The sequence below is a fragment of the Bos mutus genome, unplaced genomic scaffold, assembly GCF_027580195.1.
Source record: "Bos mutus isolate GX-2022 unplaced genomic scaffold, NWIPB_WYAK_1.1 CTG223, whole genome shotgun sequence".
Lineage (NCBI taxonomy): Eukaryota > Metazoa > Chordata > Mammalia > Artiodactyla > Bovidae > Bos > Bos mutus.
Genome location: NW_027219688.1, coordinates 85,124 through 157,212, shown reverse-complemented (window position 1 = coordinate 157,212; position 72,089 = coordinate 85,124).

The window sequence follows — 72,089 nt, the reverse complement described above, 5'->3', positions numbered from 1 at the left end:
AGAAAGCATGGGGTTCTGCTATATACTGGGTCCTGTCTGTGAGCATGGGTTCTCTTGTAACAGAAGTGGGTGGCTAAGTCTTCTCACTGAGAGAGATGAACTGGAAATTGTAAGAGTTGGGACCAGCTCTGAATGAGGCTGCTAAAATCTCCTGTGCCCCTAAAGCCAGTTTGATAGCAATGGAAGAAAGGACAACCAGAATTTCCTCTAAATCATTGCTGTCCTTGACCCATGATTTGAATTCCTGTATCTTAGTTTTGTATTCTCCAAAAGTCAGGTCTAATACATGGATTTGTGGGTAAGTAGTTTATTTGCAGGTGATTCTAGGAAACATTGAGGAAGTGAATAGGGGAAGGAAAGGAGGCCAATACAGAGGGTTGTCATCAAGTCAGTTACTACCCTGGGCAATTGGAGCTTAATCCAGCTGGGTAACTCTGGGAGATAGTAAAGCATTTCCCTTGGAGTTACCCCAAATGAAGCATAGAGGAGCTGGAGTAGTTCATAAATTCATTATCCATTGCAGATTTAGGGCTGCTTTGGGGACATGAATTCTCTGGCATATCTGATCGGTCCTGCACACTGGCCATATGTGTTCACATGGTCAGAAAATAGTCCTCAGAGTTGCTGGGGTTTTCAGTGTGCAGAGGTGACTGCCAAGGGATGTGAGTGGAGCATCAAGAGCACTGTGCAGCCCATCCTTACACTGCTGAGATCCTCTTGTGCTCTATGTTTAATTCACTCAGAACACTAGTTCTTTTACAAAACTCAACAGGAATATTAGTGGGATAAGTTACAATTGCTATAGATGATGAAAAGTGAAAGTGAAGTCAGTCATGTCTGACTCTTTGTGACCCATGGACTGTGGTCAGCCAGGCTCCTCCGTCCATGGGATTTTCCAGGCAAGAATACTGGAGTGGGTTGCCACTTACTTCTCCAAGGGATCTTCCTGATCCAGGGATCAAACCTGGGTCTCCCACATTACAGGCAGACTCTTTACCGTCTGAGCCACAAGGGAATCCTGCTATAGATGATACCACAACCGTAATTTATATTTATTATCTTCCATCTCCCTCCTATACCACTAATTCTTGATTCTCCCCACCTTTGACTAATACTTCTGTATCTAGATTTCTGTCCCAAGGAGGAGGTAATCTAGACCTTCATCCCTGAGGGGACTGAACCCCTGGTTATTCTCCCTTTATCAAGCCATAGTTGCTAAAGTTGCCTGTTTACAGTAATTATGGTCATGAAAATGCTAAAAGTCATCTTGGTGAGTCCGCTGAGTTTTCGTCCTACATTTCCAGCTCCCAATAGGTAACCACAGCCCTAAATCCTCATGATAATCAAGATCGATTGCCCCTACCAGTGTAGTAACACCTTTCCTGTCCTTCTGGCCTTTGGATATGAGTATCTTAGATGACCAGGTGGTATATGTAACACTGCTGTTGTTGCTCAGTCACTAAGTTTTGTCTGACTCTTTGCGACCCCATGGACTGTAGCCCACCAGGCTCCTCTGTCTACTGGACTTCCCAGGCAAAAACACTGGAGTGGGTTGCCATTTCCTCCTCCAGGGGATCTTCCTGACCTAGGGATTGAGCCTGCATCTCCTGCATTGGCAGGCGGGTTCTTTATCACTGAGCCACCAGGGAACCCATATGTAACATTAGGCTTGATGAAAGCCTCTCTGTTTCCTCCAAAAAAGTATCCTCTCCTTTCCATTCAAAGGGAAATAGGACCTCTAGTCCAGATGAAACTAGAGTTATGAGAACAGGAAACACGCAATGAACAAGTGAGTTTTGGTATTCTCCCAATACCAGAATTGGGAGTTGATGGGGAGATAATCCAACTTTCACTGCTTGGTTCCCAGGTCCATGTATTTTATCTAACAGGAACACAACACCATCTTGAAGAATAGTCCTCCAGCCTCTCAGAGCACTACCTCTAAGCTGGTGCTTTAGTAAAGTGGTCATTCCAATGTTCTATGAGGCTAGTGGTTGGCAGATAATGTTATATGCAGTAAATCAGTATGTCCAGTGGTCACATGACCATTGTCCCAACTTTTTGCTGTAAATTGGGTCTGTTGATGCAAAGGGATGTGAAATCCCTTGATAACCTCTGAACACTTGGTTCATGCTGCTATGCGCAGCACTGTTGAAGGGAAGCCAAACTTGTACCCAGAACATGTAGTTTTCCCAGCAGGAAAAGATTTCTGCCACCTCCAGGGTGGAAGGGGTTTCATGCAATTAACTTGCCAACTAGAGCCTGGTTGGTCTTCTGGAGGGGTGATTCCACATTGAATGCCCTTTGTTGTGTCTATGGCTGACAGGTTGAACATTTGGCAGAAGTAGTTAAGTCCGACTTGGTGAGAGAAAACTTGTGTTTCTGGGCTCATGCTGCTGTTTTTCAGTCACTATGTTGTGTCCGACTCTTTGCAACTCCATGAACTGCAGCACGGCAGGCTTCCCTGTCCTTCATTATCTCCTGGAGTTTGCTCAAATTCATGACCACTGAGTCACGGATGCCATCCAACTATCTCATCCTCTGCCCCCATCTCATCCTTCTGGTCTCATGGAGAACATCTATTCTGTCAGCTTGGCTCATCTGTCCACAGGTCTATTGTTCAAGCACTGAAGTACACAAGGATGAGGCTGGTGACATCCTTTGGTTGGCCCATCTTGTCACATGGTTGCTCGGCACTCCCTTGTGGTGGATGTTGTCTGGGGGGCATGAATGTGAGATACAGTGATCCCAACCCCGTGCCTACACTCACTGCCCCTTCAGCTCATGGTCTCCTTGAAATGTGACTCTTCCTCCTCCACCTGACTCTAGAAAGGAATAAGAAACTAGGTGCTTTTAGGGGTCACCCCTAAAAATGTCGCCCCTTTGACTCTTCTCCAGTAAGCTGGTTGAAATTTTATCCTCTTTTAAGGAGGAACCAGATTTGCTATCACACTGTGTTCTCCTCTCACTCTGCCCTTTAAAAACTTTAAACCATTTCCCCTCAGGTTTTGGTACTCAATATTCTTAGGCAGTCTTTTTGGAATGGCAGAGTATGTTTTCTTTCACTGTGGGATTTGATAGTCACTGCTTTCAAGATTTTGTATTCTTGATATATTTGTGAAAGTCTACAAAGGAGCTCAAAGGCAAGATGTTTTCTCTGTTTCCTCTATTCCCTCTGTTCTTTAGTGCTCTCTTCTTTCTGATGTTAAGCCTCCAGTTTTTGAACAGAGTAAGGACTTCACACAGAGAAACAAAAATATCAATAGATTAGATGGTGTTTGAAAACACTATCCCCTCTGCACATGGTCTTCAAATGAATTCTTTGACACTGTTATACAATGCTCTTCGTGTTTCGCTTTGCTCAGAGCACAGAGTCAGTGCCTGGGAGCCCTTCAACAGGAGGTGCAGGCTTAGCAGGGTTTAGGTGTGGGGCGCAGGTGTCTGAGCTGCACTGTGTACCTGTTGCACACAAGAAGGTGCTTGCATCATGGAGCTGGGAATCCTCCACATGCAGAGAAAATTGCTGGTCATTTTTGTTAAGCTTGGCTGTAAATCTTCCCCTGCTTTTCTCTTCCTCTTTCAAAAACAACTGCACCAGGAAGTGGATGCCTTTCCTGGGATCCTGCCTACCACTGGAAGAAATCATCAGCTCCATCTTTGTAACTGCAGTTCAGTGTGAAGTTCTCACCTTCCTTGATTTTCTGTTCCATCAGTGGTTGTCCATTTGACCCTGTTCAGGAGGGGTGAGAAAATGTTCATACATAAAACACATTTTTTTTTTTGTAATAAAAAACTTTCCTTATTTCTTTTGAATTTCTTAAAATAAACTCCATATTGTCCCTGGGATGCCCCTAGATTTCCTTACCAGAGTTGCCCATTTCCTGGCTTGACCATTCCTCCCCTCCTCCCCACTCACATGTTAGTTGCATGTACAGGAGTATCAGGGAAGCTTGCAGGTGAGGCTGCATTCCTGCTTCTGCCTGGAGTCTCTCAGGATTCAGTTTGGAGGCATGAAATTGACCATGTTCAATTATGCTTATTGTCATTAGTCCATTATCCTAGATTCTTCTTCCTTTGCTTTGGAAGCCCCAGTGATCTTTATTCTGTTTTCACAACCAATCAAAATCTCACTTGTCACAAGTGCATCACTGAATTTACCTGCTCCTGCTTCTCCCATTCACATAATTCTAGTTTCCAGCCAGTTATATTTGTTAATGGTAGCACTGCCCTCATGGGGCGTCTAAATTTTTAAATTAAATTTTGTTTCCATTACCCTTAATACAGAGCAATTCCTTAAGTTAAGCTAAAGGATGATAGAACATGCAGTTAGGTGAAGCGTGAAGAAAAAAGAAAATAAAGCAGTGTGTCAAAATGTTCTCTAGTGGTGACTGTCTTCACGTCCTTACTACCTGGGATTCCCTTCTTCACTCTCCTCACTTGTAAGGGATCAAGGCATGTTCTTTGCCTATATGGCTATGTTCTGAGGGTCATAAATAAAACATTGAGAGAAGATCTGATTCTTTCCCTTAATTGGTTAGGGTCTCCTATGAATTTCTTACATTTCTCACTCTGAACAATTTAAAAATAGTTAAAAGAGTTAGGACTTCTCTAAGTTCTCTATAAAAGTATAAAGGAAAGAAATACAGTATCTGTCTTTTAATATGCACCCAGATGTGAAGACCAACCTGGTATCTGGCTAGCTCTGAAAATGGTAGTACCTTTGCAAAAGTGTAAGTGTTTCTTTTTTTAATTTAAATTTTTAATTTTCAATTGGAATATAATTGCTTTATAATATTGTGTTGGTTTCTGCCATATATCAGCATGAATCAATCATAGGTAAACATGGTTGCATACCTATTGTTGTATACCCAGGAGAGTCTACCCCTCCCTCTTCAACCTTGCTCCACCTCCCACCCCATCCCACCCCTCTAGGTTGTATTTCAATCTGGGCATCTGTGTAATCTCTGGTAATTTCCTATATTTTACATATTCAGTATATGAAACCCTGTTTCATCATCTTTTATATTACAGCAAGGGTTAGGATTTGACTAAAGAAGTGAATCAATGCTTTTGAACTGTGGTGTTGGAGAAGACTCTTGAGAGTCCCTTGGACTGCAAGGAGATCCAGCCAGTCCACCTAAAGGAGATCAGTCCTGGGTGTTCATTGGAAGGACTGATGTTGAAGGTGAAACTCTAATACTTTGGATGCGAAGAACTGGCTCTGATGATGTGAAGAAAAGACCCTGATGCTGGGAAAGATTGAGGGAGGGAGGAGAAGGGGACAGTAGAGGATGAGATGGTTGGATGGCATCACTGACTCAATGGGCATGAGTTTGAGTAAACTCTGGAAGTTGATGATCGACTGGGAGGCCTGGTGTGCTGCAGTCCATGGTGTCGCAAAGAGTCAGATACGACTGAGCGAATGAACTGAACTGAACTGAAAGAAGTAAAAGTGAAGTCTCTCAGTCGTGTCCAGCTCTTTGTGACTCCATGGACTGTAGTCCACCAGGCTTCTCCATCCATGGGGTTTTCCAGGCCAAAATACTGGAGTGGGTTGCCCTTCTCCAGGGATCTTCCCCACCCACAGATCAAACCCAGGTCTCACACATTGTAGGCAGACGCTTTACCTTCTGAGCCACCAGGGAAGCCCTGGTGACTAAAGAAGAGGAGAAGTTAAAAAAGAAAGTTCTTTTCTAGTCTTTGCATTCAGTCCTTACCCTGATGATTCTAGGTGCTACCACTTCACCACATTTTTTCAGCTGTACTACCTGGGTAAAGTCCTGGTCCTGGCAGTCTAACCCCACCCTTCTTTTTCTTTGGTTCTTATTGTGGGCATGAGGTAAGTGGCTGAGAGTCTGCAATGAGTAAAGAGCTGTGATCTTCTTTGATGTTAATTGTGGATATTAGTCTTTCTCATGTATGAAATTATGTAAAATAGACTGCTTTTTCTAGCATTTTCCTGAAACACAGTGTCATTGTGTCTCAGATTGGAGTTAACTCCCTGTTAGAGATATAGGGTCTGAGGTGAACAGTGCTTTGTCTTTGCAAGCCCACTCATTTCTCCTTGAGAAGAAAACAGCAGACTTGGAGTGATCAATGGAGAGTCTGCCTGTTTGTCAATTGATACACTTTCCCGGGAGCATGATTGCTCTTTCCCTGAATAGGAGCACTGCCAAATCATATTAAATCTGAAAGCAGAGAAATGTTAGCAAAATTTCAAGAAGGGAATTTTATTCTGGAAAAATAGGAGGTGTTGTTACAATTGTTTGGAAGAAGTAAAATCTACAAGAGAGGTTTACATTTGTATGGAGTTTTCTCTCTCCTGTCATCAGTTCAGTTCAGTCCAATTGCCCAGTCGTGTCTGACTCTTTGTGAATCTCATGGACTACAGCACGCCAGGCTTCCCTGTCCATCACCAACTCCTGGAGCTTACTCAAACTCATGTTGATTGAGTCAATGATGCCATCCAACCATCTCATCCTCTGTCATCCCCTTCTCCTGCCTTCAATCTTTCCCAGTATCAGGGTCTTTTCCAATGAGTTAGTTCTTCACATCAGGTGGCTAAAGTATTGGAGCTTCAGCTTCAGCATCAGCCCTTTCAATGAATATTCGGGACTGATTTCCTTTAGGAGTGATTGGTTAGATCTCCTTGCAGTCCAAAGGACTCTCAAGAGTCTTCTCCAACACCACAGTTTAAAAACATCAGTTCTTTGGTGCACAGCTTTTTTTATGGTCCAACTCTCCCATCCATACATGAGTATTGGAAAAACCATAGCCTTGAGTAGATGGAACTTTGTTGGCAAAGTAATGTCTCTGCTTTTTAATATGTTGTCTAGGTTGGTCATAGCTTTCCTTCCAAGGAACAAGAGTCTTTTAATTTCATGCTATGCTTAGTCTCTCAGTTGTGTCCGACTCTTAGTGACCCCATGGACTGCAGCCCGCCCAGCTCCTCTGTCCATGGGGATTCTCCAGGCAGGAATACTAGAGTGGGTTGCTATGTCATTCTCCAGGGGATCTTCCCAACCCAGGGATCAATTGGGTCTCCTGCTTTGCAGGTGGATTCTTTACCATCTGAGCCACCAAGGAAGCCCATGAACACTGCAGTAGGTAGCCTATCCCTTCCTCAGGGGATCTTCCCAACCCAGGAATCAAACTGGCGTCTCCTGCATTGCAGGTAGATTCTTTACCAGCTGAGCTACCAGGGAAGCCCTTCTCTCCTGTCATAGGATTGGTGATTTCAACATTCCAGGTCAGAAGCAGCAGGTATGTACCTGGTTAAAGGTGATAGTGATTTTCTCAAGTAATGATAGACAGGGGTTGTCGCAGTCAATGAAGGCTGAGTGTCTGCTACTTCAAATTCATTCAAGTTAACCCTTTGGGGATGTTTAACAAAATGTACAAAATAGAATCTGCATGATACTGTTGAAGTCTTGAAAAACACCCATAAAGTTAGCTACCTCCAGGGGGCAGTGCATAATAGGCATCAGCACTCTGCAATAGCTGCAAAGTACAGGAGCAAAAGTTTGCAACTAAGAGGAGCTTAATAACTGGTTTGAGAGCTAAGAAGAAAAATCATATCATTTCCATTGATGCCGAAAAAGAATGTGACAAAATAAAACACACATATATGGTAAAAACACCTTAAAACCTTAACAGACAAAATTACATATGCCACAACCTCAAACTAGCACCTACCTTTGGGGAAATACTAGAAGCTTTCTTTTCTTTTTTTTTTTTCCAACTTAATTAATTAATTTTTAACTGAAAGATAATTGCTTTACAGTATTGTGTTGGTTTCTACCAAACATCAACATGAATCAGCCGTAGGTTTACCCATGACCCCTCCCATTTGAACATCCATCTCACCTCCCTCCCCCTTCTACTCCTCTAGGTTGTTACTGAGCCCTGGTTTGAGTTCCCTGAGTCAGACAGCAAATCCCCATTGGCTATCTATTTTAGATTTGCTAATGTATGTTTCCATGTTACTCTCTCCATACAAATCACCCTCTCCTTCCTCCCCCACCCCAGCTGTGTCCATACGTCTGTTCTCTATGACTGTGTCTCCATTGCTGCTCTGCAATATGTTTATCAGTACCATCTTTATGCAATAAGTTTATCAGTACCATCTTTCTAGATTCCATATATATGTGTCAATATACGATATTTGTTTTTCTCTTTCTGACTTACTTTACTCTGTATAATAGGTTCTAGGTTCATCCACTTCATTAGGACTGATTCAAATGTGTTCCTTTTTATGGCTGAGAAATATTCCATTGTACATATGTATCACAGCTTCTTTACCCATTTATCTGTCGATGGACATCTAGGTTGTAGAAACTTTCTTATTAAAGTTAGGAGAAGGACAAAGATATCCACTACATTTACCACTATTTAGCATTGTGCTTAGCGACTACTTAGTGCAGATGGCCAAAAGAAAAAAACAATTAGATGCATGACAATTGGAAAGAAACAGGTAAAATATCACCTGCATATCTGCAGATGAGATAATGATATATCAGAAAACCTAAAAGAGAAGAAAAGCCATTACCAAAAGACAGGTAAACAACAATTTAAAAAATAGCTTTTATAGCGTTCATGTGAAAAACAAACAAACAAACAAAAAACCAGTTTAAAGAAATGTGGAAGAAAAGAGCACATTATCTCCTGTATGAAAGAAAAAAGTCTTGCATTCTCAAGTGCAAGACTAGGCAGAGAGGTCAATAAAACAGAGCAGCAAATCAATTGTTGTTTAGTCAGTAAGTTGTGTCCGACTCTTTTGTGACCCCCATTCACGGTAGCCTACCTGGCTCCTCTATCCATGGAATTTCCCAGGCAAGAATACTGGAGTGGGTTGCCATTTCCTTCTCCAGGGGTAGAACCTGCATCTCCTACAGCTCCTGTACTGCAGGCGGGTTATTTACCGCTGAGCCACGGGGAAGTCCCTCTTCCACCATTCAGGATCCCAAATGAACATATAGCATTACCCAACATTCAGCACCAAGAAACGTTTTGCTTGAGAGAAAGAATGGTGAGTGGGATTATTATGAATCTATTGGTTACTTTCTGAGATGGAATAGGTATTTGGTAAAAGTAGAAAGTATAAACTGACTGGAAGTTTCTACGTCTCTCACTTCATCCATCACTGTTACAGAAAGTCTTTTATTCAATAAAATAGATTTCTAGTCTTCACTCTTCTCAGTTTCTACTTTTGAAGAAAACTTTTCTCTTTCTGAATCATGTGGATATAAACTAAATCACCAAATGGTGGAATAACCATTTTAGTTTTACTACAGTGTTGATGTCTATTTTTTATGTGCTTACTTGATTCTCAAACCTTGCACCATTTAGTAGAAAAATGGAGCTATAAGACTCCCTAAAATTTTAGTGTATTTCTGTCTGAAGAAAAATCCTTTTTAAGGCACACCAAATTCTGCTTTTCTGAGAGTGAAACATATTAGATAACAAACATATTTGTGATGATAGAAGACACAGTGGGGGTAAATTAGAAATTAGCCCTAATGTCGAAGGATTATCTGCCTGGCTTATCCTTATGGCAACTCAGTACTCCAAAGAGCAGGGGTGAGGACATATCCAAACTACACCAGTATAAGTTCTGAGGAGGGTAAAATCTCACATGAATTCAGGAGTTATTTTCAGTGAAAATCATGCAAGGGCTTTTGTACCCAGGGGAGGAAGATAACAAAGTACAAAGCAATACAGAACCTAGCTATGTTTTATTTGTTTGGTCTGTATTATTTGATTTAGAAGTTTGTCCTTTACTTGAGGTTAATGAAAGCAGAGAAGCTATTAGTCTCCCCCTACATCCAAACAAAACTCATGCTGAAAAGTGGTCATAAAATTGCTGCACATTGGGAAAGTGTAGAGATTTTTCCTTCCTGCAATATGGCTATTAGTTGGTGGTAGAATTGCTCAGGGAAAGGCAAATTTATTTGTTCCTTGAATCAATCACTATGGAAATCAAGTTTCTCTCTATATTTATAAATGTGCTTGTAAAAGTAAATCTTTGACATTTTTAAGTTTAAACTTAGACTAATAGTTCATTCTAAGAAACAATTTCAATATATTCCTTTATGTTACATCCCAGGTGGTGCTAGTGGTAAAGAATCCACTTGCCAATGCAGTGAACACGAGAAATGCAGTCTTGATCCCTGGGTTGGGAAGATTCCCTGGAGCAGAAAATGGCAACCCACTCTAGTATTCCTACCTGGGAAATTCCATGGACAGAGGACCCTGGTGGACTGTCCATGGGGTCAAGAAGAGTCAGGCATGACTGAGCACACATACATACAGTGTTGCCTAGGTTAAAGACAGGTAATCTCATGACATTTTAAAAATATAGTGTTGTTTTTGTTTTGTTTTATTTAGTTTTTGACCATGCCATGCAATATGTAGGATCTTTGTTCCCTGACTAGGGATTGAACTTGCACCCCTGGCAGTGGGAGTGTGGAGTCAACCGCTGGGCCACCAGGGAAGTCCCTCATGACCTGTTTTATCTTTTATCTGGAAAGAATGCAGTTCTGGGCTGCTGTAGCCCTCTTGAACTATTGCCTCAAGCTAACATTTCATATTATCTCACAGTACTATCCAATAAAAATTGTCTTATTCAGTAATATTAAAAACTTTTATTTTCCTAAACTCTTTTTGCTTACTGTTTCTTGATCTTTGCCCTTAATGAGTTTACACTGCCTGGAATGTGTTCTACCATTGACCTCACTTAAATTCCTACACATACATCAAGTGAAAATTCAGATCCAATTTCCATGAATCTAGAAGTGATTTTTTAAAAAAAATCTGTGGTGCATTTTATAAACACTTTGATTATTCAGTTCTTTTATGGTATTTTCTTTCATTTAAATTTAAAAATTTTAAGTGTGGTACAAAATCATATCATTTTGTAATTGTTTCTATAAATCACTAGAAAATAGACATTCTCCTTTTATTTGATGATTTCTTCTTTTATTTGATGATTGTGCAATGAGGATTATTTTACATCTCAAAGCAGTCTGTTTTGTTTTGAAAAAACCTCTAATTGCTTATTTTTCCTTATAGTGAGCTGAAATTTATCTCCATATAAATTCTAACCATTGGCTATAAATTTGTCTTTATACCTGGGGTATAGTAAATATTACCAGTCATTCATTCATTCAGTCATCATTCAGTGAGTGCTTATTGGTAATAAAAAATTGATATCTTCACAAAGCTTAAATATAAAGAAAGATATTCCCTATGACTGTTAGATAGAAACTCTTTGTGTATAAGCATCATGACTAAAATATTTTTATATTGCCTAACAAAGCATGTAGAAAGGAGGAGACTTGAAAAGCCTGAGATGTGAATTCTGAGAAATATCATTTTGTGTGGAAGTGAGCACTGTCTCTAGTGGGATTGTGAATGGACTGAAGAGGGGAAGTGTGTGTGTGTGTGTGTGTGTGTTAGTGTTAGTTGTTGTGTCTGACTCTTTGCGACCCTATGGGCCACATGTCCCATAAATACAGGGCAGAAGTTGGTGGCTGAGTCTATGACCTTCACAGAGAGGTATTCATGCTAATGGTTGTGGCTCTCACTCTTGCTTTCTGTTTAATCTCTGAAACAATGAAAATGATAAAAATAAGGTCTTTCCAAGTATTGTGTCTGAAACATAAAAACCTATAGTCTTGTGTAACTGTGTTAAAACTAGAAACTTCTCCCTCCTGGCACCTGTGGGCTGGGGACTCTGTTCCACTTTTTGTTGGCTTTCTTCCCTGCTCAGAGAGAGGAACAGACACAGAAAAGCAGACATCAATTGTCCACTTATTCAACGATTCATTTTATTTTTTTCCAACTTTTCTGGAAACAAGCAAGCAAAACTTACTTTTAAAGGACTAAAACAAGACCTGAATAAATGAACAGGCATATAATATTCTTGGGTAGGAAAACATAATATCCTAAAACATCAGTTTCCAATGTGATTCCAAAGAGAATCTCATTTGTTTGAGCCAAACTGAAATATATCTTGAATATTGTCAGTATCTTGAAATTGTCAACTATATTTTGAACAAGAATATTGAGATTGAATTTTCTTCTTTATGATAGAAAATCTTACTCTAAAGAAAACAGTACAATATAGGCACAGGATTAAGCCAGTAAGTGGAACATAGTCAAGTCCAGAAGGAAACCAAATATTGCTGGTTTGATGAGAGCATTGCAAGTCATGGGGTATAAACATGAAACAGTTTTAATTTTCTTCAACATTTGCTAATACCTTTCTTTCTTTCTCTATCAAACCTCACTTTTCCATTGGAAGATAGGCCTTTTCTTTTTCTTTTAGTTATTAAATTAGTTTTGTTTCAACAATTCATGTATGGGTTTTGAACCTTAATTACCATTTTAGAGTCAAAACTCTGCCCCCACCTCCAGCCAGCAGGACAGTTCCAAGGTTTCCAGTGACAAGTGGACTGTGTTCTTTTATCCATCACCCATCTAAGCCCTCAGAGTTTGGGTGGGAGAGGTTGGGTTGGCTCTCCTCTCACCCTTTCCTGGTCTGAGTAGCTTTGCCTCCTTGGTTGTTCAGACTGTTCTTCCTTTTTGTGAATGGCCCCATATTGTGGAGGAGGGGTCCCGCCCCTTCATGTTGGCTCTTATCTCTGTCTGGTTACAGACTGTCTCAGTGGCAGGTATCCAAGTACTCACTTTCTCATGATGGTGTCTTTGTGGTTCCTTTAGGGGCTACAGAGCCCTCCACCCACAGTTTTTTGAAAAAGGGATTGTCCTCAGGCACAAACTCTTCCTCCTCACCAAGCCCACATTTGGATGAAAAACACAGCCTCCAGCTGCTGGGACCCTTGTCACTGGCAGTTCTCTGAGGCAGTGTAGGTTCAAACAGGTTGGTTCAGAACCTAGACAAATTCATTAAACTCACAGGCATATTTTTCCGGTAAAAGATGGGAATGAAGTTTAGTACACTATCTTCTAGCTCTGCTTCCTTTCTTCTGCCTTTTATCTTCTTTTCACAAGAATCTGACATTTTCTGCCAATTCACAAGGTCAGAGCTTATCTTTGAGACATATGACTTTAGCCAGATTTCAGCTTAGTGGAGTGGGGCAGGCTGGACTAGATGCCTCCAGGTGTATAGGAAGGAGATGGATGGAATAAGTCAAATATCTTTCCTCCCTCTGTTACGAGGCTTGCATTTCCCCAAAAGGTCCCCTCTTGAAGTTCCCAGTTTCCCCTCCAGTATCTCTTTTGTTAAGGCCAGTCAAGAAGGTTTGGCCTCTCTCACCTCATTGGAATTACCAAGAATTTCTCCTTTCAACTTGGAACTGGAGCATTTAGTGACTATTCTTGCCAGCATCCAATTCTGCAGTGATTCTTATACTGTTCTATAATGGTTGTGCTGCGGTGTGTATGTGATCAATCATGACTCACTCTTTGCTACCCCATGGACTGTAGCCCACCAGGCTCCAGCATCCATGAGGTTTCCCAGGCAAGAATACTGGAGTGGGTTGCCATTTCCTTTTCTAAGGGATCTTTCCGACTTAGGGATAGAACCTGCATCTCTTGTGTCTCCTGCATTGTCAGGCGGATTCTTTACCTACTGGGCCACCTAGGGAACCCAGTTCTGTAATATTTGGAAGAAGGTAAAATTTTTCATAAAGATTTATACTGTTTGGTTACACATACATATACAGGAACATAAAATATTACAAAGACATTGTGATAGTGGAAAATAGATGTATATATAAAATAATTTCTAGGTGGTTGAAATATTTTATTGTTAAAAAAATGATACAACTACTGGCTAAAATATAGAATATTTGTATATATTTGGATTATGGGAGATATCCTTAGGTAAGGTAGAAATACAGAAGCTGTAAATAGGACAGATAAACTGTCCTATTTCCATACAAAGGAAAATATATCATGCCACATACTGTAAAGAAGTCAGAAAACAAACAATAGACTGAGGAAATGACAAAATTTTTATACACCAGTGTATACTTTGTTCAGATCAGATCAGATCAGATCAGTCGCTCAGTCGTGTCCAACTCTTTGCGACCCCATGAATCACAGCACGCCAGGACTCCCTGTCCATCACCAACTCCCAGAGTTCACTCAGACTCACGTCCATCGAGTCAGTGATGCCATCCAGCCATCTCATCCTCTGTTGTCCCCTTCTCCTCCTGCCCCCAATCCCTCCCAGCATCAGAGTCTTTTCCAATGAGTCAAGTCTTCTCATGAGGTGGCCAAAGTACTGGAGTTTCAGCTTCAGCATCATTCCTTCCAAAGAAATCCCAGGGCTGATCTCCTTCAGAATGGACCGGTTGGATCTCCTTGCAGTCCAAGGGACTCTCAAGAGTCTTTTCCAACACCACAGTTCAAAAGCATCAATTCTTCGGCGCTTAGCCTTCTTCACAATCCAACTCTCACATCCATACATGACCACAGGAAAAAACATAGCCTTGACTAGATGAACCTTTGTTGGCAAAGTAATGTCTCTGCTTTTGAATATGCTATCCAGGTTGGTCATAACTTTCCTTCCAAGAAGTAAGCGTCTTTTAATTTTATGGCTGCAGTCACCATCTGTAGTGATTTTGGAGCCCAGAAAAATAAAGTCTGACACTGTCTCCACTGTTTCCTCATCTATTTCCCATGAAGTGGTGGGACCGGATGCCATGATCTTCGTTTTCTGAATGTTGAGCTTTAAGTCAACTTTTTCTCTTTCCACTTTCACCTTCATCAAGAGGCTTTTGAGTTCCTCTTCACTTTCTGCCATAAGGGTGGTGTCATCTGCATAGCTGAGGTTATTGATATTTCTCCCTGCAATCTTATTCCCGTTTGTGTTTCTTCCAGTCCAGGTTTCTCATGATGTACTCTGAACATAAGTTAAATAAACAGGGTGACAATATACAGCCTTGACGAACTCCTTTTCCTATTTGGAACCAGTCTGTTGTTCCATGTCCAGTTCTAACTGTTGCTTCCTGACCTGCATACAGATTTCTCAAGAGGCAGATCAGGTGGTCTGGTATTCCCATCTCTTTCAGAATTTTCCACAGTTTATTGTGATCCACACTTTGTTAATGAGTAGCAAATAACCTAAGAGAAAAATGGACAAAGATTTTAAAAAGGCAATTAACAGAGAAGGCAGTCCAATTGGCCATAAACTTTTGATCTCACTGACAGTCAGGGAAATGCAAATTAGAGCATCAGTGAGTTAATTTTTGGCCTTTCATATTTGTAAAATTGAAACCATTTATATTCTCCCAAACTCATGAGAACAAAGGAAAATTCACACAAATTGTTGGTGGCACTGTGAAATGCTACAACTTTATTTGAAAGTAAGCCAAAAATGTCTTCTAAAAATAAACATAGAGCTAGCTTTTGATCCAATAATCTAATTTTTAGAAATCCATCCTAAAGATATAAACTGTGTAAATAAGGATATAGTTATTTATCACATCAGCAGTCCTAAACTGTATAATCATAAGGGATTTGATTTAGGTCATACCTGAATGGTCTAGTGGTTTTCCCTATTTTCTTCAATTTAAGTCTGAATTTGGCAATAAGGGCTTCATGATCTGAGCCACAGTCAGCTCCTGGTCTTGTTTTTGCTAAATGTATAGAGCTTCTTCATCTTTGGCTGCAAAGAATATAATCAATCTGATTTTGGTGTTGACCATCTGGTGATGTCCATGTGTAGAGTCTTCTCTTGTGTTGTTGGAAGAGGGTGTTTGCTATGACCAGTGCACACTCTTGGCAAAACTCTAAAGCCTTTGTCCTGCTTCATTCTGTATTCCAAAGCCAAATTTGCCTGTTACTCCAGGTGTTTCTTGACTTCCTACTTTTGCATTCCAGTTCCCTATAATGAAAAGGACATCTTTTTGGGGTGTTAGTTCTAAAAGATCTTGTAGGTCTTCATAGAATCATTCAACTTCAGCCTCTTCAGCATTACTGATTGGGGCATAGGCTTGGATCACTGTGATATTGAATGGTTTGCCTTGGAAATGAACAGAGATCATTCTGTCATTTTTGAGATTGCATCCAAGTACTGTATTTTGGACTCTTTTGTTGACCATGATAGCTACTCCATTTCCTCTAAGGGATTCCTGCCCACAGTAGTAGATATAATGGTCATCTGAGTTAAATTCACCCATTCCAGTCCATTTTAGTTCACTGATTCCTAGAATGTCAACGTTCACTCTTGCCATCTCCTGGTTGACTACTTCCAATTTGCCTTGATTCATGGATCTAACATTCCAGGTTCCTATGCAATATTGCTCTTTACAGCATCAGACCTTCCTTGCTTCTATCACCAGTCACATCCACAACTGGGTATTGTTTTTGCTTTGGCTCCATCCCTTCATTCTTTCTGGAGTTATTTCTCCACTGATCTCCAGTAGCATATTGGGCACCTAATGACCTTGGGAGTTCCTCTTTCAGTATCCTATCATTTTGCCTTTTCATACTGTTCATGTGGTTCTCAAGGCAAGAATACTGAAGTGGTTTGCCATCCCCTTCTCCAGTGGACCACATTCTGTCAGACCTCTCCACCATGACCCGCCATCTTGGGTGGCCCCACACAGCATGGCTTAGTTTCATTGAGTTAGACAAGGCTGTGGTCTGTGTCATTAAATTGACTAGTTTTCTGTGATTATGGTTTTTGTGTCTGCCCTCTGATGCCTCTCGCAACACCTACTGTCTTACTTGGGTTTCTCTTACCTTGGACGTGGGGTATCTCTTCACGGCTGCTCCAGCAAAGCGCAGCTGCTGGTCCTTACCTTGGACGAGGGGTATCTCCTCACAACCACCCCTCCTGACCTTGAACGTGGAGTAGCTTCTCTTGGCCTCCTGCGCCCGCACAGCCACCCCTCCTTGGATGTGAGGTAGCTCCTCTCGGCCACTCCTGTGCTGTCGCAGCCTGGCACTCTCAGCCGCAACCTGTGACCTTGGACGTCAGGTAACTCCCCTCGCTGCCGCCCCTGACCTCAGGCGAGAGGTAGCTCCACTCGCCACGCTTCTGCGTGGTCCGTCGCAGCCGGTGCACTTCTGCCGCGCGGTCCCTTATGATTATCCAGTGGAAGTGAGAAATAGATTTAAGGGACTACATCTGATAGATAGACTGCTCAAACTACCGCACAATTGCAGTCATCTCACACACTAGTAAAGTAATGCTCAAAATTCTCTAAGCCAGGCTTCAGCAATACATGAACCGTGAACTTCCAGATGTTCAAGCTGGTTTTTGAAAAGGCACAGGAACCAGAGATCAAATTGCCAACATCCGCTGGATCATGGAAAAAGGAAAGAGTTCCAGAAAAACATCTATTTATGCTTTATTGACTATGCCAAAGCCTTTGACTGTGTAGATCACAATAAACTGTGGAAAATTCTGAAAGAGATGGAAATACCAGACCACCTGACCTGCTTCTTGAGAAACCTATATGCAGGTCAGGAAGCAACAGTTAGAACTAGACATGGAACAACAGACTGTTACAAATAGGAAAAGGAGTATGTCAAGGCTGTATAATGTCACCCTGTTTATTTAACTTATATGTAGAGTACATCATGAGAAACCTGGACTGGAAGAAACACAAACGGGAATAAGATTGCAGGGAGAAATATCAATAACCTCAGCTATGCAGATGACACCACCCTTATGGCAGAAAGTGAAGAGGAACTCAAAAGCCTCTTGATGAGAGTGAAAGAGGGGAGTGAAAAAGTTGACTTAAAGCTCAACATTCAGAAAACGAAGATCATGGCATCCAGTCCCACCACTTCATGGGAAATAGATGGGGAAACAGTGGAAACAGTGTCAGACTTTATTTTTCTGGGCTCCAAAATCACTGCAGATGGTGACTGCATCCATGAAATTAAAAGACGCTTACTTCTTGGAAGGACCAACCTGGATAGCATATTCAAAAGCAGAGACATTACTTTGCCAACAAAGGTTCATCTAGTCAAGGCTATGTTTTTTCCTGTGGTCATGTATGGATGTGAGAGTTGGACTGTGAAGAAGGCTGAGCCCCGAAGAATTGATGCTTTTGAACTGTGGTGTTGGAGAAGACTCTTGAGAGTCCCTTGGACTGCAAGGAGATCCAACCAGTCCATCCTGAAGGAGATCAGTCCTGGGTGTTCTTTGGAAGGACTGATACTAAGCTGAAACTCCAATACTTTGGCCACCTCATGAGAAGAGTTGACTTACTGGAAAAGACTCTGATACCCATGGCGGATTCATGTTGATGTATGGCAAAACCAGTACAATATTTAAAGTAATTAACCTCCAATTAAAATAAATAAATTTATATTAAAAAAAAGACTCTGATGCTGGGAGGGATTGGGAGCAGGAGGAGAAGGGGACGATGGAGGATAAGATGGCTGGATAGCATCACTGACTCGATGGACAAGAGTTTGGGTGAACTCTGGGAGTTGGTGATGGACAGGGAGGCCTGGTATGCTGCACTTCATGGGGTCGCAAAGAGTTGGACACGACTGAGTAACTAGACTGACTGAACTGAACTGAGTCCTAAACTGACAAAACTGAATATCTATCAATGAAAGAAATGCTTGAAGAGATTATGGTACATCTATACTGTGGACAATGAGACATTAACAAAAACAAATAAGTTAAAAATATTAAAAGTTACATTAATTTTCTTTTTTTATTTTTTTAATTGAAGGATAATTGCTTTACAGAATTTTGTTGTTTTCTATCAAACCTCAACATGAATCAGCCATAGGTATACATGTATCCCCTCCCTTTTGAACTTCCTTCCCATCTCCCCATCCCACCCTTTTAGGTTGATACAGAGCCCTTGTTTGAATTTCTTGAGCTGTACAGCAAATTCCCGTTGGCTATCTATTTTACATATATTAATGTAAGTTTCCATGTTACTTTTTCCAGACATCTCACCCTCTCCTCCCCTCTCCCTATGTCCATAAGTGTATTCTCTATGTCTATTTTTCCACTGCTGCCCTGTAAATAAATTCTTCAGTACCATTTTTCTAGATTCCATATATGTGTTAGAATACGATATTTATCTGTCTCCTGATTCACTTCACTCTGTATAGTAGGTTCTAGGTTCATCCATCTCATCAGAACTGACTCAAATGTGTTCTTTTTTATGGCTGAGTAATATTCCATTGTGTATATGTGCCACAACTTCTTTATCCATTCATCTATTGATGGACATCTAGGTTGCTTCCATATTCTAGCTATTGTAAATAGTGCTGCAAGGAATAATGGGATACATGTATCTTTTTCAACCCTCGTTTCTTCTGGGTATATGTCTAGGAGTGGGATTGCTAGGTCATATGGTGATAGTTTTTTAAGTAATCTCCATACTGTCTTTCATAATGGCTGTATCAACCTACAGTACCACCAACAGTGCCAAGAGTGTTCCCTTTTCTCCACATGCTCTCCAGCATTTATTGTTTGTAGGCTTTTTGATGTTGGCCATACTGACTGTTGTGAGGTGATATCCCATTGTAGTTTTTATTTGCATTTCTCTAATGAGTGATGTTGCACATCTTTTCATGTGTTTGTTAGCCATCTGTATGTCTTCTTTGGAGAAATGTCTGTTTATGTCTTTTCCCCATTTTTTGATTGGGTTGTTTGCTTTTCCGACATTGAGTTCTATAAGCTGCTTGTATATTTCAGAAATTAATCCTTTGTCAGTTATTTCATTTGCTATTATTTTCTCCCATTCTGAGGGTTGTCTTTTCACCTTGCTTATAGTTTCCTTTCCTGTGCAAAAGCTTTTAAGTTTAATCAGGTCTCACTCATTTATTTTTGTTTTAATTTCCATTACTCTAGGAGATGGGTCATAAAGGATCTTGCTTTGATTTATGTCATCGAGTGTTCTGCCTATGTTTTCCTTTATGAGTTTTATAGTTTCTGGTATTACATTTAGGTCTTTAATCCATTTTGAGTTTATCTTTGTGTATGGTGTTAGGAAGTGTTCTAATTTCATTCTTTTGCACATAGCCATCCAGTTTCCCAAGCACCACTTATTGAAGAGGCTGTCTTTGCCCCATTGTATATTCTTGCCTCCTTTGTCAAAAATAAGGTACCCATAGGTGCATGGGTTTATTTTTGGTTTTTCTATCTTGTTCCATTGGTCTATATTTCTGTTTTTGTGTCAGTACAATACTGACTTGATGACTGTAGCTTTGTAGTATAATCTGAAGTCAGGAAGGTTGATTCCTCCAGCTCCATTCTTCTTTCTCAAGACTGCTTTGGCTATTTGGGGTCTTTTGTGTTTCCATACAAATTGTGAATTGTTTTATTCTGTTCTGTGAAAAATGCCATTGGTAATTTGATCAGTTCAGTTCAATTCAGTCATTCAGTCGTGTTTGACTCTTTGTGACCCCATGAACCACAGCACGCCAGGCCTCTCTGTCCATCACCATCTCCCGGAGCCCACCCAAACCCATGTCCATCAAGTTGGTGATGCCATCCAACCATCTTATCCTCCATCGTCCCCTTCTCCCCTGCCCTCAATCTTTCCCAGCATCAGGGTCTTTTCCAATGAGTCAGCTCTTTGCATCAGGTGGCCAAAGTGTTGGAGTTTCAACTTCAACATCAGTCCTTCCAATGAACACCCAGGACTGATCTGCTTTAGGATGGACTGGTTGGAACTCATTGCAGTGCATTAGGGACTGCATTGAATCTGTAGATTGCATTTGGTAGTATAGTCATTTTCACAATACTGATTCTTCCTACCCAGGAACATGGAACTCTCCATCTGTTTATGTCATCTTTGATTTCTTTCATCAGTGTCTTATAATTTCCTGTGTACAGTTATTTTGTCTTCATAGGTATGTTTATTCCTAGATATTTAATTCTTTTTGTTGCAGTGGTGAATGGGATTGATTCCTTAATTTCTCTTTCTGATTTTTCATTGTTAGTATATAGAAATGCAAGAGATTTCTGTGTATTGATTTTGTATCCTGCAACCTTGCTAAATTCACTGATTAGCTCTAGTAATTTTCTGATACTATTTTTAGGGTTTTCTATGTACAGTATCATGACATCTGCAAACAGTAAGAAATTTATTTCTTCTTTTCCAATCTGGATTCCTTTTATTTCTTCTTCTTCTCTGATTGCTGTAGTGAGGACTTCCAGAAGTATATTGAATAATAGTGGCAAAAGTAGACACCCTTGTCCTGTTCCTGATCTTAGGGGAATGCTTTCAGTTTTTCACCATTGAGAATAATGTTTGCTGTAGGCTTATCATACACGGCCTTTACTATGTTGAGGTAGGTTCCTTCTATGCCCATTTTTTAAAAAGTTTGAATGAATTTGTGAATGGGTGCTGAATTTTGTCAAAGGCTTTTTCTGCATCTATTGAGATTATCATATGGCTCTTATCTTTCAATTTGTTAATATGGTGTATCACATTGATTGATTTGCATATATTGAAGAATCCTTGCATCCCTGGAATAAACTCAACTTGGTCATTGTGTATGAGCTTTTTGATGTGTTGGTGAGTTCTGTTTGCTAAAATTTTGTTGAGGATTTTTGCATCTGTGTCATCAGGGCTATTGGCCTGTAGTTTTCTTTTTTTGTGTTGTCTTTGATTTTGGTATTTGGTGATAGTGGCCTCATAGAATGAGTTTGGAAGTGTACCTTCCTCTGCAATTTTTTGAAAGAGATTTAGAAGGATAGGCATTAGCTCTTCTCTAAATGTTTGAGATAATTCTCCTGTGAAGCCATCTGGTCCTGGGCTTTTGGTTTTTGGGAGATTTTTGATCACTGCTTCAATTTCAGTGATTGTAATTGGGTTGTTCACAATTTCTATTTCTTCCTGGTTCAGTCTTGGAAGATTGAACTTTCCTAAGAATCTGTCCATTTCTTCCAAGTTATCCATTTTATTGCCATATATTTGTTCATAATGGTCTCTTATAATATTTTGTATTTCTGCACTGTGTGTTGTTACCTCTCCTTTTTCATTTCTAATTTTGTTGATTCTTCCCTGTTTTTTTCTAGGTCTGGCTAAAGGCTTGTCAATTTTATCTCCTTAAAAAAAAAAACGCTTTTAGTTTTATTAATCTTTACTATTGTTTCTCTCATTTATTTTTCATTTATTTCTGCTTGAACCTTTATGATTTCTTTCCTTCTACTAATTTTGATGTTTTTTTTCTTCTTCTTTTTCCAGTTGTTTTAGGTGTAAAGTTAGGTTGTCTATTCAATGTTTCTTGAGGTAGGGTTGTATTGCTATAAACTTCCCTCTTAGGACTGCTTTTGCTGCATTCCATAGGTTTTGAGTTGTCATTTTTCATTGCCACTTGTTTCTAGAAATTTTTTGATTTCCCTTTTTATTTCTTCAGTAACCTGTTGGTTATTTAGAAACGTGTTGTTTAATCTTTAATCCATGTGTTTTTTTCTTATAGTTTGTTTTTCTTGTAATTGGTGTCTAGTCTCATAGCATTGTGGTCATAGAAGATGCTTGATACAATTTCAATTTTCTTAAATTTACTGAGGTTTGATTTGTGGTCTATCCTGAAGAATGTTCCATGTGCACTTGAGAAGAAGGTGTATTCTGCATTTGGATGGAATGTCTTGAAGATATCAATGAGATCCATCTCATCTAATGTATCATTTAAGACTTGTGTTTCCTTATTAATTTTCTGTTTTGATGATTTGTCCATTGGTGTGAGTAGGGTGTTAAAGTCTCCTACTATTATTGTGTTACCGTCAATTTCTCCTTTTATGTCTGTTAGTGTTTGTATTATGTATTGAGGTACTCCTATGTTGGGTGCATAGGTATTTACAATTGTTATGTCTTCCTCTTGGATTGTTCCCTTGATCATTATGTAGTGTCCTTCCTTATTTCTTGTAACCTTCTTTATTTTGAGGTCTATTTTGTCTGATATAAGGATTGCTACTCCAGCTTTCTTTTGCTTCCCATTTGCATGAATGGGAAGTCTATATGTGTCTTGTTCTGAGGTGGGTTTCTTGTAGATAGCATATGTATGGGTCTTATTTTTATATCCATTCAGCCAGTCTGTGTCTTTTGGTTGGAGCATTTAGTCCATTCACATTTAAAGTAATTATTGATATATATGTTCCTATTGCCATTTTCTTAACTGCTTGGGGTTGATTTTATAGATCTTTTTTCTTCTCTTGTATTTCTTGACTATATTAGTCCATTTAACATTTGTTGTGAAGCTGGTTTGGTGTTACTGGATTCTCTTAACTTTTGCTTGTCTAAAAAGCTTTTTATTTCTCCATCAATTTTGAATGAGATCATTTCTGGGTACAGTAATCTTGGTTGTAGGTTTTTCCCTTTCAGTACTTTAAATATATCCTGCCATTCCCTTCTGGCTGGCAGAGTTTCTGCTGAAAGATCAGCTGTTAGGTGTATGGGGTTTCCCTTGTATGTTACTTGTTGCTTCTCCCTTGCTGCTCTTAATATTCTTTATTTGTGTTTGGTCTTTGTTAGTTTGATTAGTATATGTCTTGGTATGTTTCTCCTTGGGTTTATCCTGTATGGGACTCTTTGTGCCTCTTGGACTTGATTGACTATTTGATTTTCCATGTTGGGGAAATTTTCAACTATAATCTCTTTAAGAAATTTCTCATACCCTTTCTTTTTCTCTTCTTCTTCTGGGACCCTTATAATTCAAATGTTGGTGAATTTGATATTGTTGCAGAGATCTCTGAGACTGTCCTCAGTTCTTTTCATTCTTTTTATTTTATTCTGCTCTTCAGAAGTTATTCTCACATCTTCCAGATCACTGATTCATTCTTCTGCTTCAGATATTCTGCTATTGATTCCTTCTAGAGTCTTTTTAATTTCAGTAATTGTGTTGTTTATCTCTGTATGTTTATTCTTTAATTCTTCTAGGTCTTTGTTAATTAATTCTTGCATTTTCTCCATTTTGTTTTCAAGGTTTTTGATCATCTTAACTATCATTATTCTGAATTACTTTTAAGGTAGTTTGCCTATATCCTCCCATTTATTTGGACTTCTGTGTTTCTAGTTTGTTCCTTCATTTATGTAGTATTTCTCTGCCTTTTGATTATTATTATTATTTTTAACTTATTGTTCTTGAGTTCTCCTTTTCCCAGGCTTCAACGTTGAATTCTTTCTTCCTTTTGGTTTCTGCCCCCCAAAGGTTGATCCAGTGGTTTCTGTAAGCTTATAGGGTGAGATTTGTGCTGAGTTTCTGTTTGTTTGTTTTTCCTCTGATGGGCAAGGCTGAGTGAGTTGGTAATCCTGTCTGATGATGATTGGGTTTGTATTTTTGTGTTGTTTGTTGTTTAGATGAGATGTCCTGCACAGGGTGCTACTGGTGGTTGTGTGATGTCAGGTCTTGTATTCAGGTGGTTTCCTTTGTGTGAGTTCTCACTATTTGATACCCCCTAGGGTTAGTTCTCCGGTAGTCTAGGGTATTGGAGGCAGTACTCTCACTCCAAAGGCTGAGGGCTTGATTTCTGTTCAGGAATGAAGATTCCACAGTGGTTTGTTATGGCATTAAGTGGGATTAAAACAAATGTCCAAGAATGAGAAACCAAAGATGAATCCCAGACAAATGGCAGTTACAAAATCAGGCAAATAATAATTAAAATAATGGAATATACACATATATGTACACACCCATAAGCAAAATCAACAGTCCAACAAAAATAAAGTACAATAGATTGACCCAGCAAACAAAGGAAACCAAAAATTATGTCTACCAGAGCAAAGTTAACTAAAGCACAAACTGGAAAACAAAACTAAAGCAAGGTGCCAATTGAGGAATAAAGCAATGAAAATAAAACTAACAAATATGTTGAGATTAAAGGAAAGAAAGAAAGGAAAGAATAGACATGCAAAGTTAAATAGAAGTAGATAAAGAAGATTTATATATATTAAAGATTAACTGTAAGGGGAAAAGAACAGTAGGAAAAGCAAATAAAGAAATGTAAAAAAAAAATAATAATAGGTTTATAAATTAAAAAACTGAAACTAAAAAAGAAGAAAAACCTCCCCAGAACTGCAAAAGCCCAACATAGAGGCAGAGTTTTATAACATCAATAAAAATGTGACTGAGAAAAAAAAAGAAAAAACTCAAAAGCTTACTTAGATTTCATGGTGCCAGTAAAATCAACAACAGAGGGAGGAATAAAGAGAAAAAATGCAAAAGAATCTACAGATCAAGTCAAAACATAAGAACAATAGATGTTTTTCTTGAGTCATTGCTGTCAGAATCCTTGCCTTGCTGTGAATCATAGTGCACCTCACCTCCCAAGGATACCCTCCAACCCTGTGCTGATCTTTGGACCTGCTGTGCAGACAGCTCAGATTCTAATCTGGTCCTACTCCTCTGTGTTCTTCCTTCCAATGTCCACAGCTATCAGAACGAGTGTGTTTTCTTTTGTGGGAGCTCTCAATGACCTTTTATATATTCCATAGACACAGAGTCTGCCTAGTTGATCGTGTGGATTTAATTTTCAGCTTGTACAGCTGGTGGGAGGCTTTTGGGTCTTCTTCCTTAGTCACACTGCCCTTGGGTTTCAATTGTGATTTTGTTTCCACCTCTGCATGTGGGTCATCCACTGGGGTTTGCTCCTGAGGCTGCCCTGGAGGGCTTGGGTTTGTCCTGTGAGGGCCAGATGTGGACGTGGTGCAGCTGCTTGGGTTGCAGGGGTTCTGGCAGCACCAGTTACTCAGGAGAGTTGGCGGCTAGGGCAGCAGGAAATATAGTGCTCTAGAAAGATATGACAGCCAGTATTGGCCAATACACTCCAGTATTCTTGCCTGGAGAACACCCCCGTGCCCCCCCCCCACCCCGAGAAACCTGGCAGGCCACAGTCTACAGGGTCGCAGAGTTGGACACTACTGAAGCTACCCTGTGTGCATAGGTGCAAGACTTTTTTTTGCCTGTGGCAGCTCTGCCCCAGTAAGAGTTGAGCATGAAGGTGGCACAGCTGCTTGGCTTGTGGGGACCCTGATGGCACCAAGTGTGCAGGGACACGGACTACCTCCACCGCAGGAGTTATGGCCCTATTGGAGTCTTTTTGAGCCTCTTGTAGCTGTGATCAGAAGGCTTCTTTGGCTAGTCTTTCTCCAAGGCTCTGTCCATTCAGGCACTTAGAGGGCTTCCTTGCTTGGGGTCCTTCTCTGTTTCTCAGGTGCATCAGGCACATAGGGGAGCCCCGTCCCCCCTCCCACCAGTTGGGGTCCTACTCTGTAGAGGGGTGCGTAAGGCACTTAATGGGGCACCCTGGGTGGGGTCCTACTCTGTAGTTCTACGATCAGGTATTTGATGGGCCAGCCTCCCTATTGTTCAGCTGTCAATGCTGGCGTGTAGGGGGAGAGAGGCCATGGTGATGGCTCCACCCCCTACATGTGACTCAGCAGTATCGCCTTGCTTCCATGGCTGCCCAGCTTTTCTGCACAGGTGTTTCACACTACAAACTCCTCCCTCACATCCCCTGATCTGTCTCTCTGCAGTCAACAGCAGCCCTCACCCGGGGATTGCTCCACAATCCCTAAACTCCAGCCCCAGCCACTGTGCCATTTGGGGTCTGTATGGCTGTGGCAAGGACCCTCTGATTTTCATTCCATTTAAGCTGCTACAGATCAGCTGTTTTCACTCTCAGCCTTAAATGTTTCTTCTCTGACTCAGACAATTGCCCCAGTGTGGGGATTGGACCCCTGCTTCAGTTCCCTCACTTGCTGAGAGCAGGTCCAGTCCTACTAACACTCCTATTTTCCCCCTAGTTCCTTCTCCTACTGAGTTTTGTGTAGGTCTATAGGTCTATATATTCTTTTCTGCTGATCAGATACTCCTGTCCACTCTCATTTGGTGTTCTGCATGTACTTCTGTATCTGAAGGTGTATTCCTGATGTTATCCATGGAGAGAGATGTACTCCACATCCACTTACTCCTCTGCCATCTTGTTCTCCCTCCTAATTTTATTTCTTTTTTATGTCTTTACCTGAGTGGCCATATTTTCTGTAATGGAAATGCATTATTTTTGTGTTAAGATAATTCACTAAAGGTTATTATCATTAAGAAAAAAAATAAATTAGAATAATATCTACTGACCTGTAGGAATGCACATGACTGAACTATATGAAAAATAAAACATTTATATATATATGCTCAGCCCTATGGACTGCAGTCCACCAGGTTTCTCTGTCCGTGGGATTTTCCAGGCAAGAATACTGGAGTGGGTTGTGATTTACTACTCTGTTATATAGAATCCTGTGTACAAAGGACCCTGGAAGGCTGCGATCCATGGGGTCGCTGAGGGTCAGACACGACTGAGCGACTTTACTTTCACTTTTCACTTTCATGCATTGGAGAAGGAAATGGCAACCTACTCCAGTGTTCTTGCCTGGAGAATCCCAGGGACAGGGGAGCCTGGTGGGCTGCCATCTCTGAGGTCACACAGAGTTGGACACGACTGAAGTGACTTAGCAGCATATATATATATATATACACGTCAATATTCAGTTCAGTTCCTCAGTCGTGTCTGACTCTTTGTGAATCCCATGGACTACAGCACGCCAGGCTTCCCTGTCCATCACCAACTCCTGGAGTTTACCCAAACTCATGTCCATTGAGTTGGTGATGCCATCTAACCATCTCACCCTGTGTCATCCCCTTCTCCCCCTGCCCTCAATCTTTCCCAACATCAGGGTCTTTTCAAATGAGTCAGCTCTTCACATCAGGTGGCCAAAATATTTGCGCGTTTCAGCTTTGATATCAGTCCTTCCAATGAACACCCAGGACTGATTTCCTTTAGGATGGACTGGTTGAATCTCTTGCAGTCCAACGGACTCTCAAGAGTCTTCTTCAACACCATAGTTTAAAAGCATCAATTCTTCTGTATTCAGTTTTCTTTATAGTTCAACTCTCACATCCATACATGACTACTGGAAAAACCATAGCCTTGACTAGACGGACCTTTGTTGACAAAGTAATGTCTCTGGTTTTTAATATGCTGTCTAGGTTGGTCATAAATTTCCTTCCAAGGAGTAAGCGTCTTTTAATTTCATGGTTGCAATCACCATCTGCAGTGATTTTGAAGGCCCCCCCCAAATAAACAGTTTCCACTGTTTCCCTATTTATTTGCCATGAAATGATGGGGCCAGATGCCATGATCTTAGTCTTTTGAATGTTGAGTTTTAAGCCAACTTTTTGACTCTCCTCTTTCACTTTCATCAAGAGGCTCTTTAGTTCTTCTTCACTTTCTGCCATAAGGGTGGTGTCATCTGCATATCTGAGGTTATTGATATTTCTCCCTGCAACTTTTACTAAAAGTTTAAAGAAAATAGAAACATAATTACATTAAAAGAAAATGCCAGATTTTTTTTTTCTTTAATTTGTTAAGATTTAAAGGTGAGAGTCAATTTCAGGACTGTGAGTTGAAAACCTTCAGTGAATGCAGTTTGCGATGGTTTTTCCTGTAATACAATCATCTGTTTCCTTTCCATTCTTCAGTTATGCTTTTCCGTTTAGGGTCTGAGGGTCCTCCCAGCTCTGGCAGCAGGTGAGTCTGGGGTACAAGCTCTGAGGTTTTGGTCTTACAGTTTTCATTGTTCCTCTTACTGTGAGCATCCTGAGTGCACAGACATACTCCTTCTAGTCTCCTGGCTTCACAGCTCAGATGGTGAGAATGACAGTGTTGGCTGCTTTCTGCAAGTTCTCAGAAAATTGTCTGTTCCTAGAAGCTGCTGAACTTCAACAATCACTTGAAAAATATCATATCTCCCCACTGGGACGCCACCTAAACCAAGAAAGAAAATAACTGGATTACTTGTAAAGTATTTGCAGTTCAGAGCCAAGATCCCCCTTCTGTAAAGATGCCAGGTTAGGATAGAATGATTCTTTGAGTGCTGCTGAAACCAGCAGAAAAAGTAGCAACAGAGAACAGGCCAGGCTGGATCTGTGACTCACAGTGCAATAGTTCTGGACAACCTGTTTAGAACCTCTACAAGCCCCAGTGTCTGAAGAAGACTGCAGAAGAAATTGCAGCCTGATCTCTTTTACTCTTTCCCTCTCCTTCACTGCAAGCATCTTTCAGAAAAGCTTCCACCTCCAGGTGACTCAGTCCCTGCTGAGGAAGATGGAATTACAACTGCCCATGGCAGTCTTGGGCAGCACATGTGGGCAGTCCTCTGATCTCCCCGAGTAAAATCTGGTGTGTTCTGACAAGCCCAAGGCTCCACTCTGCTCTGTGTGCATGGCCAGCCTCATGCAGAACACTGGAGTTGTGCGCGATGCTGCAGCCACAGGTGGAAACATGACAACCAATACAATATGTCGACACTCCATCATGTCACTATTCCCCACAGTTATCTGAGTTTAATCCTTTTTATGTTTCCTATTAGACTTCAACATCAGGCTTGATTCCCTGTTATTGAGCATTTTGAAGAGACATAGTTTTCTTTGATTGGAGAGAAAGGAATGAAGGAAAAACTTGGCAGCATCAACCAGAGTTGCATTATAGGAAAGTTTACAAATATGGAGGAGAGGGGTTTTGCTATCCTGCCCAAGAACCATAAGAATCATGCCAAATGAACAGCGATTTATATAAGCCATATATTCAGATTCAGTTCATTTCAGTTCAGTCACTCAGTCGTGTCCAACTCTTTGTGACCCCATGAACCACAGCACGCCAGGCCTCCCTGTCCATCACCAACTCCCGGAGTTTACTCAAACTTATGTCCATTGAATCAGTGATGCCATCCAACCATCTCATCCTCTGTCATTCCCTTCTCCTCCCTCCTTCAATCTTTCCCAGTATCAGGGTCTTTTCCAATGAGTCCGTTCTTCAAATCAGGTGGCCAAGGTATTGGAGTTTCAGCTTCAACATCAGTCCTTACAATAAATATTCAGGACTGATTTCCTTTAGGATGGACTGGTTGGATCTCCTTGCAGTCCAAGGGACTCTCAAGAGTCTTCTCCCAACACCACAGTTCAAAAGCATTTATTCTTCGGTGCTCAGCTGTCTTTATAGCCCAACTCTCACATCCATACATGACTACTGGAAAAACCATAGCTTTGACTAGACAGACCTTTGTTGGCTCTGGAGAAAGGGGTTTCTGTGAAGAAAGTCTTCTTCCTGGTCACTGAGCATGGTGACAATGAGAAACAAGAAAAACCTAGACTAGATTCAGAAATACCTTCTAAATAAAGTCAGAAGATTTGATTTGTGTTCCATTCTGCCACTTACTAGTCATGTGATGTTGGTCAGTTAATCTTCTAAGCCTTGGTTCACTACCTCATAGAGGAATTGTATTATTACTATTACTGGTAGTATTAAATAAGATGAAGACAATTGAGACAATGAATTACTTTGTATGAATTAAAAGGGAATGAAATGATCTCTATCTATCAACATGGCTAGTTTTCAAATCCATTTTGTGAGTAAAATAAAGGGAAGTTGCTGAGTAAAACATATGTATTAACATTGATACAATGAATTACTTTGCATGAATTAAAAGGAAATGAAATGATCTCTATCTATTAACATGGGTTGTCTTCAAGACTATTTTGTGAGTAAAATAAAGGGAAGTTGCTGAGTAAAACATGTCTGTTAACATTTATGTAAAAATGCCACAAAATAACAGTACATATTTTCCATGAGTACATGTATACATATATGCCCATATTAATTATGATAAAGGGCTGTAATATATATTACCATATAAACCTAAAGCAGCATTTACCTCTAGGAAAAGAGACCAGATGAAGATGTGAGCAGGAAGGACTTATGCCTTACCTGTAATGTTCCAATAATGTTCCAACTTTTTAAAAATGAGAAGGTATTCATCTCTTAAAGACAATTCAATATATAACTTTTTTATTGGAGTATAGTTGATTTATAATGTGTTAATTTCTGGTATGTAGCAAAGTGATGTGATTCCGTTATACATATACACATTCCTTTCTGTATTCCTTCCTGTTATGGTTTACCACAGGATATTGAACATAGTTCCCTGTGCTATACAGTAGGACCTTTTGGTCTATCCATCTGCTAATCCTAATCCATCTTTCCCCCACCCCGCTTGGCAATCACAAGTGTGTTTTCTAGGTCTGTGAGTCTGTTTCTGTTTCATAGATAAGTTCATTTGTGCCATAGTTTAGATTCCACAATTTTTAACTATTTTAAAACAATCATCAGACAAAATTAATTATGAAGATTATAGCTTTAACTTATCTTCTTTCTTTGAGACCAAAAGTTGTTTCCCATGAGAGGTCAATGGAGATTTCTGAATGCTTGGCACAATCAGTTCAATCTTCCACTGACTGGTCTACTCTAGAGTGAAGAGCTGAAGGTTGCTTTTTCTTATTTATCCATGTAAAAGATGAGTTGGAGACATACACAGTGCATTCCAGGGAGTGGGGGCCTCTGTCAGTGGGTCTGGGACAACTAAGGAAGAAGATTTAGGGGGCAGCGAACCATAAAGCTGGTGCCTCCAGTTCAAGAGAGGAGGAAGAGCCAGGATGCTGAGCTAGAATTGAGAAGAGTCCTCAGTTGTTTCACACTAGCTACAAAGTTTGGAGCTAAGACTTGAAAAACATTTTGTTTATGTAGAAATAAGTTCTCTTATAATGACTGGTGCAGTTATTCAGCCACAGTGAGGCTGGTGAGGGCTTCACTGTGAACTGCAGGAACCCTAGGTTTCTAGCCTGGGAGCCGCTTGTGGTTATCACAAGGCTAACAAGGCTGCTTGTGCTAACAGTTTATAATGAATTAGGTTTAAAGTCTTACTTTGTCTTTTACACCCTGTCCAACATTTGTACAAAGATGCTAGGCTTTGGATGGTAGTAGACAGTTAGAAGTGTGGTTTGAACCATTGCAGCAGGTGTCCTCTGACTCAAGCAGCCTGTGTGAAAATTTCCCTTACTCACTTGGCCTCCTGTCTCCAACTGGAAAGGTAAGAACTGACAAAGAAATATGGTATTATTATCTCTAATTTCAGGAAATAAGAATTCCAAAAGCTTAAGCTATTTGCTTACAACTGAATAGCTGTAATGTAGTCAGAGCAGAATTTTTCTGATCTCATATCTCCAAACTACCATGATGTGTCTTACAAAAAAAAAAAAAAAAATCAGTGTGTATTTTTTAATTAATTTATTTTAATTGGATGCTAATTACTTTACAATACTGTAGTGGTTTTTACCATACATTGACATGAATCAGCCATGGGTGTACATGTGTTCCCCATCCTGAACCCCCCATCCTCTTCCCTCCCCATCCCATCCCTCAGGGTCATCCCAGTGCACCAGCCCCTGAACACCCTGTCTCATGCATCGAACCTGGACTGGCAATCTATTTCACATATGATAATATACATGTTTCAGTGCTATTCTCTCAAATCATCCCACCCTCGCCCTCTCCCACAGAGTCCAAAAGTCTATTCTTTATATCTGTGTTTCTTTTGCTATCTCGTATATAGGCTCATTGTTATCATCTTTCTAAATTCCATATATATGCTTTAGTATACTGTATTGGTGTTTTTCTTTCTGACTTACTTCACTCTGTATAATAGGCTCCAGTTTCATCCACCTCGTTAGAACTGATTCAAATGCATTCTTTTTAATAGCTGAGTAATATCCCATCGTGTATAGGTACCACAGCTTTCTTATCTATTCATCTGCCGATGGACATCTAGGCTGCTTCCATGTCCTGGCTATTGTAAACAGTGCTGTGATGAACATTGGGGTACATGTGTCTCTTTCAATTCTGGTTTCCTCAGTGTGGTTTTGGGTGCTACATTCTGCTTCCTCCTGTGCGTTGATGTTCTTGTACGGCCACCCTATGCAGTATTCTCTTTGTGCCTCTCCAGGGCACAGAGATACAAGGCTGTGTCTGAAGGCACCACCTTTTTGATGTACAAATTTGTTGTGTTGGCTGTATTATCTGAGTAAAACCGTTCTGTGGCAAAACTGGCATATCCTTTTCCAGAGGACCCCCATTGTCTGTAGAGAATATATTCTGGTGCCTGATTTGGATACTGTCGATACCAGAGGAGACTAATGAAGCTCTTAGATGAAGTATAATAATTACAAAAGAGGCTCACAGTCTTCCCCTCTTCTCCAGACACTTCTGACTCCTGGGATCTGATCCAGTCTGCTCTCCTCAGCCCTGAAACACAAAGCAGACCTCAACCAAGGCTCATTCAGGCTGCCTCCTCCAGGAGGGCAACTCAGATGCAGGACAGGACTCAGTTACCTGGAAGGGCCAGTGCTAGAAGTGAAGTGAAGATAAACTTCATATTCGTCATTCTTCTGGATCTCTTGGTAATGAGTTTACATTATTTGGTGACAGCTTCCAAGAGGACAGTGTCTCAGAATCAGGTCACTGGGTTTCAGGTCAGAAATGGGAGGAGCTCAACTGAACTACATAAGAAGATTTTTTTTTTTTAAAGAAACAAAACTATCTTTTCTTGCAGAGACTTTGAAAAACACTGGTTCTTTGAAATAATGTAAACTTCCCACATCTCTCTAGACTTATTTTTTCATGTTTGTGAACAAGATGAAATGGAAAGTAGAAATGCTTAACTGTCCACAGTGGTAATTCCTGTAGGTTGAGGTTATAGGTGTTTCTTTAACATGATTTTCTTTGTTCTTTTTTTTTGAAATGACAAATAAATACTGGTCTTGTAATTAGAATATTTCTTTTGGTGACAGGTTACTCTTTTGAGATGTAAATTCTGTTGGTTCTTGTTAATAGAAGAAAACAGGAATGAATGAAAAAGAAACAGTTCCCATTTCAGCTGCGTTTTTGCCCCAGGACTAAACTAAATTGCAAGCTCTTCATATCCCTGAGCCAATGACCAGCTGTGAGAGGAGTTACCATGTTCTTTGTATCTCAGGGGTCTTCTGGAAAAAAACATACAAGCAGACAAAAAGTCTAACACCAATGTTTTCTTTTAGAAGTTTAGGTAGATTCAGCAAAATGAAAAAAAGAAAAAAGGAGGGAATGGGGGGGTCATAGTCTGGAATGATAGGGTAGCTTCTTAGAATCCAGAAAGGGCAGAAGAGCACATTCTGCTTGACTGGTGGGTAAGAGGACCTGCTGCTCATGGAGGTCTGCGTTTTAAGTGGTATCAATGCCCGGAATGCCATTTGTGTAAATGCCCTCCTTGTGTAGCTCTGAACTAGTGCAAAGACATGTGTTCAAATACTCCACAGGAGGTTTTGGTCATGAGAGATGCCTTTGCATCAAAGCACCAGATGTATGTATTTTAAGATACAGACTCAGGGATGTGGGAACTTATAAAAACTCATTTATGTTTTGAGTGTATCTCCTGAGGACTTTCTGGTTATATTGTGAAGAGGTGGGATACCCTGGATTCAAGCATGTCAGACAAGGAAAAAAAGAAGCAGGGGGTGAGGAGAGCCTTAAAAATCCTATTGAATAAGAAACATAGTTTTTAAGGCAGAAGCTTAAATAAAACAACATAGTTGATTTCAGTTCAGTTCAGTCGGTCAGTCATGTCTGACTCTTTGCGACCCCATGAATCCCAGCATGCCAGGACTCCCTATCCATCACCAACTCCTGGAGTTCACTCAAACTCATGTCTATCGAGTCAGTGATGCCATCCAGCCATCTCACCCTCTGTCATCCCCTTCTTCTCCTGCCCCCAATCCATCCCAGCATCAGAGTCTTTTCCAGTGAGTCAATTCTTCCCATGAGATGGCCAAAGTACTGGAGTTTCAGCTTTATCATTCCTTCCAAACACCCAGGACTGATCTCTTTTAGAATGAACTGGTTGGATCTCCTTGCAGTCCAAGGGACTCTCAAGAGTCTTCTCCAACACCACAGTTCAAAAGCATCAATTCTTTGGTGCTCAGCTTTCTTCACAGTCCAACTTTCACATCCATACATGACCACAGGAAAAACCATAGCCTTGACTAGATGGACCTTTGTTGGCAAAGTAATGTCTCTGCTTTTGAATATGCTATCTAGGTTGGTCATAACTTTCCTTCCAAGGAGTAAGTGTCTTTTAATTTCGTGGCTGCAATCACCATCTGCAGTGATTTTGAGTAGAAATTAAACTAAGAACACTTGAAACAAGGTGATGGCATTGTACTGTTTCTTTAACTTAATGTTATCCTATAAACACTATTGATATCACTTCATAATCTCTATATTTTTGAATGTTGAGTTTTAAGCAAGCTTTATCACTCTCCTCTTTCACTTTCATCAACAGGCTCTTTAGTTCCTCTTCACTTTCTGCCATAAGGGTGGTGTCATCTGCATATCTGAGGTTATTGATATTTCTCCCAGCAATCTTGATTCCAGCTTGTGCTTCATCCAGCCTTGCATTTCTCATGATGTACTCTGCATATACGTTAAATAAGCAGGGTGACAATATACAGCCTTGATGTACTCCTTTCCCGATTTGGAACCAGTCTGTTGTTCCATGGCTGGTTCTAACTATTGCTTCTTGACCTGCATAAACATTTCTCAGGAGGCAGGTAATGTGGTCTGGTATTCCCATCTCTTGAATTCTCCACAGTTTGTTTTAATCTACATAGTCAAAGGCTTTGGTGTAAACAATAAAGCAGAAGTAGATGTTTTTCTGGAATTCTATTGCTTTTTTGATGATCCAATGGATGTTTGCAATTTGATCTCTGGTTCCTCTGCCTTTTCTAAATCCAGTTTGAACATCTGGAAGTTCATTGTTCATGTACTGTTGAAGCCTGGCTTGCAGAATTTTGAGTGTTACTTTGCTAGCATGTGAGATGAGTGCAATTTCTGAAAAAGCTGGCTTAAAACTCAACATTCAAAAAACTAAGATCATGGCATCTGCTCCCATCACTTCATGGCAAATAGATGGGGAAAAATGGAAGCAGTGAGAGACTATGTTTTCTTGGGCTCCAAAGTCACTGCAGATGGTGACTGCAGCCATGAAATTAAAAGACACTTGTACCTTGGAAGAGAAGCTATGACCAACCTAGACAGCATACTAAAAACCAGAGACATTACTTTGCCGACAAAGGTCCGTCTAGTCAAAGCTATAGTTTTTCCAGTAGTCATGTATGGATGTGAGATTTGGACTGTAAAGAAAGGTGAGTGCCGAAGAATTGATGTTTTTGAACTGTGGTGTTGGAGAAGACTCTTGAGAGTCCCTTGGACTGTAAGGAGATCCAACCAGTCCATCCTAAAGGAAATCAGTCCTGAATATTCATTGGAAGGGCTGATGCTGAAGCTGAAACTCCCAATACTTTGGCCATCTGATGCAAAGAACTGACTCATCTGAGAAGACTCTGATGCTGGAAAAGATTGAAGGCAGGAGGAGAAGGGGATGACAGGATGAGATGGTTGGATGGCATCACTGACTCAATCAACCTGAATTTGAGCAAGCTCCAGGAGTTGGTGATGGACAGGGAAGCCTGGTGTGCTGCAGTCTATGTGGTCGCAAAGAGTTGGACATGACTGAGTGACTTAACTGAACTGAATCTCTATATTTTAGAGTATTTTAAAAAATATACTCTAACAAGTAGGCTGCATCCTATGGGTGAATATTTTGTTTCTGAATATAGCACCTCAAGTTTCATGTTTCTCAGTTTTTTTTTCTTCTAGTAAATTTCTTCTTTAGGAAAAATTCAGTAGAATTCATGGGATTCATGACTATATAGCCATCTGCTGAGAATGAAAAGGACCTACTTTATCTTGATGAGTTGTCAAGAATGACAAGGAGATAGCCAGGTAAAAACCATGTCCCAGGTTGTCATAAAAGGGCCCTGATTTCAGCCTATATGTTGAAAATCTCATAAACTCCCTTCCTTACCATGCATGAAAGGAGTAACTAAAATTAAGAAATATTTTAAACAGATTGAAAACCAGATCAAATAATGCAATAGACTTCCTTTACCCACCACATGAATTTTATAAATATTAAAAATCATAACTTATAAACATATATATATAACTGTATATTTAATGCATTGGAGGCGAAGTGTCTGACAGGTCTTGTATATGGGAAAACTTGAGGGCATGTGGACTGTAAATTGCTGAGGGTAAGATGATTTCTACAGTGAATAATGAGTTAACACTGTGATTTTTATTTTTCAGTGTTTGGCCTTGTATACTTCTTGAGGATTAAGAATTGGGGGAGGGTGATAAGATAAAAACCCAGTTTACATACAACTTTTGAGGAACACACCTCCTGCATTAAAGAAGGCCATCTGCAGAGTGATTAGTCATCAGACTCCTAGACCTTTTCTTCCTAGGACTTCAAATGAAAAAAGAAATATTTTGTCTTGTTCTTCCTGTTGTCTTCACTTTATATTTGCCATAGAGTTTCTTACTTCAATTTTGTAGCCTTAAATAAATTAAAGATGAGTTCTTATCCCATCCCTGGCTTCTGGCTCTTTGTGTAGAAAGAAAAGGAGGAAAGAAAAATGGAAAGAGAGGTGTGTGGAGGCTGAAGAAAGGCAGCAACATCCTGGCACATTTAACTCTGTTTCTTCCTTTAATGATTATCTGCTGTTTTCCTGCTCTGTCTCCTCCTTTCCTGGTCAGTGTAATCAGAGCTGTGCTCAACTTGTAATGTGTTTTCTTAACACTCATGAGCCCAAGTTGTCTTTATTGTCTGCAGTCTTTTACAGACAGGGTATTAGAACACTCCACTTATAGGTTAATCTTTAAAATTGATTATCAGGAGAAATAGGTCACTTTGTAGCTTTAGCACCTTCCCAGTTTAAGGGATAGCATTAATCTGCTACCAATAAAAAATCTTGTTTTAATGCTGTGTCGTTTGGTCATGTATTGTTCTTGTCATAATCCAGCGACACTGTATATGTCAGATAATAACCCTATAATGCAGTTTCAGTTTCCTGGGATTTTGGGATTTTAAAATGAAACATATTGTATTTTTTCGCCTTGCAGGCAGTTTAAACAGTAAAGAATATTATAAAGCAGAAAAATAATAAATAGTACTAAGCCTTTGGGTTTCCCAGGTGGTATTAGTAGTAAAGAACCTGCCTGCCTATGCAAAGAAGTGCACTGTAGATGTAAAGTAGATGTAAAGAGATGCAGGTTCAATCCCTTGGTCAGGAAGATCCCTGGAGGAGCAAATGGCAACCCTCTCTAGTGCTCTTGCCTGAAGAATCCCATGGACAGAGGAGCTGGTAGGCTACAGTCCACGGGGTCACAAAGAATAGGACAAAACTGAAGTGACTTAGCACACACACAGTACTCAAAGACAACTATCAATAATATTGCTGCAAACATTTTGGTGTTGTTTAATTCACATGTTATTGTGAACATGTTACTTTATTCATGTGTCAAATGTGCTATTCTGATGTTTTGTGTATTTCTCTGGTATAAAATTGTGGTCATGCTGTGATAATTTTTCTCCCCATGATATATAACATGGGGCATGTATTGGAGAAAGCATAGCCTTTGGAGTTGGATAGTCTTAATTTCAAATTCTATCAGGTTTTTTTATGGGGGGATACCTTAGTCTTCCTGAAATTGCATTTCCTGATCTGTTAACAGGGAATAGGAACAATGATCAATCAGAGTTACTATGAAAATTCAATGAAGTAATATTTGTGAAGTACAAGAAAGAAAGAAAGAAAGAAGTCGCTCAGTCGTGTCTGATTCTTTGTGACCCCATGGACTGCAGCCTACCAGGCTCCTCTGTCCATGGAATTTCCCAGGCAAGAGTACTGGAGTGGGTTGCCATTTCCTTCTCCAACAAAGCACATAGTATTTTCTCATCTCAATGAATAGTTGTTTTCATTACAAACTCTTTGTTAATACAATAAATATGATGAAAGAATATTTCATGGAAAAATATATCATAACTCAACCAGGCTAAGCTTATGTTAGTTTTGCATAACTTGGGTTGGCTAACACTTATTTTTTTGGGGGAGACTGCTTAAGATACTAAGTGTTCAAATTAATGTGTTATATCTTAAGAAAATTCTACTATGTCATTTTTATGAAGCACCTAGTATAAGCAACAACTCTCAAATCAAGGGAGTGAGTGAGAATACTGAAAGTAGGGAAGAAAAACTTTCATTTGAATCAAACAACGATGCCTTGATTTGCACTTTTTGTTCTTTACTAATAGGTCCAGCAAAAAGCTGCAGGGAGAACTCCATCTGTAAATAAGTCTATTCTAGGTGGGACTAGAAAACCAAAAATAAACTGGACTTTTTATCCATAGAAGCTGTCAGGCAAAGTGAATGATGGGTGGTACACATGCTAGTTGCTGGTGCAATCCTGGTAAAAGGCTTTCTTTCTACCACAGGCCATAATAGTGTGGTAATGGAGTTGGTATTCACTGAAAATATTAGCTATGCTGACTTCCGTAGAGAGTGATATGAGTTGGTCTGATCTGACTCATTAAGCTTCCTGAGTAATTGTCAACAGGGGCACTAGGATCTTCACCAATAGTTGCTTTTCCATACAGCTTGATTTTGAAGGCATGCGTGATTTAGCAAGAAACCCATCTAACAGTTATAGGAGCCTCAGTTGTAGCATTTGGGTCCAGGCTGCAGGTGCCTAGAAAGCATTGTGCCTCCACTGCACAGAGGTAGGTGGCTGAGTCTCCGAGCTCAGTGACTGTGATGTGCAGGGTGCTGAGAAGTTCTTTTCCATCTAATGTGCCTATTAATCTTCCTAACTTCTTCTCAATCCCAGTTGAAATTAGCGCAAATGGAAATGTGGGAACTTTCTCTTCCTGCTTATACCAGTGCAGGCTTTGAAAGTCACTTTGTAACTGCAACTGAGAGTTGCATTGCTTCCCTCATGGACAATCAGAGATGGGGGACTCTGCATCACATGGTCATCACTCTTCACCACTGTTTAGAAAAGATCAATAAATAAATTGGTCAGAGAAAGAATGATGTCAGGTCAAATCTTATCAGACATCATAAATATTCTCCAGTAAAAACATTAGATGCTCCTAGATAAGTCAGAATGAATTTCACTTTCCCCCCTTGTGTTTTCTGAGGATCAATCCTCAGATTTTCCTGACTGTCCTCATCTTTTATATTAAGAGTTGTGCTACTCACAGCTCAGTTGAAGCCAGAAGATCACTAGAGAAGCTCGTGGCCATGTCTCCATCCTTTGCTTCTTGGGTTTGTTTTTACTGCCCCAAGCTTTCCTTTTTTAAACCAACACCCTCTCTCTCTAGCACATGTATGTGCATACATGTGTGCAGACACACAGACACAGACACAGACACACACACCACAAAAGGGAAATAGCAATTTGACTATTCAGCCAGCCAGGAAAACAAGTATCGTTTAGCTCTAATTCAAATTCAAATCCCTCCCATCAGTCACTCGGGAGTCATTTAAAACAGAGCACTGCCATCTTGTGAGCTGGTGAAGAATAACTGTAAACTTGAATCCACATGTTTTAACAGTGATGATAGGTTCTTCCAAAATTGCGTCACTGTTGAAGGACAGACTACTCCAAGCTACCCATACCGCTAATAGTGGTTGTGGCTCAGCGAAGGCAGAGGGAAACGGTACACCAGAAAGTTAGAAAATGCTGTTAGTTCCAGGAGGAACCCACGCTGTGGGGTGAAGGGCTGAAGCATTCTGTGGAGAGCTGGAACAGAGGAACAGGTGGGGAGAGAGGCAAAACGTCTTTCCCAAAACTCCTTTGAAGACTCACTATTGATCTCATTATCCTGGAAGACATGAGAGCCGCTAGAAAATAAGCAACACGTCAATATTCCCAGGGTCTTCAAATTTGGAATTATTAAATCTAAAATATCTATGTATGCAATATTAAAAAGATAATACAGGAAGTCAACGATGAGAAAAGAATCAAGATGATAAAAACTGGCTAGGTGGATTGGATAAAGAACCAAATATAACTTTCATAAATGAAATAATGTAATTGTTGGATGTAATAATTCAGTGGATGGGCCAAACAATAGATTAATAGAATTAAAAGGATAATTCATGAATTGAAAGATAGATGTGAATTTTTGTGAATTCAGTATAACATAGAATCTCCAAGGAAGAGACCTGAGAGTCTACATTTTTTAAACCAGCAACTCAGGTTATTTCTATAAACAGCCACATTTTAGAAATATTGCCAAGTCAAAGAGAAGATTTTAAAAGAAGTCAGAAAGAAAAAAAAAATTATTGACAAAGGAATGGCAATGACACTGAGCAGATATATCAAAATCAGCAATGGAAGCTATAATATACTGGAAAATGTCTTCAAATACTGATAGAAAATAGCTATTAACCTATTAACGAGTAATAAATTAATGAGTAATAAACTAAAATTATGAGTAAACTATCTTCAAGAATGAGGTTGGAAAAAAAAAAGAGGTTGAAATTAAGACTGCAGACTTTGTTCCTAGGAAGAAAGGAGCAAAAGCAGTCTCTCAGAATGAGACTTCCCTGCTGGTCCAATAGTTAGGACTTTGAGGTCTCAATGCAAGGGATGTGGGTTCCATTCCCAGTCAGGAAACGAAGATCCCTCATGCAGCTAGGTGTGATCAAACACACACACACACACACACACACACACAAAATCTCAGAAGGAAGATCTGAGATGCAGGAAGGGATTGTGATCAAAGGAACTGCTTTAAAGTAATTCAACTGGGTGAGGGTGAGAGGGGATGAAGGAGTATGAATGAAGAAAAATTAGTCATGCTGAGATTACTGATAATTGTTGAATTCCGGTGAGGCATACCTATATTATTATTTATAGTATTTACTATTTATATTATATTATTTATTATTATTTACATTATTCTATCTTCCTTTGTACATATTTGAAAATGTCCATAATAAAACATCAATTAAAGAATATTATCTACTGAGATACTCTTGCAATTTTTTCTTTTAATCTACTAAGTTGAAATTACATGAAAGCATGTGCACATTTTCAGTCACGTCCAACTCTTTGTGACCCAATGGATTTTCCTAATGTTATTTTCCACACATTTCTAAAATGAACTCTAATTACTCATATTATTTTATGTTATGTATTCATTACAGTTTAGATTTGCCAATATTTTTAATTTTTATTTTTCAGTTATTTTCAGGAAGAAATTTCTCCTATTCAATTATCTTAACTGTTTTTTTTTTTTTTAATCAAAGTTGTAAAGCATCACAAAATGAATTAGGAAGATTTTTATTTTTTTTTTCCAAAATAATTTTTAAATGATGCTAATTATCTTTTAAAATATCTTTTCAAAAAACTGGACCTGAGATTGGTATGTTCCTGTGTGTGTGTCTGTGTGTGTTTTTGTGTGTAAACATTTAGCTACTAATTCAATTTTGTTGTTTTGATAGATATATTCAGATTTTTTCTCATTTTAAAAATTTAATTGCTGTATAGTTGATTTAAAATGTGTTAGTTTCTGCTGTATAGCACAGTGAATCAGTTATACACATATAAATATGTATCCACATTTTAAAAACTTCTTTTCCTACAAAGATCATTACAGAGTATTGAGAAGAGTGCCCAGTGCTATGGAGCAGGTTGCTATTAGTTATCTATTTTATATGTAGTAGTGCAGATATTTTTCTTGTCAGTGTTGGTGAGGTTTTTTCTTTTTTTGCCCTATGAAATCAACTATTGTATCTGTTTTCAATTTATTAGCATGAATTATTTCTATCACTATAAATCTATTGTATCTTTAATGATACTCTTTTCTTTCCCATTCCTAATGTTGTTTCTTTTTATCAATTGCTTCCTCTTTCACCAGTTTTGCCAGAGGTTTATCAACATTATTTGTCATTTCAAATGATATTTTGCTTTTGCTCTATTTTATTAATTAAATTTTGTATTATTCTGTTTGGGACTTATTTGTTGCCCCTTTTCTATGTTAAGTTGATTACTCAGTTCAATGGACATGCAACCTCTTCTTTTCTAATACGTAATTTAGGACTAGAAATATCCTTTTAGGTATTGTTTTAGTTGTATCCAACAAACTTGACAGGTGGTGTTTTCATTTTCATTGAATTAAAATAGTTTGAGTCCCATCATAAAATTTTATGTAGTGTGTTTTAAAGTATCTAAATTATATGGAGTGTTTTAATTATGTTTTTGTGGATTCTTTCTATTTCTGTTAGATTCTGTCAAGAGATCAGTTTTTTACGAGTTTGGCTCTTTAGTTTTGTTTTCTTTTCAGCCAAATTAGATTAATTTATAATTGTTGGGTATAGAATTTGACATAATCCTAATATGAATATAATGCAATATACTGTGATAATATGGATAAGCCACATTTCATATATCTCTTTCGTAGTGGATGGACACTTGAGTTGTTTCAATCTTTTTGGCTATTAGGAATCATTCTGCTATAAACATTTGTATATAAGCTTTTGCAAACATGTTTTCAATCCTTCTGTAGACACCTAGGAGTGTAATTACTGGGTCAAATGGTAACTCTGCTACTGCTAAGTCACTTCAGTCGTGTGAGGAGTCCACCAGGCTCACCAGGCTCCCCCGTCCCTGGGATTCTCCAGGCAAGAACACTGGAGTGGGTTGTCATTTACTTCTCCAATGCATAAAAGTGAAAAGAGAAAGTGAAGTCACTCAGTCATGTCCGACCCTCAGGGACGCCATGGACTGCAGCCTACCAGGCTCCTCCGCCCATGGGATTTTCCAGGCAAGAGTACTGGAGTGGGGTTCCATTGTCTTCTCCAAAATGGTAACTCTGTTTTTAACCAATTAAAGAACTGCCAAGCTGTTTTCCAAAGTGGCTACATCATGTAGCATTTCTATTTCTCCACAGTCTCACCAACACTTATCATTTTCCATTTAAAGAAAGATGTCTATTCTAGTCAGTGTGATGTGGTATCTCGTGATTTTGATCTACGTTCCCTAATGAATAATGATGTTGAGCATCTTTTCTTGGTCTCACTGGCCATTTACAGATCTTATTTGGAGCAAAGACTATTCAAATCCTTAACCCATTTTTAAATTGGTATTTGTCGTTTCATTACTGAATTGTAAGTTACTTTTTAAATATAGTTTTAATTGTATATCTTCATCAGATACATGATTTGTGAATATAGTCTTCCATTTTTGGGGGTTGCCTTTTCACTCTCATTTGTGGAAAACTTTATGACCTTTGATGCACAAAAATTTTAAATTTTGATGAAGTTGAACTTACTTATTTTTTCTTTGGTTACTTTGCTTTTGATGTCACATCTAAGAAACTGTTTCATAGTCCAAGGTCACCAAATTTTACATATGTTTTCTTCTAAGGGTTTCTAGTTATAGCTTTTATGTTCAAGCCTTTGAACCATTTAAATTAATTCTTACATATGTATGTGCTCTTGCATATAGCTATCTAGTTGTCCCTGTGTTGCTTCCTTTTTGAATGGCCTTGGCACTTTGTTGAAAATTAATTGGCCACAGATGTATGGATTTATTCCTGGTCTCTCAACTCTATTTCATTGATGGCTATCCTTTTGTTTTATTTTATATTTTATTTATTTGTGTTTAATTGAATAAATTTGATGTGTAACAGCCTGTGAGTTTAAGGTCTTCAGCTCAGTTCAGTTCAGTTGCTCAGTTGTGTCTGACTCTTTGCGACCCCATGAATCTCAGCATGCCAGGCCTCCCTGTCCATCACCAACTCCTTGAGTTCACTCAAACTCATGTCCATCGAGTCAGTGATGCCATCCAGCCATCTCATCCTCTGTCGTCCCCTTCTCCTCCTGCCCCCAAACCCTCCCAGCATCAGAGTCTTTTCCAATGAGTCAACTCTTCGCATGAGGTGGCCAAAGTACTGGAGTTTCAGCTTCAGCATCATTCCTTCCAAAGAAATCCCAGGGCTGATCTCCTTCAGACTGGACTGGTTGGATCTCCTTGCAGTCCACGGGACTCTCAAGAGTCTTTTCCAACACCACAGTTCAAAAGCATCAATTCTTCGGCGCTCAGCCTTCTTCACAGTCCAACTCTCACATCCATACATGACCACAGGAAAAACCATAGCCTTGACTAGATGAACCTTTGTTGGCAAAGTAATGTCTCTGCTTTTGAATATGCTGTCTAGGTTGGCCATAACTTTCCTTCCAAGGAATAAGTGTCTTTTAATTTCATGGTTGCAGTCACCATCTGCAGTGATTTTGGAGCCCAGAAAAATAAAATCTGACACTGTTTCCAATGTTACCCCATCTATTTCCCATGAAGTGATGGGACCGGATGCCATGATCTTCGTTTTCTGAATGTTGAGCTTTAAGCCCACTTTTTCACTCTCCACTTTGACCTTCATCAAGAGGCTTTTTAGTTCCTCTTCACTTTCTGCCATAAGGGTTGTGTCATCTGCATAGCTGAGGTTATTGATATTTCTCCTGGCAATCTTAATTCCAGCTTGTGTTTCTTCCAGTCCAGCGTTTCTCATGATGTACTCTGCATATAAGTTAAATAAGCAAGGTGACAATATACAGCCTTGATGTACTCCTTTTCCTATTTGGAACCAGTCTGTTGTTCCATGTCCAGTTCTAACTGTTGCTTCCTGACCTGCATACAGATTTCTCAAGAGGCAGATCAGGTGGTCTGGTATTCCCATATTTTTAAGAATTTTCCACAGTTTATTGTGATCCACACAGTCAAAGGCTTTGGCATAGTCAAGAAAGCAGAAATAGATGTTTTGCTGGAACTCTTTGGCTTTTTTGATGATCCATCAGATGTTGGCAATTTGATCTATGGTTCCTCTGCCTTTTCTAAAACCAGCTTGAACATCTGGAAGTTCACGGTTCACATACTGCTGAAGCCTGGCTTGGAGAATTTTGAGCATTACTTTACTAGTATGTGAGATGAGTGCAATTGTGTGGTAGTTTGAGCATTCTTTGGCATTGCCTTTCTTTGGGATTGGAATGGAAACTGACTTTTTCCAGTCCTGTGGCCACTGCTGAGTTTTCCAAATTTGCTGGCATATTGAGTGCAGCACTTTCACAGCATCATCTTTCAGGATTTGGAATAGCTCAACTGGAATTCTATCACCTCCACTAGCTTTGTTCATAGTGATGCTTTCTAAGGCCCACTTGACTTCACATTCTAGGATGTCTGGCTCTAGGTCAGTGATCACACCATCCTGATTATCTGGGTTGTGAAGATCTTTTTTGTACAGTTTTTCTGTGTATTCTTGCCATCTCTTCTTAATATCTTCTGCTTCTGTTAGGTTCATACCATTTCTGTCCTTTATCGAGCCCATCTTTGCATGAAATGTTCCTCTGGTATCTCTAATTTTCTTGAAGAGATCCCCAGTCTTTCCCGTTCTGTTGTTTTCCTCTATTTCTTTGCATTGATCGCTGAAGAAGGCTTTCTCATCTCTTCTTGCTATTCTTTGGAACTCTGCATTCAGATGTTTATATCTTTCCTTTTCTCCTTTGCTTTTCACTTCTCTTCTTTTCACAGCTATTTGTAAGGCCTCCCAGACAGCCATTTTGCTTTTTTGCATTTCTTTTCCATGGGAATGGTTGATCCCTGTCTCCTGTACAATGTCACGAACCTCATTCCATAGTTCATCAGGCACTCTATCAGATCTAGGCCCTTAAATCTATTTCTCACTTCCACTGTATAATCATAAGGGATTTGATTTAGGTCATACTTGAATGGTCTAGTGGTTTTCCCTACTTTCTTCAATTTAAGCCTGAATTTGGCAATAAGGAGTTCATGATCTGAGTCACAGTCAGGTTCTGGTCTTGTTTTTGCTGACTGTATAGAGCTTCTCCATCTTTGCCTGCAAAGAATATAATCAATCTGATTTCGGTGTTGACCATCTGGTGATGTCCATGTATAGAGTCTTCTCGTGTTGTTGGAAGAGGGTGTTTGTTATGACCAGTGCATTTTCTTGGCAAAACTCTATTAATCTTTGCTCTGCTTCATTCTGTATTTCAAGGCCAAATTTGCCTGTTATTCCAGGTGTTTCTTGACTTCCTACTTTTGCATTCCAGTCCCCTATAATGAAAAGGACATCTTGTCTAAATTCATTATACTGTACATTAGATCTTTGTGGCTTATTTACTACTCATTACATAATATTTATCCATTTGTAAGAGAAATATGCTAAATATTTGATTGTGATTGTGTATTGATCCTTTCTCTTTATATCCTGACAAAATAAGTAAGCAAACCTACCCTATAGATTAGAAAGGAGTTGTGTTTATTAAGCAGAGGTAATGAACCTTGACTACATGAGTTTGCAGTAGCAGAAGGGCAGGGGGCAGGGGCAGGGGTCATGTGCACAGTTGCATCTCATGTCAAGAGAGCAGGAACTGGGAAAGCACGGTGACTGGTGTGCTCATTGCCAGTTTGAGTGCAGGCTGCAGGTGCTTGGGGAGCACTGTGCTGCCAGCACAGAAGTAGGTGCCTGCATCTTTAGGTTCAGAGGCCGAAATGTTCAGTAAGCTGTCCTTCCTTGTTCCTCCAAACTGAGCAGTCAGTTTCCCATTTCTGGCCAACTCACCACCCTTAAGTAATTTTATTAGTAGGACTGGGCCTTCTCCGGCATCCTGCTTGTACCACAGCAAGAAGTTTAACATGCTTGAGGAACTGCAGTTCATGGAGACGTCCTCTCCCTCCTGAATGGACATAGACTGAGGACTCTGATTCAGCTGTTGGGCACTCACACCTATTTAGAAAATCAAAGGAAGATATGCAAAATCATTTCAGATCACCTTTCTGAGAGCTGCAATGGACACTCTTTTCCCTAATTCCCCAGCCCTGGCTCTGTGCTTTTCCCTTTTCTTCTTCCTTCCCCCCTCCCCTCCTCCCTCCCTCTGATTCTTCTGTTTCTCTTTTCATAGACCCAGTTATACCTCACCTCCTTCTCTCACAGATTTTCTACCCCTTTAGAATTCCCTGTGCAAGGTCCAGAAGCCCTCAATACTCACATGTCAGGTGCATCCATAGGATTATTAATAAATCTTCAAGGCACATCCCTATCACCTATTTCAGCAAAAAAATTACTTCCTAAAAGGGTTTTTTTGCTTCAAGAAACTCCCCTGGGCTTAGAGGAACACTATGAATGCTGTCGTAATGTTAAAATATATGCTGTTCTGTATATCAGCCTGTCTGATCTCTAACTGGAGGTTTCTCTGAATTTTGAGCTAATCTTGAAACTTAATATGAACACAGGCAGTGCCCCCTTGTGGCTAGTCGCTAGATTGCTGTCTGAGAGGTTTTTAAAACTGAATTCTCTTATTTCTCCCATTCACTTGGTGGGTGCTTACTGAGTGCTCACTATCTGCTAGGAAACAGAGACATTAGCAAGACAGGAACTCTGCCCCTGAGCACCTTATAATATATCTTAAGAAAATCAGTGAAAGCTACTCTTATACTAAGCATAATGAACTAAAGACGTATTTTTTTCTGTTTCTTTCTGAGAACCTAAAAAAATTTTTTTTTTAAATTTACGAATGCCAAAGGATTTATACAATAAGCAAGAAATGACAGCAGGTGAGATGTTTTGGGAATTTAGAGTGGACGGAGAAGTGGTAACTGGATTAGCTGAAGGAAGTTGAATCTTGAGGGCCCAATGAAGGAAATGCTAAAAAACCCCAGGTGCCTTGAAAGTCGAAAGCCTATTTTTCTGAAGATTTTGAATAAAAGATCTTAAGAATCTGGGATGCCAGTCTCAGCTGAGAATGAAGTGAGGCCATCTTCTTCTGCTCAAATCCCAGATTTATAACCTATTAAGTATAAATGAATTGGGCTTTTCAAGTGGCTCAGTGGCAAACCTGCAATACAGGAGGCACAGGTTCAATCCCCAGGTTGGGAAGATCCCTTGGAGAAGGAAATGGCAACCTGCTCCAATATCCTTGCCTGGAGAGTCCCTTGGAGCCTGGTGAGCTACACTCCAGGGGGCTGTAAAAGAGACAGGACATAACAACTAAACAACAACAAAGTGCGAATGAGCATCTGATATCACTAGACATTTGAGAAAAATCACACTTAACATGAAAGGCAGAGGCAAAAAACACATAAACAAAACAAACCTAAAAGAGAAAAAACCTTTGGAAAGACGATGCAGGAAGAAGGTTGCCATTGCTCATTAATGCAGTGGTGTGAACATTCGCACTTTTTTAGAAGAAGAAAATAAAGCTCTGAATAAGCAAAACATCATTTTTACAAAATGAAGCTTTATAGGGGAAATTTTGCTTTAAAAAAAACTTGATTCTCTATCTTGGAATTTCAACCTCCTATGTTCTAGGCTGAGAAGCTAAGGAAGACCTCATGAACTTCCACCATGTCCTGACCAGAGTATCTGTCTTTATAGCCCATTATGCTCCTCAGACTTAGGAGAGCAGGGATTTCCACTTCAGATTTTCTGAGTGTCCTTTCCTCCTTCGAGTATCAATTCCAATTACAAGTCTTGGTTTGCCTGAGATTCACTTCTGGTTGTATATTTACCTTGTCTTTTCTCTATTTTTACTGTGTAGTAGGCTTCTTAATATGAATCACTGTCTCTGACCAAGTAAAAATACTGATAACCTTACCTTTCTTTTTTAAATGACTCTGCATTATTTTATTGGAGAAATGCATTAAGAAAAAAACCAAAAAGCATTTTCAAAAACCAGAAACATCTTCATTAGATAAAAACAAATTTGCATTAATCTACTCCTATCTTAATGGGGTGTGGGAGGCTCAGAGATGACAGGATGAGAGGTTTATCACTAGGTCTCTTGATCTTTTTGTGATCACCATGGCTGTGGCTGTAATAACAATGAGGAGCTATTGTTTCGGTTTTCCATGAGACCACCTGCCTCAGCCTTGAATGCATCCCCATTTCCTTGAGAATTCTATCAATATATTTCTATCCTCTAAGGGAAAATAGGCCAGCTAGCGGTGTATGAGTGTGACATTAAACTGGGATAAACATGGTATGCAATTCTAGATGATCAATTTAAAGCATGTTTTCATATATTGAAACAAATAAGGTTATATTACAGAGTAGAATGTAACATGTGAATTCCATGAACATAGGATTTCAGAGAAATTTCATACATATAGGGCACCATATCTCCCAGACTTCCAAGAATATATCCTCACTCTCCCAGATTGTTAGTGGTAATTTGTAGGGAAATTAAAAAAAAAAAAACACTCAGGTTACTAAGTTATATGTTATATATGTCTAAAGTGTGCAACAGGGGAGGAGCCAAGATGGCGGAGGAGTAGGACGGGGAGAACACTTTCTCCCCCACAAATTCATCAAAAGAGCATTTAAACGTCGAGTAAATTCCACAAAACAACTTCTGAATGCCGGCAGAGGACATCAGGCACCCAGAAAAGAAACCCAACTCTTCAAAAGGAGGTAGGAAAAAAAATATTAAAAACAAAAAAAGAGACAAAAAAGGGAGGGACGGAGTTCCGTCCCGGGAAGGGGAATCTTAAAAGAGAGAAGTTTCCAAACACCAGAAACCTTCTCACTGCTGAATCTGTGCCGAGCTTTGGAAGCACAGAGGGCAACATAACAGGGAGAAAAAATAAATAAACAATTAAAACTGCGCAGATTGCAGCCCTATGGTAACTCCCCCAGCGGAGAAGCAGCGCAGACGCCTGCATCCGCCATTAGCAAGCTGGGGCTGGGCAGGGAGGCGCGGCGTGGGCTGCATCGCTGAGAGTAAGAATCTGGCCTGAATACCTGAGCGCTATCTGAGCGAAATAATTTGGGCTAGCAAACCAGACTGTGGGATATCTACCACGTGAAAAGCCAGCCCTAACCTAAGACCGCCAGGCCCGTGCGGAACAAAGGACTGAACAGAGATAGCCGGCTGCAGATCTTCCCCCGGTGACAGGCAGCCAGAGCCGGAGGGGGAATCGCAGCCCCAGAGAGACATTATCTATAAAACTGTAAGCAGGCTTCTTTGCTAACTAAAACTTCTTGGGGTCTGGATGGTCAACATCTGCCTGAGAAGGTGCGCGGTTTTACACCCAGATAACCAAGTGGCGGGAGGCGATAAGTCGCAGCATTGGCGCTCACAAACACCTCATCACCTGAGCTACTCGGACCTGGGAAGAGCACAAAACGCAGGCCCAACTGAGTCTGCGCCTCTGAGGACTACTCGAGTGCCTGAACCTGAGCGGCTTGGACCTGGGAGGTGCATGCAGCCCAGGGCCGGCCTCGGATTGTTCCCAGCGGAACAACCTAGAGTCCGAGCAGTGTGGACAGGGAGGCTACATGCGCCGTGAGCGGGGGCAGACCCAGGGTGGCTGAGGCACTGCGAGCCCACGCCAGTGTTATTTGTTTGCAGCATCCCTCCTCCCTCCCCCCACAGCGCGACTGAACAAGTAAGCCTAAAAAAAAAAAAAAAAAAAAAAAAAAAAAGTCCTCCACCGTGCCTTTGTGTCAGGGCAGAAACCAGATACTGAAGAGACTAGCAAACAGAAGAAGATATAACAGAGGGAAACGCCTTGGAAGCTACAGGCAATAGATCAAAACCCTGTGGTTACTACGGACTACATAGGAAGAGGCCTATAGATCTTGAGAAATATAAATCTGACCAAGGAACTAGCAAAATGAACTGAACCCACAACACCCACAAAAACCCCAAAAAAAAGTCCTAGATATATTTTTATTATTTTTACGATCATTCTTTCTTTTTTTTTAATTAAAAAAATTTTTTTAAGTCCTCTATTGTTCCTTTAATTTTCACTTTTATAACCTATTACTTTGCAAAAAAAAAAAAAAAAAAAACCATATTTTTTTCTTCTTCAGCAAACTTCATATATATATATTTTATAATTTTTTGACCTTGTTTTTTTGTTTGTTTGTTTTTGTTTTTGTTTTTTCTTCTTTTCTTTAACATTGTATTTTTGAAATTCCAAACTCTACTCTAGATTTTTAATTTTTAAGCTTTTTGGTATATGTTATCAATTTTGTACCTATAGTTTTTTTATATAATTTCTGTGACTTTTTTTTTTCTTCTTCTTCTCTGTTTCTTTCTCTTCTTCTTTTATATAACATTGTATATCTGAAATTCCAAACTTTGCTCTAGATTTTTAATTTATGCTTTTTGGTATTTGATATCAATTTTGTACCTGTATTTTCTTTATAATTTTTGTGACATTGTTCTTATTTGTTTGTTTGTTTTCTCTCTTTATTTTTCTTCTTCTTCTTCTTCTTTTTTTTAACATTGTATTTTTGAAATTCCAAACTCTACTCTAGATTTTTAATTTTTGCTTTCTGGTATTAGTTATCAATTTTGTACCTGTACTTTCTTTATAATTTTCAAGACCTTGTTTGTTTTTTTTGTTTGTTTTTTTTCTCTTTTTCTTTTCCTTCTTTTTTCTTTAACATCGTATTTTTGAAATTCCAAACTCTACTCTAGATTTTTAATTTTTGCTTTCGGGTATTAGTTATCAATTTTGTACCTGTACTTTCTTTATAATTTATGCGACCTTGTTTGTTTTTGTTTGTTCATTTTTTCTCTCTTTCTTTTCCTTCTTCTTTTCTTTAACATTGTAGTTTTGAAATTCCAAACTCTACTCTAGATTTTTAATTTTTGCTTTTATGTATTTGTTACCAATTTTGTACCTTTAAGGACCCAATCTTCAGGACCCATTTTTCACTAGGGAGTGAGATTACTGGCTTGACTGCTCTCTCTCCCTTTGGACTCTCCTTTTTCTCCACCAGGTCGCCTGTGTCTCCTCCCTAACCCCTCTCTACTCTACCCAACTCTGTGAATTTCTGTGTGTTCCAGACAGTGGGGAACACTTAGGGAACTGATTACTGGCTGGATCTGTCTCCCTCCTTTTCATCCCCCCCTTTTATCCTTCTGGCCACCTCTGTTACCTTCCTCCTTCTTCTCTTCTCTGTATAACCCCGTGAACATCTCTGAGTGGTCCAGTTGTGGAGTGCACATAAGGAAGTGACTACTGGCTAGCTCACTCTCTCCACTATTGATTCACCTCATCTCATTTGGGTCACCTCTAACTCCCTCCTCCCTCTTCTCTTCTCCATGTAACCCTGTGAAACTCTCTGAGTGACCCTCACTGTAGAGAAACTTTTCATCTTTAATGTAGATGTTTTATCCATGGTGCTGTATAGAAGGAGAAGTTTTGAAACTACTGTAAAAATAAGACCGATAACCGGAAGCAGGAGACTTAAGTCCAAACCCTGACTCAGGAACTCCTGACTCAAGGAACATCAATTGACAGGAGCTCATCAAATGCCTCCATACCGACACTGAAACCAAGCACCACACAAGGGCCAATAAGTTCCAGGGCAAGACATACCAAGCAAATTCTCCAGCAACAAAGGAACATAGCCCTGAGCTTCAAGATACAGGCTGCCCAAAGTCACCCCAAAACTATAGACATCTCATAACTCATTACTGGACATTTCATTGCACTCCAGAGAGAAGAAATACAGCTCCACCCACCAGAACACCGACACAAGCTTCCCTAACCAGGAAACCTTGACAAGCCACGTGTACAAACCCACACACAGTGAGGAAACACCACAATAAAGAGAACTCCACAAACTGCCAGAATACAGAAAGGACACCCCAAACTCAGCAATTTAAACAAGATGAAGAGACAGAGGAATACTCAGCAGATAAAGGAACAGGATAAATGCCCACCAAACCAAACAAAAGAGGAAGAGATAGCGAATCTACCTGATAAAGAATTCCGAATAATGATAGTGAAATTGATCCAAAATCTTGAAGCTAAAATGGAATCACAGATAAATAGCCTGGAGACAAGGATTGAGAAGATGCAAGAAAGGTTTAACAAGGACCTAGAAGAAATAAAAAGAGTCAATATATAATGAATAATGCAATAAGTGAAATTAAAAACACTCTGGAGGCAACAAATAGTAGAATAACAGAGGCAGAAGACAGGATTAGTGAATTAGAAGATAGAATGGTAGAAATAAATGAATCAGAGAGGATAAAAGAAAAATGAATTAAAAGAAATGAGGACAATCTCAGAGACCTCCAGGACAATATTAAACGCTACAACATTCGAATCATAGTGGTTCCAGAAGAAGAAGACAAAAAGAAAGACCATGAGAAAATACTTGAGAAGATAATAGTGGAAAACTTCCCTAAACTGGGGAAGGAAATAATCACCCGAGTACAAGAAACCCAGAGAGTCCCAAACAGGATAAACCCAAGGAGAAACACCCCAAGACACATATTAATCAAATTAACAAAGATCAAACACAAAGAACAAATATTAAAAGCAGCAAGGGAAAAACAACAAATAACACACAAGGGAATTCCCATAAGGATAACAGCTGATCTTTCAATAGAAACTCTTCAAGCCAGGAGGGAATGGCAAGACATACTTAAAATGATGAAAGAAAATAACCTACAGCCCAGATTATTGTACCCAGCAAGGATCTCATTCAAGTATGAAGGAGAAATCAAAAGCTTTTCAGACAAGCAAAAGCTGAGAGAATTCTGCACCACCAAACCAGCTCTCCAACAAATACTAAAGGATACTCTCTAGATAGGAAACACAAAAACGGTGTATAAACTCAACCCAAAACAATAAAGTAAATGGCAACGGATCATACTTATCAGTAATTACCTTAAACATAAATGGGTTGAATGCCCCAACCAAAAGACAAAGACTGGCTGAATGGATACAAAAAACAAGACCCCTACATATGTTGTCTACAAGAGACCCACCTCAAAACAGGGGACACATACAGACTGAAAGTGAAGGGCTGGAAAAAGATTTTCCATGCAAATAGGGACCAAAAAGAAAGCAGGAGTAGCAATACTCATATCAGATAAAATAGACTTTAAAACAAAGGCTGTGAAAAGAGACAAAGAAGGTCACTACATAATGATCAAAGGATCAATCCAAGAAGAAGATATAACAATTATAAATATATATGCACCCAACACAGGAGCACCACAGTACGTAAGACAAATGCTAACAAGTATGAAAGGAGAAATTAACAATAACAAAATAATAGTGGGAGACTTTAATACCCCACTTACACCTATGGATAGATCAACTAAACAGAAAATTAACAAGGAAACACAAACTTTAAACGATACAATAGACCAGTTAGACCTAATTGATATCTATAGGACATTTCATCCCAAAACAATGAATTTCACCTTTTTCTCAAGCGCACATGGAACCTTCTCCAGGATAGATCACATCCTGGGCCATAAAGCTAGCCTTGGTAAATTCAAAAATATAGAAATCATTCCAAGCATCTTTTCTGACCACAATGCAGTAAGATTAGATCTCAATTACAGGAGAAAAACTATTGAAAATTCCAACATATGGAGGCTGAACAACACACTGCTGAATAACCAACAAATCACAGAAGAAATCAAAAAGAAATCAAAATTTGCATAGAAACGAATGAAAATGAAAACACAACAACCCAAAACCTGTGGGACACGGTAAAAGCAGTCCTAAGGGGAAAGTTCATAGCAATACAGGCACACCTCAAGAAACAAGAAAAAGTCAAATAAATAACCTAACTCTACACCTAAAGCAACTAGAAAAGGAAGAAATGAAGAACCCCAGGGTTAGTAGAAGGAAAGAAATCTTAAAAATTAGAGCAGAAATAAATGCAAAAGAAACAAAAGAGACCATAGCAAAAATCAACAAAACCAAAAGCTGGTTCTTTGAAAGGATAAATAAAATTGACAAACCATTAGCCAGACTCATCAAGAAACAAAGGGAGAAAAATCAAATCAACAAAATTAGCAATGAAAATGGAGAGATCACAACAGACAACACAGAAATACAAAGGATCATAAGAGACTACTATCAACAATTATATGCCAATAAAATGGACAACATGGAAGAAATGGACAAATTCTTAGAAAAGTACAACTTTCCAAAACTGGACCAGGAAGAAATAGAAAATCTTAACAGACCCATCACAAGCACAGAAATTGAAACTGTAATCAAAAATCTTCCAGCAAACAAAAGCCCGGTCCAGACGGGCTTCACAGCTGAATTCTACAAAAATTTAGAGAAGAGCTCACACCTATCCTGCTCAAACTCTTACAGAAAATTGCATAGGAAGGTAAACTTCCAAACTCATTCTATGAGGCCACCATCACCCTAATACCAAAACCTGACAAAGATGCCACAAAAAAGAAAACTACAGGCCAATATCACTGATGAACATAGATGCAAAAATCCTTAACAAAATTCTAGCAATCAGAATCCAACAACACATTAAAAGATCATACACCATGATCAAGTGGGCTTTATCCCAGGGATGCAAGGATTCTTCAATATCCATAAATCAATCAATGTAATACACCACATTAACAAATTGAAAAATAAAAACCATATGATTATCTCAATAGATGCAGAGAAAGCCTTTGACAAAATTCAACATCCATTTATGATAAAAACTCTCCAGAAAGCAGGAATAGAAGGAACATACCTCAACATAATAAAAGCTATATATGACAAACCCACAGCAAACATTATCCTCAATGGTGAAAAATTGAAAGCATTTCCTCTAAAGTCAGGAACAAGACAAGGGTGCCCACTTTCACCATTACTATTCAACATAGTTTTGGAAGTTTTGGCCACAGCAATCAGAGCAGAAAAAGAAATAAAAGGAATCCAAATTGGAAAAGAAGAAGTAAAACTCTCATTGTTTGCAGATGACATGATCCTCTACATAGAAAACCCTAAAGACTCCACCAGAAAATTACTAGAAATAATCAATGACTATAGTAAAGTTGCAGGATATAAAATCAACACACAAATCCCTTGCATTCCTATACACTAATAATGAGAAAACAGAAAGAGAAATTAAGAAACAATTCCATTCACCATTGCAATGGAAAGAATAAAATACTTAGGACTATATCTACCTAAAGAAACTAAAGGCCTATATATAGAAAACTATAAAACACTGGTGAAAGAAATCAAAGAGGACATTAATAGATGGAGAAATATACCATGTTCTTGGATTGAAAGAATCAATATAGTGAAAATGAGTATACTACCCAAAGCAATTTATAGATTCAACGCAATCCCTATCAAGCTACCAACAGTATTCTTCACAGAGCTAGAACAAATAATTTCACAATTTGTATGGAAATACAAAAAACCTCGAATAGCCAAAGCGATCTTGAGAAAGAAGAATGGAACTGGAGGAATCAACCTACCTGACTTCAGGCTCTACTACAAAGCCACAGTTATCAAGACAGTATGGTACTGGCACAAAGACAGAAATATTGATCAATGGAACAAAATAGAAAGCCCAGAGATAAATCCACGCACATATGGACACCTTATCTTTGACAAAAGAGGCAAGAATATACAATGGATTAAAGACAATCTCTTTAACAAGTGGTGCTGGGAAATCTGGTCAACCACTTGTAAAAGAATGAAACTGGACCACTTTCTAACACCATACACAAAAATAAACTCAAAATGGATTAAAGATCTAAACGTAAGACCAGAAAGTATAAAACTACTAGAGGAGAACATAGGCAAAACAGTCTCCGACATACATCACAACAGGATCCTCTATGACCCACCTCCCAGAATATTGGAAATAAAAGCAAAAATAAACAAATTGGACCTAATTAAACTTAAAAGCTTCTGCACATCAAAGGAAACTATTAGCAAGGTGAAAAGACAGCCTTCAGAATGGGAGAAAATAATAGCAAATGAAGCAACCGACAAAACAACTAATCTCAAAAATACACAAGCAACTCCTACAGCTCAACTCCAGAAAAATAAAGACCCAATCAAAAAATGGGCCAAAGAACTAAATAGACATTTCTCCAAAGAAGACATACAGATGGCTAACAAACACATGAAAAGATGCTCAACATCACTCATTATCAGAGAAATGCAAATCAAAACCACTATGAGGTACCATTTCACACCAGTCAGAATGGCTGCGATCCAAAAGTCTACAAATAATAAACGCTGGAGAGGGTGTGGAGAAAAGGGAACCCTCTTACACTGTTGGTGGGAATGCAAACTAGTACAGCCACTATGGAGAACAGTGTGGAGATTCCTTAAAAAACTGGAAATAGAACTGCCTTATGATCCAGCAACCCACTGCTGGGCATACACACTGAGGAAAAACCAGAAGGGAAAGAGACACGTGTACCCCAATGTTCATCGCAGCACTGTTTATAATAGCCAAGACATGGAAGCAACCTAGACGCCCATCAGCAGATGAATGGATAAGAAAGCAGTGGTACATATACACAATGGAGTATTACTCAGCCATTAAAAAGAATACATTTGAATCAGTTCTAATGAGGTGGATGAAACTGGAGCCTATTATACAGAGTGAAGTAAGTCAGAAGGAAAAACATAAATACAGTATACTAACGCATATATATGGAATTTAGAAAGATGGTAACAATAACCCAGTGTATAGACAGACAGCAAAAGAGACACTGATGTATAGAACAGTCTTATGGACTCTTTGGGAGAGGGAGAGGGTGGGAAGATTTGGGAGAATGACAATGAAACATGTAAAATATCATGTAGGAAACGAGTTGCCAGTCCAGGTTCGATGCACGATGCTGGATGCTTGGGGCTGGTGCACTGAGACGGCCCAGAGGGATGGTATGGGGAGGGAGGAGGGAGGAGGGTTCGGGATGGGGAACACATGTATACCTGTGGTGGATTCATTTTGATATTTGGCAAAACTAATACAATTATGTAAAGTTTAAAAATAAAATAAAATTAGAAAAAAAAATAAAGTGTGCAACAATACTTTATGTGTGCAGTAACAAAATATTTCTATAACAACCTAAACAACCTAAGAAATACCATTGCTGTGTATTCTAATTTATTTATTTGGATTCTGTTCTAATTGGAATTGCTAAGCCAGAAAATCAAGGCATAACAAATGCCTGTAGTGAGCTTATTCAGGAAAAAATCCCTGCAATAATAGAATGGATTATTTCTATTTCAAGTTGTAAAAGAAGAAAGATACCAGTCAGGAACCCCAGTAAAACAAAATGAAGTAACAACCAGTGAGCCAGTTTTGAGTGCAGGAAACTGACATCTTCAGGGCTGCACATATTGTCCCTGGGGAGAGGTTTTGGAATTGACAGAGGTCTAGCTCACGGACCTGGCAGGGTCAGAAGCAAAATGACCCAGGTTTCACCATTTTCCGATAGGCAGTTTGGGTAAGTGGGTGCAAAGCGTCACCTGTCTCCAGTTTCCAGGTCAGTGGGCAATGACTATGAGAAAAAATTTGGTAATGGCACCTAATGAAAGGAAGACAGTGGAGGTGAGGACCAACCACAAGATGGGCGAGTGGCCTCTGTGTCTCTGGAGTGGCTGTGGATCTCCTGTGTTTCCCCAGAATTCAAGTTGTCAGAAGCGTTCCTTGATGGGAATTTTTCTGCCTCTCAGTTTTCTCATCAGCAAAATGAAGATAATAATATCTCCATTCGATGTCTTCTCCTATATTAGATCTAGATGAATATGGTTCTTTAAATGTGTATTATACACCATCATTTCCATGATTGTTATGAAAATGAAATCCATCTTACATAACAGATGCTGCCAATTATTATGTGTAGTGTCAAGCAATAGAATCTTTATCCTTTTTCCTTTGTGTAGTATATTATGCTTCTGAACAAATTTGAATAAAAATGTATTTCTAAAAAATACCAACACTGTGGTGCTGGCACCCTTGCTCAGGGGATCTGCCCTACATATAGGCACATGACCTACACTATGGTTTGAAAGTGTGGGAAACTGTTTTACCATGAAATGTCCTTCTTACCACACTGTCACAGCAACTAAAAGTGTAACATTTGAGGTGACTTCTTTTCAATCTCCTCTAACATTTCCCTTTTTGAATACAATCTGGGAGAGCTAATCCAGCATGTTGTATTGAAATGGAAGTACAGAGTACAGACCATTCCATTTTACAGATTGATCTGGCAATGGAATCCATAAAGTGAAAGAATATTTTGGAAAGCAATTCAGTGACTAGAAACATTAGGCTTTGAATGGACAACAGGGGAAGTAGAGAGTCACTGGGGTACATGAGGGGTTGGTAAGAAGCAAGAGCAGAGATGGAAGGGAGGCAGATAAAGGCACAGAGATGGTGAAGAACTAAAGACAAAATATTTACATGTCTTAGTTCCGTTCCATCTGGCCCTAAGTTCTGATCTTTTTATCAACAGCAACAAGACAAACGGAAAAAGTCTGCAAATTGAGCTCTGCCACAGGACTGAGTATGACCTATTTCTTTGTGAAGCTAAGTCACAGGTGAGGGGGCTGTAGCCCGTGGGAGGTGAGCACAGGTGAGGCCATGTTGTTGGAGAAGTATAAGAGCAGATTAGGCATGGATCTACGTCTTTTCTCTTCTTCTCTCTCTCTCTCTCATCTATCTACCCATCTATTTGTCTATCTCTATATTTACAATGTAAACTCAGAAGAAAATATTGCCCTTGACTCTGCCCAGTATGACAATCTTGGTGTTCTAGTACTCATGGTAGAGTTTTCATATGCCACAAGGAACCCAATAAATAACTGAGAATTTCTTTCTATTAACATGTTGTGTGAATAACAGATGGGAAAGAGTCTCCTTGGGACAATCAAAGCACAAGATTTGTGAATAGTTATTGCAGCAATCACTGACATTCATGCTATTCTCACCCCATGAGGTTCTACCCACTAAAATGTAACAATTACCAGAACAAAAAGTCAAATTAAATTTCAGAATGAAAGTATAACTTCCTTTGCTCTCACTTCTTTATCCCCCTTTTTCAGGAATGAGGCAATAACATCTTCCTTAGGCTTCTCATTCTGGCAAGTGTCCCAGCCACCCCTCAGGAGCCCTGTGTCAGGGAGCATCTGTGGTCCAGCTGTATGTTTGGGGACAGCCTGTAAAGATCTGGAATCACTGTGGGTCTCCCCTACAGAGTAGATGCCCAAGTGACTGGACTGGAGGTTGTGATATGCAGGGAACTTTGCTGCCTTTTTCTCATTCAAATTGGCAGTTATTTTTCATTGACTCTTTTCTTCCCTAAATTTCCATAGCACCACCAAGAATATCAGACCTTCGCTATACTTTTGTCTGTACCAGTATAAGGCATGTGAGGTCGCTGATGAATGGCAGTTTATGGTGAAATCTTTTTCCTCTTGGATGATCAGGGATCATGATCTGTGCTCCAGTTCTTGGATACTCAGCCTGCTCAAAAAGATAAAGTAAAAAAAAAAAAAAAAATATATATATATATATATATATATGATTCACATAAAATGTCCAAGCTCATATCATATTAGAAATGTTTTTTCTTTACCTTGTCTTGTTCTCTCCAGGCGGCAACATTACCACATCAGTATCAAAGTCTGTCTATTTCTACTTGTATCTGGGTCTCAACAGCCTTCCCAAGACAGAATGTGACTCAGTTCCTGCCCTCAGGAAGTTGTCATGATCTCCTAACTCTCCTACATTTAGCCACATACTCACAGGCTGCCTGAAACCCCAGTGTCCCTATGAGTACTTGCAGAAGAGCCCCCATCCCCTGATTTCTTAGGACACAGCTGAGTCAGGTTTTCTTGAATGGGCTTTCCTAGGAGAGGTCACTTTAGCTCAGGGATGACGACTCTTCTGAGAGATCTCATTTGTGCAGGAGACTGCATCAGTCAGAGATCATACCTAGTTTCTTGTTTGTCCAGCACTGTGAAAATCTGAACTCAAATACTTTTTAGACACTACCATACTTTGGCTAGACTGAGAAATGTTGAATAATTACTAACATTTCAGAAATTATATATGAGTTACATGTATTTTTTGCAAAAGATAGCTCAGATAGTGAAGAATCTTCCTGCAGTGAGGGAGACCTGGGTTTGATCCTGGGTTGGGAAAATCCTCTGAAGGAGGGCATGAAAATCCACTCCAGTATTCTTGCCTGGAGAATCCCATGGACAGAAGAGCCTGATGGGCTACAGTTCATATGGTCACAAAGAGTTGGACAGGATCAATAACCTCAGATATGCAGATGACACCACCCTTATGGCAGAAAGTGAAGAAGAACTACAGAGTCTCTTGATGAAAGTGAAAGAGGAGAGCGAAAAAGTTGGCTTAAAGCTCAACATTCAGAAAACTAAGATCATAGCATCTGGTCCCATCACTTCGTGGGAAATAGATGGGAAAACAGTGGAAACAGTATCAGACTTTATTTTTCTGGGCTCCAAAATCACTGCAGATGGTGATTGCAGCCATGAAATTAAGACGCTTACTCCTTGGAAGGAACGTTATGTGCAACCTAGATAGCATATTAAAAAGCAGAGACATTACTTTGTCAACAAAGGTCCATCTAGTCAAGGCTATGGTTTTTCCATTGGTCATGTATGGATGTGAGAGCTGGACTATAAGGAAAGCTGAACACCGAAGAATTGATGCTTTTGAACTGTGGTGTTGGAGAAGACTCTTGAGAGTCCCTTGGACTGCAAGGCGATCCAACTAGTCCATCCAACAAGTCCTGGATGTTCATCGGCAGGACTGTGGCTGAAGCTCAAACTCCAATACTTTGGCCACCTGATGTTAAGAGCTGACTCATTTGAAAAGACCCTGATGCTGGGAAAGATTGAGGGCAGGAGGAGAAAAGGACTACAGAGGATGAGATGGTTGGATGGCATCACCGACTCAATGGACAAGGGTTTGGGTGGACTCTGGGAGTTGGTGATGGACAGGGAGGCCTGGCGTGCTGTGGTTCATGGGATCACAAAGAGTCAGACATGACTGAGGGGCTGAACTAAGCATGTAAGCACAGCACAACACATTGCAACAGAATATGTTATTTTATGAGATTTAGAAAAATGTGCTGTTACCCTTGCCTGCTTGAAACAGTTTCCCCTTTGTAAATTTTAAAAAGTGAAAAATTCTGCTCTCTGTAGAATTGTTTCTTAACATTGGGTCTGTTTTTTATTTCATTCTTTTAAAACCTGCTTTATTGGGGCATCGGTTCAGTTCAGTTGCTCAGTCCTGTCCGACTCTTTGTGACCCCAAGAATCGCAGCACGCCAGGCCTCCCTGTCCAACACCAACTCCTGGAGTTCACTCAAACTCATGTCCATCGAGTTGGTGATGCCATCCAGCCATCTCATCTTCTGCCATCCCCCTCTCCTCCTGCCCCAATCCCTCCCAGCATCAGGGTCTTTTCCAATGAGTCAACTCTTCGCATGAGGTGGCCAAAGTATTGGATTTCAGCTTTAGCATCAGTCCTTCCAATGAACACCCAGGACTGATTTCCTTTAGGATGAACTGGTTGGATCTCCTTGCAGTCCAAGACTCTCAAGAGCCTTCTCCAACACCATAGTTAAAAGCATCAATTCTTCAGCTTTCTTCACAGTCCAACTCTCACATCCATACATGACCACTGGAAAAACCATAGCCTTGACTAGACGGACCTTTGTTGGCAAAGTAATGTCTCTGTTTTTCAATATGCTATCTAGGTTGGTCATATCTTTCCTTCCAAGGAGTAAGCATCTTTTAATTTCATGGCTGCAATCACCATCTGCAGTGATTTTGGAGCCCCAAAAAATAAAGTCTGACACTGTTTCCACTGTTTCCCCATCTATTTCCCATGAAGTGATGGGACCAGATGCCATGATCTTCGTTTTCTGAATGTTGAGCTTTAAGCCAACTTTTTCACTCTCCTCTTTCACTTTCATCAAGAGGCTTTTTAGTTCCTCTTCACTTTCTGCCATAAGGGTGGTGTCATCTGCATATCTGAATTTATTGATATTTCTTCCGGGAATCTTGATTCCAGCTTGTGCTTCTTCCAGCCCAGCGTTTCTCATGATGTACTCTGCATAAAAGTTAAATAAGCAGGGTGACAATATACAGCCTTGATGTACTCCTTTTCCTATTTGGAAGCAGTCTGTTGTTCCATGTCCAATTCTAACTGCTGCTTCCTGATCTGCATACAGATTTCTCAAGAGGCAGGTCTGGTGGTCTGGTATTCCCATCTCTTTCAGAATTTTCCACAGTTTCTTGTGATCCACACAGTCAAAGGCTTTGGCATAGTCAAGAAAGCAGAAATAGATGTTTTTCTGGAACTCTCTGGCTTTTTTGATGATCCATCAGATGTTGGCAATTTGATCTCTGGTTCCTCTGCCTTTTCTAAAACCAGCTTGAACATCTGGAAGTTCATGGTTCATGTACTGCTGAAGCCTGGCTTGAAGAATTTGAGCATTACTTCACTAGCATGTGAGATGAGTGCAATTGTGCAGTAGTTTGAGCATTCTTTGGCATTGCCTTTCTTTGGGATTGGAATGAAAACTGACCTTTTCCAGTCCTGTGACCACTGCTGAGTTTTCCAAATTTGCTGGCATATTGAATGCAGCACTTTCACAGCATCATCTTTCAGGCTTTGAAATAGCTCAACTGGAATCCGTCACCTCCACTAGCTTTGTTCATAGTGATGCTTTCTAAGGCCCACTTGACTTCATGCCCAACTCTTTTTGACCCCATGGACTACAGGCTGCCAGGCTCCTCTGTCCATGAAGTTCTCCAGGCAAGAATACTATAGCGAGTGCTGTTCCTTTCTCCAGGAGATCTTCCCACCACAGGGGTGAAACCCAGGTCTCCCGCATTGCAGGCAGATTCTTTACTGTCTGAGCCATCAGGGAAGACCATGGGATAGAATAAAATTAAGATTACTCATCCTATTCAGCTGCAATACTAAGCTTATTACTCTACTCTAGGAACAGATATTTGGCCACTAAAATTCAACTATTAATCGTTCTCTCCATTTTTTCCCTGTGAGTGGGTCAGCTCTTTGCTTTGCATTTAGGAAGGGGGTTACCCAGGCCCTTGAAACTCAATGTGAGATTATGAAGTACAAGGTGATGAAGAGGATGAAAGGAAATTCGTTGTATAACTCACTGATAGGTTCTCCCTCACCCTGGTTGGAGCTTCGGTTTTCCAGAGTAACAGCCCCATCTTGTGACTGCATACATGAACTCCTTTCCTAAGAAAAGGAACTTAAGTCAGTCAGCAGCCAATGGGGCTTTGTGTTTCAGCTCTAAGAATAAGTATCACACAGGTGCTGCCTCTGGACCTCTAGTGGCAAGGTTTCCTGACATAGTACTCTAAAGATTGAATTATTTTCAGTCACTTGGGAATTTTAGAACACTTTCTGTGACATTTTTTTTCCTCACAGAAATAATTCTAAATCCCCTCAATCAAATGCCTTTTACTTCCCTTAGTGTGTTGAACTTCCCATGTTGGAGGGCAGTTTCCAAAGGCCCCATTATTCATCTGTAGCATAGGATTTGGTACAGGCTAAGCACTTAATGGCAACCCACTCCAGTACTCTTGCCTGGAAAATCCCATGGGAGGAGGAGCCCGGTAGGCTGCAGTCCACGGGGTTGCTAAGAGTCGGACACGACTGAGTGACTTCACTTTTACTTTTCACTTTCCTGCATTGGAGAAGGAAATGGCAACCCACTCCAGTGTTCTTGCCTGGAGAATCCCAGAGACAGGGGAGCCTGGTGGGCTGCCGTCTATGGGGTCGCACAGAGTCGGACACAACTGAAGCGACTTAGCAGCACCAGCAGCAGCAAGCACTTAATACTAATTTGTTGGGTGAATGTATTAATTAATATGTACTAAGAAAAGTTATATGGAGTAACTCTCAAAATTATTCCATACCAAAGCTTCTAATTTTGTGGTAAATAAATTGAACACAAGTATCCAGCTGTGTATCCACTATGTGTGTGAAGATAAATGCAAGAACAAACCTAAGAGGAAAATTCAAATAGACAGCACACTAGTTCTTATTTTTTATCCTACAAAGAAGGGCAAATTCACATATATAGGAAAGGGAAAACTTGGTTTTGAAAATGTGGCAGTCTATGGATTGGTGGTTGTGTAGTCAATGTCAATTTAATCACCATTCAATGTGTATCTACTGCTTGCCAGGTTATAAACTAACAATTAAAATTTAAGGCTGGTATAATATATAAATGATAGAAATATATATATATTTTTTTTAAATTATTATGCTATATAAGTACTATTGTGTTATACTGTATATATAATATATACAATACCATATATATAATATAAATATATAAATGAGAGAAACAATGGAAGTGCTGAAGGAAATATGAAAGTTAAGAGTCATTATATTATTTAGTTACACAATACAAAAGTCAAGCTCAAGTTACAACTTTTTATCTAGTGTTAATTACTGCAATGGTCAGATGGTATGGACAATCCAGACCAAGCACAGAGAACCATAAATATTGTGGCACTTTTTATTTTTGTTGGTTTGTTTTTACATAATAATTTCTTTGTGATACAATTCACATAAAATTCAATTCACCCGTTTAAATTGTACAATTTAATTTTTTTTTTTTTTGGTATATTCACAGAATTGTGCAGCCATCACCAAAGTCAATTTTAGAACATTGCATAATCTCTTAAAGGAACCTATACCATTAGCAGACACTCACCATTTCTCCTCATGAAATTACACCTAGGCAACTACTAATCTACTCTCTGTCTTAGTCCACTTGGACTGCCTTATGAAATTACCACAGACTGAGTAGTTTAGAAACAACAGAGATTTTTTCCCCCATACAGTTCTAGAGGCTGGAAATTCAAGAACAAGGCACTGGAAGATTGGGTATCTAGTGAGGACTGGCTTCCTGGCTCATAGGTGATGCCTGCTTGCTGTCTCCTCATGTGGTAGAAGGGGCAAAGGCTGTCTTTCAGTTCAGTTCAGTCACTCAGTCCTGTCCAACTCTTCGTGACCCCATGGACTGCAGCACGCCAGGCCTCCCCGTCCATCACCAACTCCCAGAGTTTACTCAAAGTCATGTCCGTCGAGTTGGTGATGGCATAAAACCATCTCATCCTCTCATCCATCCCCTTCTCCTCCTGCCTTGAATCTCTTCCAGCATCAGGGTCTTTTCAAATGAGTCAGTTCTTCTCAGCAGGTGGCCAAAGTATTGGAGCCTCAGCTTCAGCATCAGTCCTTCCAATGAATATTCAGGACTGATTTCCTTTAGGATGGACTGGTTGGATCTCCTTGAAGTCCAAGGGACTCTCAAGAGTCTTCTCCAACACCACAGTTCAAAAGCATCAGTTCTTCGGCACTCAGCTTTCTTTATAGTCCAGCTCGCTCATCTATACATGACTACTGGAAAAGCCATAGCTTTGACTAGACAGACCTTCGTTGTTCCATGTCCAGTTCTAACTGTTGTTTCCTGACCTGCATACCGATTTCTCTGGAGCCTCTTTTATAAGAGTACTCATTTCAAAGGAGCCATATTGGTGTGGTCCACTCAGATCAGTCTCCTGAGGCAGAGAGCAAGGAGGAGAAAGATTGGAGATTGTATGTGAGAGGCAAATATAATACTTTGAGCTGACAATCTGTATCTAGTTGTCTATTCTTTCACTCATACCATAGTTTTAACTTCATAGTCTTAATATTTAAGGTAGACGAAGTCCTTGTCTTGCTTTTTAAATTCCAGAGTGCTTTAAATAATCTTGACCTCTTAAAAAATACAAAGTTTTGAATTAGCTTTTCCATTACACACACATACACAGAGATGAGACTGATGGGGACTTCATTGAATGTATTTATAAAATGTGAGAAGACTGACATTTTTGCCTCATCTTTTAATTCATGAACATGGTATATTCTCCCATTTATATGTGTGTATTAGTCACTCAGTCATGTCCAACTCTTTGTGATCCCATGGACAGTAGCCTCCAGGCTCCTCTTCCCATGGAATTCTCCAGGGAAGAATACTAGAGTAGGTTGCACCGCCTTTTCCAGGGGATCTTCCTGACCCAGGGATCAAACCCAGGTCTCCTGCATTGCAGGCAGATTCTATACCAACTGAGCCACCAGGGACTTATTTATATGCAACTATAAATTATTTTTTTATAGTTTTCTATGCTGTGAACTTCCAGATGTTCAAGCTGGTTTTAGAAAAGGCAGAGGAACCAGAGATCAAATTGCCAACATCCGCTGGATCATCAAAAAAGCCAGAGAGTTCCAGAGAAACATCTATTTCTGCTTTATTGACTATGCCAAAGCCTTTGACTGTGTGGATCACAAGAAACTGTGGAAAATTCTGAAAGAGATGGGAATACCAGACTACCTGACCTGCTTCTTGAGAAACCTATATGCAGGTCAGGAAGCAACAGTTAGAACTGGACATGGAACAACAGACTGGTTCCAAATAGGAAAAGGAGTACATCAAGGTTGTGTACTGTCACCCTGCTTATTTAACTTATACACAGAGTACATCATGAGAAATGCTGGGCTGGAGGAAGCACGAGCTAGAATCAAGATTGCCAGGAGAAATACCTCAGCCATGCAGATGACACCACCCTTATGGCAGAAAGTGAAGAGGAACTCAAAAGCCTCTTGATGAAAGTGAAAGAGGAGAGTGAAGAAGTTGGCTTAAAGCTCAACATTCAGAAAACGAAGATCATGGCATCTGGTCCCATCACTTCATGGGAAATAGATGGGGAAACCATGGAAACAGTGTGAGACTTTATTTTTTTGGGCTCCAAAATCACTGCAGATGGTGACTGCAGCCATGAAATTAAAAGATGCTTACTCCTTGGAAAAAAAGTTATGACCAACCTAGATAGCATATTGAAAAGCAGAGACATTACTTTGCCAACAAAGGTCCATCTAGTCAAGGCTATGGTTTTTCCAGTGGTCATGTATGGATGTGAGAGTTGGACTGTGAAGAAAGCTGAGCACTGAAGAATTGATGCTTTTGAATTGTGGTGTTGGAGAAGAGCAAGAGAAAACTTTTGGGGGTGTAACTACACAATGGAATACGACTCAGCAATTCAAAGGAATGAACTATGATAAATGCAACAACATGGATGAATCTCAAAATAAATATACCCAAAGAAACCAGACAGGAGAAAATATATACTCTAGGGCTCTGTTTACATAAAACTAGAGAAAATGCACACTGATCTACAGAAAGAAAGAGCAGACTAGTGATTGCTTCAGACTGAATAGGGATTGGAGGGGGGACATGGTAAGAAGATATACAGGAGGGATTAAAAAGGACCACAAAGGGAGGAGCTAAGATGGCGGAGGAGTAGGACGGGGAGAACACTTTCTCCCCCACAAATTCATCAAAAGAACATTTAAACGCCGAGTAAATTCCACAAAACAACTTCTGAATGCTGGCAGAGGACATCAGGCACCCAGAAAAGCAACCCAAGTCTTCGAAAGGAGGTAGGAAAAAATATAAAAGACAAAAAAAAAGGGACAAAAGAGGGAGGGACGGAGTTCCGTCCTGGGAAGGGAGTCTTAAAAAGAGAGAAGTTTCCAAACACCAGGAAACCTTCTCACTGCCGAATCTGTGCCGAGCCTTGGAAGCACAGACGGCAACATAACAGGGAGGAAAAATAAATAATTGAAACCCACACATTGCGAGCCCTACGGTAACTCCCCCAGCGGAGAAGGAGCGCAGACGCCTGCATCCGCCATTAGCAAGTGGGGGCTGGGCGGGGAGGCGCTGTGCGGGCTGCATCGCAAGAATCTGGCCTGAATACCCCAAGCGCTATCTGAGCGAAATAATTTGGGCTAGCAAACCAGACTGTGGGATATCTACCATGCAAAAAGCCAGCCCTAACCTATGACACCACCAGGCCCACGCATGGAACAAAGGACTGAACAGAGATAGCCGGCGGCAGACCATCCCCCTCTGGTGATAGGCAGCCAGAGCCGGAAGGGGACAATCGCAGCCCCAGAGAGACATTATCTATAAAACTGTAAGCAGGCTTCTTTGCTATCTAAAATTCTTGGGGGTCTGGACGGTCAACATCTGCCTGAGAAGGTGTGCTGGTGCACAACTAGATAACCGAGCGGCGAGGAGGCGATAAGTCGCAGCAATCACGCGCGCAAAACACCTCATCACCTGAGCTGCTGGGATCTGGGAAGGGCACAAAACGCAGGCCCAACCGAGAGTCTGCGCCTCTGAGGACTACCCGAGTGCCTGAACCTGAGCGGCTTGGACCTGGGAAGTACAGGCAGCCCAGGGCCAGCCGCGGATGGTTCGCGGCGGAGCAACCTAGAGCCTGAGCAGCGGTGGGCAGAGAGGCTACATGCACCATGAACGGGGGCGGGGGTGGGGGGCAGACCCAGTGTGGCTGAGGCACTGTGAGCACACGCCAGTGTTATTTGTTTGCAGCATCCCTCCCTACCTCCCCTCAGCGCGACTGAACAAGTGAGCCTAAAAAAAAAAAAAAAAAAAGTGTCCTCCACCATCCCCTTTGCGTCAGGGCGGAAACCAGACACTGAAGAGACCAGCAAACAGAAGAAGCTATAACAGAGGGAACCACCTTGGAAGCTACAGGCAATAGATTAAAACCCTGTGGTTACTACCATCTACATAGGAAGGGGCCTATAGCTCTTGAGAAATATAAGTCAGACCAAGGAACTAGCCAAAAATGAACGGAACTCACAATACTCACAAGAAAACCGGAGAAAGTCCTAGATATATTTTTACTATTTGTACGATCATTCTTTGTTTCTTTTTTTTTTTTAATTAAAAAAATTTTTAAGTCCTCTATTATTCCTTTAATTTCCACTTTTATAACTGATTACTTTGCAAAAAAAAAAGACCCTATTTTTTTAAAGCAAACTTCATACATATATATATATTTTTTATATAATTTTTTGACCTTTTTTTCCTTCTTTTTTTCTTTAACATTGTATTTTTGAAATTCAAACTCTACTCTAGATTTTTAATTTTAGCTTTTTAGTATTTGTTATCAATTTTGTACCTATAGTTTTTTTGTTTTTGTTTTTATATAATTTCTGTGACCCTTTTTTTTTTTTTTTTTTCTTTTTCTCTGTTTCTTTCTCTTCTTTTTTAAATAACATTGTATATCTGAAATTCCAAACTCTACTCTAGATTTTTCATTTATGCTTTTTGGTATTTGTTATCAATTTTGTACCTGTATTTTTTTTTATAATTTATAATGACTTTGTTTGTTCTTGTTTGTTTTTTTTTTTCTCTCTCTTTCTTTTTTCTTCTTCTTTTTAACATTGTATTTTTGAAATTCCAAACTCTACTCTAGATTTTTAACTTTTGCTTTTTGGTATTAGTTATCAATTTTGTACCTATATTTTCTTTATAATTTTTGAGACCTTGTTTGTTTTTGTTTGTTCGTTTTTTCTCTTTCTTTTCCTTCTTCTTTTCTTTAACATCGTAGTTTTGAAATTCCAAACTCTACTCTAGATTTTTAATTTTTGCTTTTATGTATTTGTTACCAATTTTGTACCTTTAAGAACCCAATCTTCAGTACCCATTTTTCACTAGGGTGCGAGATTACTGGCTTAACTGCTCTCTCTCCCTTTGGACTCTCCTTTTTCTCCACTAGGTCGCCTGTGTCTCCTCCCTAATCCCTCTCTACTCTACCCAACTCTGTGAATTTCTGTGTGTTCCAGACGGTGGAGAACACTTAGGGAGCTGATTACTGGCTGGATCTGTCTCCCTCCTTTTCATTCCCCCCATTTATCCTCCTGGCCACCTCTGCCACCTTCCTCCTTCTTCTCTTCTCTGTATAACTCTATGAACAACTCTGAGCGGTCCAGTTGTGGAGTGCACATAAGGAAGAGATTAGTGAATAGCCCACTCTCTCCTCTGTTGATTCCACCTCATCTTATTCGGGTCACCTCTAACTCCCTCCTCACTCTTCTCTTCTCCATATAACGCTGTAAACCTCTCTGGGTGAAACAAGTTTCAGGGCAAGACATACCAAGCAAATTCTCCAGCAGCAAGGAACTCAGCCCTGAGCTCCAAGATACAGGCAGCCCAAAGTCACCCCAAAACCATAGACATCCCATAATTCATTACTGAACATTTCATTGCACTCCAGAGAGAAGAAATACAGCTCCACCCACCAGAACACTGACACAAGCTTCCCTAACCAAGAAACCTTGACAAGCCACCTGTACAAACCCACACAGAGCAAGGAAACGCCACAATAAAGAGAACTCCACAAACTGCCAGAATACAGAAAGGACACCCCAAACTCAGCAATTTAAACAAGATGAAGAGACAGAGGAATACCCAGCAGATAAAGGAACAGGATAAATGCCCACCAAACCAAACAAAAGAGGAAGAGATAGGGAATCTACCTGATAAAGAATTCTGAATAATGATAGTGAAATTGATCCAAAATCTTGAAATCAAAATGGAATCACAGATAAATAGCTTGGAGATAAAGATTGAGAAGA